Below are 72,089 nucleotides of genomic sequence, written 5' to 3' on the forward strand. Positions count from 1 at the left end.
GTGGAGTATCAAATCACAAATTGTAACCAAATTACTCAGGAATCACATCAAACCTGTTATAATGGACAACATGAATTCACTTCTAGTATCGCAACTTTAAAAAATGAATTAAACAACAATAGACACGGCTATGACTCATAGAATCTCCCAACAAGGGCAAACACATATACAGAATGCTAAGTCATGAACTCACCCATAGGTGGAACAATAAATAGGGGACTCACCCGGATAAGCAGAACTGAAACAAAATACGAATGGTGCCCCTCTGTAACAAATCAAGAGCATACCTGTATGGCATCCTCTAGCGTAACGGCCTCAAGCCTATTATATGAAACACATTAACGGGCCGGGCCTTCCCCTCTTGAGCGCCCTCTACTCGCCTGAATACTCTGCTGTGACACACCTATATGGAGTCTAGGACAATCTCTCACTCTGTGGCTGGTATCTCCACACTCAAAGCATCCTCTCCGCTGACGTGGCTGTGGGAACTGTATGGTACGGGTATTTAGAGACCCATGAGCACCTGAAACACTGGGCGAAGCCTGAAGTGCAAATTGAACTGGCTGACCCACATAACCTCTACCATGTCCTACCGTGCCTCCAAAATAAGGACCAGTAGATCTCTCCGGTCTACGAGGCCTCCTCGCCTCCCTGTCCTCTCTCTCTTGATCCCATATAACCTCTACACGGCGAGCGATCCCTACCACCTGCTAAAATGAAACATCTGACTCTAACCCCCGAGCCATGCTGAACTGAATATCATGTCTGAATCCCTCAATGAATCTACGGACACACTCTCTAACTGTGGCGACCAACGCAGGTGCATGTCTGGCCAAATCACTGAATCTAACGGCATACTCTGATACTAACATAGTGCCTTGGCGCAGTCGCTCAAACTCCGCGTGCCGTGCATCTCGAATGGACTGAGGTACAAACTCTCTCAGGAACATCTCTGAAAACTGAACCCATGTAAGTGAAGCTAACTCGGTTGGGCTACCCAACTCATATGCCCGCCACCACTAATAAGCCGCTCCCCAGAGCTGGAACGTAGTAAAAGCAACCCCACTCGTCTCAACAACACCCATAGTACAGAGAATGTGATGGCACTCCTCTAGAAAACACTGTGCACTCTCTGAAGCCAAACCACTGAATGTAGGAGGGTCATATTTCTAGTCTAAGCTTCTCTTCCTCAAATGCTGCTGCCCTGACCACGGGCTGAATTGGAACCACAGGCTGTGTCGCCATGACACCTAGATCCTGACCAATATGAACTCGCTACTCTAGGGTATGGACGGCGGGAGTCTGGGCTCCTCCCCCGGTCTATGAAATAGCTGGTGCAACCGGAATCAGCCCCGCCTGAGCTAATGTACCAAACATTCTCAGGAACTGTGCTAAGGTCTCCTGAAGTCCGGGGGTAACAACAGGCACCTCCGGTACCTGCCCCCAATTGGAACTATTGGCGGCTCCTCAACTGCTGCTCTGGTAGGTGATCTGGATGCGACATGTACTCCTCGTCGGCCTCTACCTCTACCTCTAGCTACATCTGCTCCAAGGGCAATGTCATCAGTAACTGCAGCTCGTGTCCTCACCATTTGTAAGAGAATTAAATGATAAAAGTTCAAACATCAAGATCAATGAACTCGCACGATAGGAATGAAGGAAGTGAAACTATCCTAATATGGTAGTTTTGTAGCCTCTCGAAGATAAGTACAGACGTCTCCGTACCTATCCGCAAGACTGTACTAAACTCGCTAATGACTCGTAGCACCTATGAACCTAGAGCTCTGATACCAACTTGTCATGACCCATATTTTCCCTTTGTTTGGTATTGTGATGGCACCTAGTCTTAGGGACTAGGTAAGCCTAAACCGGTAGTACAAGTCATAAGCTCTACAGAGTGTTTGCAAGAAAGCCTCTAAATACAACTGTCCAGAAATAGGAATAAATAGTGCAAAAATGAAAACTTGAAGGTGACTCCGAAGCCTGCGAACGCTGCAGCAGGTTTACCTTGAGTCTCCACAGCAACAGTCTACACAGCTAGCTAACGAACAAGTACCTGGATCTGCACAAAAATGTGCTGAAGTGTAAAATGAGCACACCACAGCGGTGCCCAGTAAGTATCAATACTAACCTCGATGGAGTAGTGACAAGGAACAGTCAAGACATCCACTGGTCTAATAAACTGAACATGTATAAGTACATGAACAACAGAAGAATGATGTCTACATAAAGACTATGCAATATGGCTCACAGTACAGTAATGGCAATAAGGAAGGAAACAACAAGTATTAGCGGAATATAATGAAAATGACACAGAAAAGTGAATGGAACATAACCTAAATCCGGAATCACAAATATAGCAAGGACAAGTAATAAATCACCAACTACAACCGCTTTTACATCAAGTTTTAGTCAACAACTCCACGGGGTACCGAACCTCGGACAAATCACAACTCATGGGTCTTAATACCTGAACCCTAACACTTGGCATCTTGTGCCCTCATAACTTCTCATAACCGCACTGACGACTCATGTGCCAATAGAGCCATTCTCGCATAGAAGGCAAGTAAACAAGGGTAAGCATATATGCTCAACAATATCAAGAACACCTCTTATCTGATAAGAGTGCCTAACTACATGTATGCTTGTGCAAGTGTCCTAACATAGTCCATACGAGCAAATAAGCATAAGGAAAAAAAAATAGAACGAACAGCACGTAGAATATTTTTCTCACAACTTTCACAAGATAAAGCTCGCACAGGTAAGTGTACCACTACACAAATATCAACAACAAGAATGCCCCCAGGCCATCACAAATCAATCCCTGACACAACCCACCTTGTCTCGCCACGTGTGCAATAGTAAAGTAAGTGCCTGCCTTGTCTTGCCACACGTGCATAACAATGTTCCCACCTTGTCTCGCCACATGCGCAACACACACACACACACATACATATATATATATATATATATATATATATATATATATATATATATATATATATATATCCCGCCTTGTCACGCCGCATGTGCAAATATCAATAGTAACAATAGCATGACAGAAACCTCGTGCAACCCCATAACAACAACCGCACGGCAGAAACCTCGTGCATCACAATAACCACAACCGCACGGCAGAAACCTCATGCATCACAATAACAATAACCGCACGGCAGATATCTCGTGCACTACCACAACTAGTACAACAGCAACAAAGACAATAATACAAAGTACGACAAGTAAATACACTCAAGAACTTTAATTCACAAAGAAACGGTAGAACCAATTCACAAGGAATAACCACAGTAAGGATATTATGCGTAAAGAGAACAGCTCAACAAGGAAAAAACTAATATGTAGCAACGATCCCACAATATACATTTCAACAACAGGGAAGCTAACGCGAGTGAAATAATTCCAAATAAAACAAGTCTACTAAGATGTAGGATATCTAACTTCTTTTAAGGTTGAGAGATTACGAAGGATATTCAACAATTCAATAAGGATAAACAGCAGAAAGATAATAATAACCTCAATTAAGACTGAACAATTATAGGATGAGATAATAATAATTCCAATTAAAGATAGACAGTTATGAAAAGATAGCATGGCAATAGAAGAGGTAAAATCTTCAGTTAAGTCAAATAGGCAATAAGAGTGAATCCTGAAGCAATTAATTCAAATTAAAGCATGTAGAGGTGAAACTAGTAAATAGGAACTTAATCATATCAAGAAAAACTTCACACTCGGTGAATATAAGGACCTAAGAACCCTAAAAGGCCAATGTTCCACAAATACGTCCGAGTGCGCACTCGTCACCTCGCGTACATGGACAACAATCAACATAGAAGACTCAAATCCTAAGGGAAATCCCCCACACAAGGTTAGGCAAGATACTTACCTCAAAGAAGATAGACAGATACTCAAAAATGAACTTTTCGGGTGAAATGACCTCCAGGCGACTCAAATCTAATCACAATAACTTCAAAGCACAAATAAAACTCGTAAGAGACTATTCCGGATCTTAAAGTCCCAATCTTTATCAAAATCTAAAAATCGGTCCAAAAGTCGACCCCCGGGCCCATACCTCAGAACCCAATAAAATTTACAAAACCCGAACACCCATTCCGATATGAGTCCAACTATACAAAAATTATCAAATTCCGACACCATTTCTTCAAAAACTACCATTTTCCTCAACTCAAAACATAAATTAAATAATAAAAACAAAGATAAAATCATGGAATATATAAAATTCTAGGTGAAGAACATTTATCCAAACGATTTGCTTGAAAAACCCACAAAGAATCGCTCAAAAACGAGCTCTACAACTCAAAATATGATGGAAATGGTTTAACCCTCGATTTGAGAATATATTATGCCTGCCCAGGTATTTGTACATCGCGATCGGGGAAGAAATGATGCGGTCGCGTAGTAGGAAAATGGCTACTGTCCAAAATGTGCTACGCGATCACGAAAGAGCTTATACGATCGCGTAGTGAAGGAATTATCTGTTGCCCAAAGCCACACTTCGCGATCGTGAAGTAGAAGATGCGATCGCATAAAATAAAGTAGACAGACTTCGGAGATCGCGAATAAGGTCATGCGAACGCGAAGAGTAACGAGTACCAGTGCTCAAGGCCAGGTTTCTACTATGCGAACGTGAAGGTAGAGCTGCAAACGCGAAGAAGAGAAGGGCAGACTTACGCGATGGCGGATAGAAGCTCGCGAACGCGAAGAAGAAATTTTTCCTCCTCTAAAATTACTCTTCATGAACGCGAAGGAAGGGACGCGAACACGATTAAGGAAACCGGATGACAGAAAACAGCAGCTCAAAAATTGAAGAAATTGGCTCATAGCCCATCCGAAATACACCCGAGGCCCCCGTGACCCCGTCTAAACACACAAACAACTTCCATAACCTAACATGGACTCGCTCGAGGTCTCAAATCACATCAAACAATATCGAAACTACGAATCGCACCACGAATCGAACTTATGAACTTTCAAAACTTCCAACTTCTAAAACTCGTGCCGAAACCTATCAAACCAACCTGAAATGATGTCAAATTTTGCAGGCAAGTCCCAAATAACATAACAGAGCTGTTCCAACTCTCAGAATCACATTCCGACCCCGATATCAAAAAGTCTACTTCCGGTCTAAATCTCCAAAAATTCATCTTTCGCTATTTCAAGCCTAAATCAGCTACATACCTCAAATTCACAGTCCAGATGCGCTCCTAAGTCCAAAATCACCCAACGGAGCTAACGGAACTGAAAAAACTCCATTCCAGAGTCGACTTCACATAGTTTCGACTACGGTCAAAATCCTAAGACTTAAGCTTCCGTTTTAGGGACTAAGTGTTCCAAATCACTCTGAATTACCTGGTAACTAAATTCAACCATGTACGCAAGTCAATACATATAATACGAAGTAACTCAGGGCCTTAATCCGCTGGACGGGACGTAAATTCTCAAAATGATCGGTCGGGTCGTTACATACGGTGATCGCCTGGTTTTGGGCTGCTGAGGTTCAGGTTTTGCTATGTGGCAGAGAAGACCTATGTGAGTATTTTCTATAAGATGATTGTGTATGAGTGATGTATCAGTCATTTGAGTAGTGGAGTTGGAATTGGATATGGAGATTCCGGTATTCTTGAGGTATAAAGACTGAATGTTCACGTAGGCAGACTATTCCTTGACTGGCACTGTGAAAATATGATTAGAATTAGATAGGTGATGGTATGTGTTATGGATAGGTTGCAATAGACTTTTGGAAGGTTTCTTACCTATTTGGGAATGATCGAAATTGGTTTGGGGGCTATTTGTAGGCCTAATAAGACTGGGTATTCTATATCAGATCAGGTTTGCATACTCTTACGTAACCATACTCTAGGTATATATCATCAGGCGGAATGGATGTTATTCGTACCCTGGTCTGTGTTATATGCTTTTCTCTTATACTATGACGGGTTGTGAGACTACTTGATTATTGCATGCATGTTGTAGTCCCGTTTAGGCCTTGTGGCGATATATAAGCGGGATGACTCGTATGAAGTTGATTTGCTCATTACACCCTAGTTGTGATCGCCCTTTTTCCGTATTGTATTATGCCTACTTACCTCCCCACAGTTATACTTGTTCAATCTATCGTAATTAATGTTGACGCACATGTGCTAGTGAGCACGAGCATTATTGCTTGATGGGTATCCCTATGTGGTGTTTGGGATAGGGTTGCGAACTACAACAGATTTATGTGTGATACCCTTCCTTGTGTTTATTTTGTGTGTTTTGTTTTCCCTTTGTGGGATAAGTTCATGAAATTATGCTTTTGTTGTTATATTAGTTGTACTTGTTGGATAGTCCTCGTACCTTGTTTTCTTTCTATTTTAGACACATCTGAGCTATTGCTTATTTGGTGTATGAACCACGTTGTGTGAAGCTCCATGTGGCTTTTGGTATGACTTGTCGGTTGGACTGCTTGTATTGGGTGAGACGAGGTTTTTTGGACTTGGGATTTGCTCTATCATATTAGGGTAAGGCATGTTCGGAAGAATAATACCATATTTTCCCTCAGAATTTGGCAATTGTCCTTGTCAGACGGGAGAGCTCCAAGACTTCTTGATTGAGTGAGTGGGTATGAGTTTCTACATGTTTCTTTCATCATTGACAAAGTACGAAGGTTTAGAACAAGGTTTTATGTTGTATAAGGCTTGTTACCGGTACCGGGTTTGATTTTGGGCAACTAGTGTGGTAAGAGATATTGCTATGGGTATATACATTGTGTGGTTATATCTTGTGAATATATTTATGATTTGTTGCAGATGTTTGAGATCGATACAATATAATTTGTTGCAACTGGTTGAGATCGATATAGTATGATTTGCTGCAGCTGGTTTAATCCAAATACAGTGTGTGTATATGAGAATCGGATCTTAGAAGGAGTCCTGGATATTGAAATTTGGTTCTAAAGCTTATCGGTTAACGTTCGAGGAAGAATCATAACTCAAGATTGTGTCGATGGGATTTTATGGATTGAGGTGACGTGGGATCATCCATGAGTATGTGTATGGCAAGTTTATACAGTGATTTGATGGCTTTGAAATGACTCTTGACACGTTCGAGGACGAACGTATGGTTAAGTGGGGGATAATATAATGACTTGGTCGTCCGTTTTGAGATTTAACATTCCGTTTGGTGGTTTGAGACTTTGAGTTGCTTCATATAATGTATTATAACTTGTGAGTATGGTCGATTTTAGTTTTCGAGTGGTTCAGGATTGATTTGGATAAATAACTCTCGATTTGGAAGCTTTATTTTGGAAGAGTTCACCTAGGTTTGCCTTTTGGGTAAACGAACTCGGAATCGAGTTTTTATAGTTATGATAGGTTCATATGATGATTTTGAACTTGTACGTATGTTCGGATTTAATTTTGGAAGTTCCTAGAAGGATTCAACACTATTTGTCGAAAGTTAGCAATTTGAAGAACTTAAGAGTTCATAAGTTTGACCAAGAGTTGAATTTGATATTATTGGACTCCAATTAGTGTTTTGAGACTTTGGATAGGTCTATATAGTTAAATTGAACTTATGTGCAAAGTTTGGATGTAATTCGGAGTGTTTTAGTGTGATTCTGACACTCTTTTGAAAGAATAAAGATTTAACAACTTACGAGAAATTCTATTCGGTTTGAGTCGCAATTCTTTGTTGTGATTTTCCCGTGGGTATTTCGAGGATTTGGATAAGTTTGAATAACATATTATACTTGTTGTTATGATTGGATGGGGTCCCGAGGAGCTCGGGTGTGTGTTAGATCATTTGTTAAGAAACTAGTTAAGTTAAAGATTTGGAGTTTGTCCATGGTCTATATCGGTCCAAGATGAACACTTTTCGGTGTTTTGAGTGCTCGAGCAGGTTCTTAGTGTATTTTTTGATTGAAATGCATATATGGTTTGTGCCCGGGAGGTTCCGAATGAGTTTTGGGGTGTTAAAACGAAGATTTGTTTGTTGCTGGTTTTTTTTTCTGGTGTAAATAATTACGAAAATGCATTTATGTCGCTCAAAAATTTTATACTTCCTTTCAAAATTCAAAACATTATATCTCCCTCATTTTAAGGTCAAATGGATGATTCAAAAAGCTATCTTGGGTGTAATATCGCAAGAATTATGTTGGGCTTATCAAATGTGAGTTTTGGGGTAATCTAGGATCTGATTTGAGCTGAAACAACTGTTGTATTATTTTCACTTGTTTCGAAATTTAGTCACTTTTTTTCACAAGGTTTTGGAGCTCGAACTTGGGCGAATTTGGAGGAGATTTTTACAATTTGGATTGGGGTATGTATTTTTTACTCGAATTTATTTATACTTTATGATTCCAACCTTGAATTTAGTGAATGTTTGAAAAATAAAATTGATGAAATTGGGAATTGTAGAAAAAACTTTTCTAAAATATAAATTGATGATTTGAGGGTCGATTTGAGGTCGGATTTGGATGAAACACATATATTTGGACTGGTATCGGAATAGGTGTTCGGGGTGTGGGCCTGGGGTTAACTTTTTAATTTTAGTTAAAGATCGAAACTTTATTATTCGAAATAGTTTTCTATGGTTTTTATTTATGATATTAATTTATTTTGACTAGATTTGAGCCGTCTAGAGGTTGATTTGCGAGGGAAGAGTTTTTAGAGTGTTGATTTAACTTATTTGAGGTAAGTGTCTTGTCTAGCTTTGTTGGGTCATTCTTTTCTACTAAACGATATTGTTTGCTACATGCGGGACTGACATATATGAGGTGACGAGTGTATAGGCATGTGGCAGGGTTTCCATACTTGAGAGGGGAAATTATATGCTTCTTTGTGCTTCGTTGAACATGGTGATCCCTTTACTTATGCTTTATTTAATTCTACGACTAATAAACTCAATTATCTGTGTTGGAAATTATGTTAGAACATATGACATCTTAAAAAGATTAAATATGTTGTTTTTTTACTGTTTACATACCTAATTGACCGTAGTATCATGAACACCCATTTATACTTGTTATTGTCTTGTTATCTGAGCTTATTTATCCTTAATAAAAGATGTGGATTGGGCCCCTAGGGCTATGTTTGGCACGAGAGTTATTTCTGTGCGCTTGATATCATGTTGGCACGGTGAGTATTGTCGTGCGGTGTGAGATAAGATTGGTCAGTTGGTTGTTACCGCATGAGAAGAATTGGATTTTTCTATTATGGTCACTCGATCATTAAACAATTACTTGTCCTCTACTTGGGTTCCTATTAATGTTGTTGTTTTGTATGTTACTTTCTTGTTTGTGCACTTTATATAGTTATCTCCGTGTTTTCTATTCGGGTTGTTACTGTGATATCTATATTTCTACCTTGTCTGTATGGTTGCCCTATGTTTTTACTTGATTTATTTCTGCTACATGTTATCTTCTAATTTATGCCTTTACTGTTATTTTCGTACATGGTATTTGCCTATATTTGTTACGTGATATACTTATTAGTTGCCTTGACCTGTTACATGCCATCACTTAGTACATGTGTAATGACCCGACTTGTCGTTTTAAGAATTTATGCCCCATTTAGTGACTTAAGGTCTCGAGCAGCTTCGCAATATGTATTATGACCCGCGGGTGTGGTCGAGTTTGATTTACTAATGATTCGGAATTAAATTAAAAGAACAATCCTTAATTTGAAGCTTAAATGGAAAGAGTTGACCGGAGAGTTGAATTCTGAGCAAAACGACTCCAGAATGAAATTTTGATGATGTCAATAGCTCCGTATGGTGATTTTGGACTTAGGAGCGTGTCCGGAAAACTTTTTGGAGGTCCGTAGTGGAATTTAGCTTGAAATGCCGAAAATTGAATTTTTGGAAAGTTTGACCGAGGGGCTGACTTTTTGATATCGATGTCGGAATCCGATTTTGGAAATTTGAATAGATCTGTTATGTCATTTATGACTTGTGTGCAAATTTTGAAGTCATTACGGATTGATTTGATGTGTTTCGGCACAAGTTATAGAATTTGAAAGTTCAAAGTTCATGGATTTTTGATTTGAAGTGTGATTCGTCGTTTTGATGTTGTTAGATGTGATTTGGGACCTCGAGCAAGTTCGTAATGTGTTATGGGACTGGTTGGTATGATTGGTTGAGGTCCCGGGGGCCTCGGGTGTGTTTCGGGGTGGTTTCAGATCATTTGGAGCTGTTTTGGAACTGCTGATTCAGGTGCCTGGTTTCCTTCTTCGTGAACGCAAAGAAAGTCCCGCGTTCGCAAAGAAGAAATATTGGGGGTGCTGGATTTGACCTTCGCGAACGCGAAGGAGTGGACGTGAATGCGAAGAAGGAAGGGGAGCCAGGACCTTGAGCCATTATCCCTTTGCGAACGCGAAGCATGGATTGCAAACACGAAGAAGGAGGGCAGTTGGTTACCGCGAACGCGAGAGCTCGAACGCGAATGCGATGCTGTGCATGGTCAGGCCTTCGCGAACGTGACACTGGTCATGCGAACGCGAAGAAGAAAAGCCTGGGCAGTGAGTTTAAGTTCAGAAAATGGGACTTCGTCCCATTTTCCATTTTTGACGTATTGGAGCTCAGGATGAGGCGATATTTGGGAGATTTTCAGAGGAAACAACGGGGTAAGTGTTCTTGACTCAATATTGGTAAAATTACCCGAATCCATGGTTGTTTTTAACATTTAATCAGTGAATTAAGTTGGGAAAAATTATGAAAACCCTCTTGATTCAATTTAAGATTTAAAGGTCGAGTTGTTATCGGAATTGAATGAAATTGGTATGGCTGAACTCGTATCGGAATGGGCATTCATATTTTGTAACTTTTTTCAGGTTCCGAGAGGTTTTTGGGTTAAATTTTGGATTTTTGTAGAAAATTTGTATTTTCATATGGAATTTATTCCTACAATTTGTATTGATTGAATCTAATTAATTATGACTAGATTCGAGCCGATCGGAGTTGGACAATCGAGGAAAAGGGCATAATACTTGACTGATTGAGCGCAGTTTGAGGTAAGTATCTTGCCTAACCTTGTGTGGGGGATTTTCCCCTTAGGATTAAGTCATCTATGCTGATTGTAGTCTGTGTACGTGAGGTGGCGAGTGCGTGCTCAGACTTATTTGTGGAAAGTTGGCCTTTTAGGGTTCTTATGTTCTTACATTCACTGTGTATGATGTTGTTCTTGATACGCTTAAATTCCTATTTGCTAGTTTCACCTTTACATGCTTTGATTAGAGATAATTGCTTTAGGATTCACTCTTACTGCCTATTTGACCCTTATTCGATGTAACCAAAGATTTTACCTCTTCTATCGTCGTGCTATATTTTTCATAACTGCTTATCTTTAATTGAAATCATTATTTTCTCATCCTATAATTGTTTAGTCTTTATTGGAGTTATGATTATCTTCCGTTGCTTATCCTTACTTGAATTGTTGAATATTCCTCATAATTGCTCAACCTCAAAAGGTGCTTAGATAACCTATATCTTAGTTGATTTGCCATTATTTGGAACTATTTGACTCGTGTTGGCTTCTTATCGTTGACTTGAATATTGTGGAATCGTTGCTATATTTTGTTTTGTTTTCCCTTGTTAAGTTGTTCTCCTTATGCCTAGCATTCTTCACTGTGGTTATTCCTTGTGAATGAGTTCTACCGTTCTTGTGATTTAAGTTCTTGAGTTGATTTGCTCGCCGTACCTTGCATCTTTGTCATTGTTGCTTTTTGCACTTGTTGTGGTGATGTACGAGGTTTCTGTCGTGTTATAGTTGTTATCTCTGTTGTTTGCACTGCATATTTAAATTGGGACTACGGACGTATTCCGGGAGATCCCCCAGCACTGCATATTTAAATTGGGACTACGGACGTATTCCGGGAGATCCTCATGTCATGCATATTTACTTTAGGACTACGGACGTATTCCGGGAGATCCCCCAGCACTGCATATTTAAATTGGGACTACGGACGTATTCCGGGAGATCCTCATGTCTTGCATATTTACTTTGGGACTACGGACGTATTCCGGGAGATCCCCCAGCACTGCATATTTAAATTGGGACTACGGACGTATTCCGGAAGATCCCCATGTCTTGCATATTTACTTTGGGACTACAGACATATTCCGAGAGACCCCCCAGCACCGCATATTTAAATTGGGACTACGGACATATTTCGGAAGATCCCCCCTGTCTTGCATATTTAATTCGGGACTACGGGACGGTATCCCGGTAGATTCCCCTGTGGTTATATCTGTGTTCGGAGCTGCTAATCTTCCATGCTTAAGTGTCACAGGGTGACTTATACTCAAAAGATATTACTCGAAAGGTTTATATTTGAAAGGTTTTTATCTTGAAAGAACTACATTTGAATGATATTTATTTGAAGGAAGAATATTTCAAAAAAAAAAATCTTATTGGATAGGGTTATATTCTAAAGACCTCAATTTAAACATTTACGGGTGAAAGTTTACACTTGAAGGATTTGACTAATTTATAGGGGTTTGTTGGCTGAGTCCTGATGTGAAAACTATCGCAGTTAGTGAGTTACTACTTGCCTTTACTGTATTGTGATTTTCGGATTTGGGTTGTGCTTTCATTCATTCTTCTGTGTCTTATTCGGGTGTTCCGCTGTTACTTGCTGTCTTTCCTTCCTTATTGCAGTTGTTATGTCGTTAGCCATATCGTGGGGTTCTCAGATAGATGTCATGTTCTGTCATCCCTATACTTTTACTTGTTCAGTTTATTAGACCAGTGGGTATCTTGACTAGTCCTCGTCACTACTTCACCGAGGTTAGTCTTGATACTTACTAGGCACCGTTGTGGGGTGCTCATGCTACTCTTCTGTACATTTTTGTGGAGATCCAAGTATCGATCGTTAGTAGCTGTGCGGATCCTTGCTGAGGAGACTAAAGGTAAACCTGCCGCTGCGTTTGCAAGCTTCGGAGTCACCTTCCTATTTTGTATTTACACTGTTTTTACTTACTTTCGAACAGTTGTATTTAGAAGTGATAGCAAACTCTGTAGAGCTTATGACTTGTACTACCGGTTTTGGGAATTGTAAGAGATTTCTATTTAACTCGTTAGATGTTATTTAAATAATGTTGTTTCAATTAATGTTAGGCTTACCTAGTCCTTAAGACTAGGTGCCATCACGACATCGAAGATAAGTACAGACGTCTCCGTACCGATCCGCAAGACTCTACTAAACCTGCTCATGACTCGTGAGACCTACGCAACCTAGGCTCTGATACCAACTTGTCACAACCCAAACTCCCAACCTGTCATGATAGCGCCTATCTTGATACTAGGCAAGCCGATAAGCTCAATAAACCAAAACTTCTCTTTAAGGTTGAAAATATAATATTTAAATACAATACAAACACTCCCCAAAACCTGGTGTCACTGAGTACATGAGCATCTAATATGAATACAAGTCTAAAAATATAGTCTATAATAGTCTGAGACCAAATACAGTAAACAAAGAGATAGAGAAGGAGAGACAAGATTTGCGGAATACGACAACTACCTCATAATATCCTAAAAATCAACCGCGAAAGGATCAACACCCGCTATGATCGAGAACACCTGGATCTGCACACGAAGTGCAGGGTGTAGTATGAGTACAACCAACTCAGCAAGTAACAATAATAAATAAGGAACTGAAGATAGTAACGAGCTACACAGTTATGGTTCATTTCTAGTAATTCCAGCAAAGAATAGACATGCTATCATATCTGGCAGTTTAATGTCAAATCAATTTTTATACAGTTCTGGTTCATGTAATCCGTATATCAACAATATTTGAGAGATTTCACAATAACCCCAGGTAGCAACTAAGTGCAATAACAAATGGAAATCAAGTACAACCTCTTAGGACAACAATCACTCACTAGGCTCCCAACCCTCATCACTCCCTGGGCTCCCAGCCCTCATCACTCACTCTCAATGGGTACCCACGCTCACTGGGGGTGTACAGACTCCGGAGGGGCTCCTACAACCCAAGCGCTATAATCTGCACGGACAACTCACGTGCCATAATATAAATATCTAGATCCGCACGGCCAACTCAAATGCTGCACGGTCAACTCATGTGCTATAGTATAATATAAGGATTCGTACGGCCAACTCACGTGCTATAGTATAATATACGGATCCGCACGGCCAAATCACGTGCTGCACGGCCAACTCACGTGCTGCACAGCCAACTCACGTGCTATAGTATAATATAAGGATCTGCACGGCCAACTCACGTGCTGCACTAAAACTTACGTGCTATGATATCAATATCTCACAATCAGGCCCTCGGCCTCTCTCAGTCATAAATCTCTCCAGTCTCTCGGGCTCTCATTAATCATGAAATCAGCCCAAACAACAATGATATGATGTATCAATAATAATAACATAGATTGAGATAAAATGTGCAAGTAAAAATTGAGACTGAGTACATATAGCATTTAGCAGGCAATTCAACAAGTACGCGACCTCTGCGGGTCCCAACAGTACTATCACATAGCCTAAGCATGATTTCTAACATGATTTATAGTCAAATCTTATCAACACATAGAGAGCATATAGCTAACAACAAATTATTCAACTTTACAGTTTTTCCGGGACTGACCAAATCACAATCCCCTCAGTGTACGCCCGTCACCTATCATGTGCGTCACCTCCAAAATAATCACATGATACCAAAATCCGAGGTTTAATACCCTCATGACCAGATTTAAAACAGTTACTTACCTCAAAATGTGAAACTCTTTACTCTGCTATGCCTTTGCCTCGCAAATCGGCCTCCGAATGCCTCGAATCTAGTCACAAATAATTTGTTTCAGTCAATAAATTTTATTGGAATTAATTCCATAAGAAAACACTAATTTTTCATAAAAATCCAAAATTTAGCTCAAAAATCGCCCGTGGGGCCCATGTCTCGGAACCTAACAAAAGTTATAAAATCCGAACTCCCATTCAACCACGAGTCTACCCATATCAATTCCTTGAAAATATATCAAAAATCACCTCTCCTCAAGCTCTAATTTGTCAAAAATGGCGAATGGCTCGAAGTCCCTGTTTTTATAATTCTGCCCAGACAACCTCGGTTCTGCCTCGATCTTGGCCTTCGATCGAGGTCCTCGATCCTAGGCCTCGATCCTGGGTCTCGATCCTGGTCCTCGAGCCTAGGCCTCAATCCTGGGCCTCGATCGTGGCTTCGATCCTGATCCTCGATCATGGCCCTCAACCCTGGACTTCGATCATGTCTTCGACCCTGCCTTTGACTGTGGCCCTCGACCTTGGGGCTCGATTCTGAGAGATTTCTGGGCTCGAATCTGGCAGAAGAAATTTCCAATAGAAGGAAATTGCAGCAGCTGTTGTAGTTCAATTTTTGATTCGTTATCGATCTGAAACTCACCCGAGGCCCTCGGGACTTCAACCAAATATACCAACAAGTCCTAAAATATTATACAAACTTAGTCGAATCCTCAAATCACCTCAAACAACGCAAAAACCATGAATTACGCACCAATTTATGCCTATTGAACTTTGAAATTTCTAATTTCTACAAATAACGCCGAAACCTATCAAATCACGTTCGATTGACCTCAAATTTTGCACACCATAAATTTTGCATAACTCTTCTGTCTAGACTGTGCCGTGCGAAGCCATCCCTGAATTACTTTGACCTTCTCTAAAGCATCCTGAACCAAGTCAGTACCCAATAGTCTAACCTCACCAGGCTCAAACTAACCCACCGGAGACCGACACCGTCTCCCATATAAAGCTTCATACGGAGCCATCTAAATGCTTGACTAGTAGCTATTATTGTAAGAAAACTCCTCGAGTGGCAGAAGTTGATCCCAAGAACCCCCAAAATCGATAACACAAGCACGTAGCATATCCTCCAATATCTGAATAGTGCGCTCGGACTGCCCGTCTGTCTGAGGGTGAAATGTTGTACTCAACTAAACCTGTGTGCCCAATTATCACTGCACTGCCCTCCAAAACTGTGAGATAAACTGCGTACCCTGATCTGAAATAATGGACGCCGGCACACCGTGTAGGCGAACAATCTCGCGAATATAAATCCCAGCCAACCGCTCCGAAGAATAATTAGTACCGACTGGAATAAAATGCGCAGATTTGGTCAACCGATCTACTATCACCCAAACAACATCAAACTTTGTCAAAGTCCGTGGGAGTCCAACTACGAAGTCCATGGTAATACGCTCCCACTTCCACTCCGGAATTTCAAGTCTCTGTAGCAATCCGCCCAGTCTCTGATGCTCGTACTTTACCTGTTGACAATTTAAACACCAAGATACAAACCCAACTATATCTTTCTTCATCCGCCTCCACCAATAGTGCTGTCTCAAATTCGTATACATCTTCGCGGTGCCTGGATGAATAGAGTACCGCGAACTGTGAGCTTCCTGGAGAATCAGCTCACGCAAACCATCTACATTAGTTACACATAGCATGCCCTGCATCCGTAATACACCGTCATCTCCAATAGTGACTTCCTTGGCATCACCGTGTTGAACCGTGTCCTTGAGGACAAACAGATATGGATCATCATACTGGTGCTCTCTGATGCGATCATATAAAGAAGACCAAAAAACCACACATGCCAAAACTCGATTCAGCTCGGAAACATCCAATCTAACAAACTGATTAGCCAAGGCCTGAACCTCCAAGGATAAAGGCCTCTCTTCTACCTGTAAGTATGCTAAGCTGCCCAAACTCTCTGCCTTACGACTGAAGGCATCGGCCACCACATTGGCATTTCTGAGATGATAGAGAATGGTGATATCACAATCCTTAAGCAACTCCAACCACCTTCGCTGCCGCAAGTTAAGATCCTTCTGTTTAAACAAATGTTGTAGACTTCGATGATCGGTATATACCTCACACAGGACACCGTACAAGTAATGCCGCCAAATTTTCAAGGCATGAACAATAGCTGCTAACTCAAGATCGTGGACTGGATAATTCTTCTCATGTACCTTTAACTGACTGGACGCATAGGCAATCACCCTACTGTCTTGCATAAGTACTGCATCGAGACCATTCCGCGATGCGTCACAATACACAGTATAAGACTCTGAACCTGTAGGCAACACCAATACTGGAGCTGTAGTCAAAGCTATCTTGAGCTTCTGAAAGCTCTCTTCACATTTATCCGACCACCTGAACGGTGCACCTTTTTGGGTCAATTTAGTCATAGGCGATGCAATAGACGAGAAACCCTCCACGAAGCGACGATAATAATCGGTCAAGCTGAGAAAACTCCGAATCTCAGTAACTGAGGATGGTCTGGGCCAATTCTGAACTGCCTTTATTTTCTTCGGATCCACCTTAATTCCTTCACTGGACACTATATGTCCCAAGAATTCCACTGAACTAAGCCAGAACTCACACTTAGAGAATTTGGCATAAAGTTTCTCCTCTCTCAGCCTCTATAATACAATACCCAAGTGTTGTTCATGCTCCTACTAGCTACGTGAGTACACAAGAATATCATCAATGAATACCACGACAAATGAATCAAGATAGGGCTGAAATACACTATTCATCAAATGCATAATTGCTGCTGGAGCATTGGTTAGTCCAAAAGACATCACAAGAAATTCATAGTGGCCATAACGAGTCCTGAATGCCATCTTTAGAATATCCGAATCCCGAATTTTTAATTGGTGATACCTAGACCTCAAATCAATTTTGGAGAACACCCTCGCTCCCTGAAGCTGGTAAAATAAATCATCAATATGCGGCAATAGATATTTATTCTTGATTGTAACTTTGTTCAACTGCCTATAATAAATGCACATCTGCATAGTACCATCTTTCTTTTTCACAAACAGAACCGGTGCACACCAAGGCAATACACTAGGCTTAATAAACCCTTTTTCAAGGCGTTCCTGAAGTTGCTCTTTCAATTCTTTTAACTCAACTAGTGCCATACGATACAGAGGAATAGAAATGGGTTGAGTTCCCTGTACCAAGTCAATATCAAAATCAATATCCCTGTCGGGTGGCATACCCGGCAGGTCTGCAGGAAATACATCCAGAAAGTCTCGCACGACCGGTACTAAATCAATAATATGAGTATCTTCATCAACATCTCTCATAAAGGCCAAATATGACAAGCATCCCTTTCCAACCATACGTTGGGCCTTCAAATAAGAAATTACCTTGCTAGGAACAAGATCTAGAGAACCCTTCCATTCAACCTTTGGCAACCCCGGCATTGTCAACGTCACGATTTTTGCGTGACAGTCCAAAATAACATGACATGGAGATAACTAATCCATACCCAGGATTACATCAAAATCAACCATACCGAGTAAAAAGAGATCAACTCTAGTCTCCAGTTCCCCAATAGTTACTACACACGACCGATACACACGATCCACATTAATAATATCGCCCACAGGTGTAGATACACAAACAGGTGAAACTAAGGACTCACAGGGCATATCCAGATAATGAGAAAAATAAGATGATACATATAAATAAGTGGAACAAGGGTCAAATAATATAGAAGCCTCCCTGTGGCACACTGAAACAATATTTTTGATCACTGCGTCGGAGGCAACAACATTTGGCCTAGCAAGAAAAATATAGAATCGAGCCTGCCCGCCACCTGATCAGCCTCCCCCTCTTGGGCGACCCCTAGCTGCTTGACCCCCACCTTGAGATGGCAGGGCGGGTGGTATAACTGATTGTGCGGGTGCCATCGGTCGAGAACTCTTCTGTGAAACCCCACTCAACAGCCTGCCACTCTCTCTTGAAATGACTAAATTCTCCGCACTCGAAACAACCCCTCATCTGACGGAATTGCTGCTCCTGATAACCCAAGGAATGACCTACAGAAGCCTGTGCGGACGAGGCATGATGAGAACTCTATGCTAGTAGTGCACTAAATGAAGACAGGCATGGGTGAGCACTGTAAGAACCATGGCTAGTTGATGCACCACGATGAGCTGGACGACCTGTCTGAGCGTGTCTGTAAGAACGACTGCTACCACAGTGAAACTGACCCCCTGAAGGAACACCGCTGTAATCACCCAGAACACGAGGCCTCTTATCCTCTCTCTCTCCACGTTCCTGGCCGCGAACCATCTCTATCTGCCGAGCAATGTCCACTACCTCATCAAAAGTAGCACCAGATACTCTCTCCCTAGTCATAAGTAACTGCAGCTGATATGTGAGGCCATCAATGAACCTCCTAATCCTCTCCCTATCAGTGGGAACCAACCAGACTACGTGACGAGCCAACTCAAAAAATCTTATTTTGTACCGCGTCACGGACATATCACCCTGGCGAAGCTGCTCAAATTGTTTGTGCAACTCTTCTCTGTGGGACTGAGGTACGAACTTCTCCAAAAGGACCACGGAGAACTCATGCCAAGTAAGGGGTGCTGCGCCAACAGGCCTACGTCTCTCATAAGTCTCCCACTATCTCAGTGCAGACCCAAAAAACTGAAAAGTAGTGAATGAGACCCCACTGGTCTCCAAAATACCCACTGTCAGAAGCATCCGTTAACACCTATCCAGAAAATCCTGAGCATCCTCTGACTTAGTACCACTAAATGGTGGAGGCCAAAGCCTCTCAAATCACTCAAGTCTCCTCTGCTCATCATCTGCCACAAAAGGAACTACCGGGGCCTGAGTAGGTGCAACCGACTGGGCTGGTAGTGCTCCCGGTACCTGATGTCCCTGTACTACCTGGTCTGGAGTATGGGCAACAGGGGTATGAGTACCTCCCCCAGCCTGAGAAGTGGCAGGTGCGGCCTGATCCAAAACCACCTGAGCAAGACCAGTGTAGGCTGCCAATATATATGCAAAAGTCTCCTGATTGCCTGCAATCTCAATGGGCACAGCTGGTGCCTGAGCTGATCCTGTCGGCTCAACTATATCTGAAATCTGCTCCTGAGTTGGAATAACTGGTATTACTACGGGTGTTGTTCTAACTGTGGTACGAGCTACACCTCGACCTCTACCTCGGCCCCGGCCTCTACCACAGCCCCGGCCTCTCGCGGCCCTAACTGGTGGCACTGGTGGCTAACTGTCCGATCCGGTAGTACGTGTCCTCACCATCTGTGAGAGAATAGAATGGCAGAAATTTAGTTTCCAGAATCAACAAATTCGCATGACAGAATACAAGAAAGTGAAATTTTCCTTAGGGTTCCGCAACCTCTCGAAGATAAGTACATACATCTCCGTACCGATTCGCAAGACTCTACTAAATCTGCTCATGACTCGTGAGACCTACGTAACCTAAGCTCTGTTACCAACTTCTCACGACCCAAACTCCCAACCTGTCGTGATGGCGCCTATCTCGATACCAGGCAAGCCGATAATCTCAATAAACCAAAACTTCTCTTTAAGGTTAAAAATATAATATTTAAATACAATACAAACACTCCCCAAAACCTGGTGTCACTGAGTACATGAGCATCTAATATGAATACAAGTTTGGAAAATATAGTCTATAATAGTCTGAGACCAAATACAGTAAACAAAGAGATAGAGAAGAAGAGACAAGGGCTGCGGAACACGACCACTACCTCAAAATCTTCTGAAAATCAACCGCGCGAAAGGATCAACACCCTTTATGTCTAGGAATACCTGGATCTGCACACGAAGTGTAGGGTGTAGTATGAGTACAACCAACTCAGCAAGTAACAATAATAAATAAGGAACTGAAGATAGTAACGAGCTACACAATTATGGTTCATTTCCAGTAATTCCAGCAAAGAATAGACTTGCTATCAAATCTGGCAGTTTAATGTCAAATTAATTTTTATACAGTTCATGTTCAGTTAATCCGTATATCAACAATCTTTTAGAGATTTTCCAACAATGACAGATAGCAACTAAGTGCAACAACAAATAGAAATCAAGTACAACCTCTTAGGACAACAATCACTCACTAGGATCCCATCCCTCATCACTCACTCTTAATGGGTACTCGCGCTCATTGGGGGTGTACTGACTCCGGAGGGGCTCCTACAGCCCAACCGCTATAATCTACACGAACAACTCATGTGCCATAATATAAATATCTGGATCTGCACGGCCAACTCACGTGCTATAGTATAATACAAGGATCCGCACAGCCAACTCACGTGCTGCACGGCCAACTCACGTGCTATAGTATAATATAAGGATCTGCACGGCCAACTCACGTGCTGCATGGACAACTCACGTGCTATGATATCAATATCTCACAATCAGGCCCCCGGCCTCTCTCAGTCATAAATCTCTCCAGTCTCTCGGGCTCTCATTAATCATGAAATAAGCCCAAACAATAATGATATGATGTATCAATAATATTAACAGAGACTGAGATAAAATGTGTGAGTAAAAATTGAGACTGAGTACATATAGCATTTAGCAGGCAATTCAACAAGTACGCGACCTTTGTGGATCCCAACAGTACTATCACATAGCCTAAGCATGATTTCTAACATGATATACAGTCAAATCTTATCAACACATAGAGAGCATATAGCTAACAACAAATTATTCAACTTTATAGTTTTCCCGAGACGGACCAAGTCACAATCCCTTCAGTGCATGCCAGTCACATAGCATGAGTGTCACCTCCAAAATAATCACATGATACCAAAATCCGGGGTTTAATACCCTCAGGACAAGATTTAAAACAGTTACTTACCTAAAAACGTGAAACTCTTTACTCTGCTATGCCTTTGCCTCACAAATCGGCCTCCGAATGCCTCGAATCTAGTCACAAATAATTCGTTTCAATCAATAAAATTTATTGGAATTAATTCCATAAGAAAATACTAATTTTTCATAAAAATCCAAAATTGGTCCCACGTCTCGGAACCCGACAAAAGTTCTAAAATCCGAAAGCCCATTCAACCACGAGTCTACTCATACCAATTTTACCAAATTCTGACCTCAACTCGACCCTCAAATCTACAAATCTTATTTTCAAAATTTTAAGTTCCAATCTCTGATTTACACCTCAAAATCATGTAATCTAGTCGGATAATTCGATGATAATTCAATATTATGGAGTAGAAATGATCACAAGGGACTTACCTCAAGTTTTTCTTGAAAATATATCAAAAATCGCCTCTCGTCAAGCTCTAATTTGTCAAAAATGGCGAATGGGACGAAGTCCCTGTTTTTATAATTCTGCCCAGACAACCTCGGTTCTGCCTCAATTTTGGCCTTCGATCAAGGTCCTCGATCCTAGGCCTCAATCCTGGGCCTCAATCCTAGCCCTCCATTCTGGTCCTCGATCCTAGGCCTCGATCCTGGCCCTCGATCTTGGGCCTCGATCGTGGCTTCGATCCTGATCCTCGATCATGGCCCTCGACCCTGGCCTTCGATCATGTCTTCGACCTTGCCTTCGACCGTGGCCCTCGACCTTGGGGCTCGATTCTGGGAGATTTCTGGGCTCGAATCTGGCAGAAGAAATTTCCAACAGAAGAAAATTGCAGCAGTTGTTGTAGTTCAATCTTTGATCCGTTATCCATCCGAAACTCACCCGAGGCCCTCGGGACTACAACCAAATATACCAACAAGTCCAAAAATATCATACGAACTTAGTCGAATCCTCAAATCACCCCAAATAATGCTAAAACCATGAATTACGCCCAATTCAAGCCTATTGAACCTTGAAATTTTTAATTTCTACAAATAACGCCGAAACCTATCAAATCTCGTTCGATTGACCTCAAATTTTGCACACAAGTCATAAATGACATAACATACCTATTCAAAAATTTCAGAATCGGATTTCGACCCCGATATCAAAAAGTCAACCCCTCGGTCAAACTTCCCAAAAATGTAACTTTCGGCATTTCAAGCCTAATTCTACTACGGACCTCCAAATAATTTTCGGACATGCTCCTAAGTTCAAAATTACTATACAGAGCTATTAGGATCATCAAAATTAAAATCCGAGGTCGTTTACACATAGGTCCATATCCGATCAACTTTTCTAACTTAAATTTTCAATTATGATACTAAGTGTCTCATTTCACTCCGAATTTCTTTCGGACCCGAACCCACTAACCCAGTAAGTTATAAAATAACTATAAAGTATAAATTGAGCAGTAAATGGAGGAACAGGGTTATAATACTCAAAACGACCGGCCGGGTCGTTACAACATGCCACATGATTTCACTTCTTATACACCTCTATTTGATACTTGTTTTATTTGACGTACATCCTTTCTCACTTCATGTTCTATAACTTTCTTGCTTAGCTGGATTGGGTAACTTTTTGATTGATTGTGTATTTATACTTTATGGAAGCTTTGGTTTTAAAATGTGGGAGATTTTCTCTGGGTGCTATGTTACAAACCTTACTTTGTTCGAGTTCGTATTCCTAGTTGAATTCCGCGTGTTAGTTCCCTTGGTATTACGTTATGAATTTCCGAGATTGTTGTTGAATAGTCTCATATGAATCTATATATATCCGGTTGCACGCCGCAATGGAGAAGATATTATTATGTGGGATCAGGTTTTACGCCGCAATGAATATTGATATTATTATGTTTGATCGGGTTGCGCACCGCAATGGAGAAGACATGTGATGATTGTTCTTGATTGTGTTCTATATCTATGTTACACTATGAATTGAGCATAGGTAATATTCAGGGCCCTCTGTCATTTGTATTCTTGTTTCATTTATTATGTAATTATTCACGTCTCTTTCTCGCATTGGTCTTGCTGCTTATTATCTACACATGTAAAATATTGAGCGAATATCTTTAGACTAAAAATCTCACCACTACTTCTCTGAGTTTAGTCAAAATACTTACTAAGTACATGTGGTCCGTTGTACTCATGCTATATTTTTACACCTTGCGTGCAGATCTTGGAGCTGCGTAGCTGTTGAAGACGAAGCCCGGCATTGAAGACGTTTCGGATTCAAGCTACCTCTTGTTCATGGTAGTTTAGGACTTAAATTTTGCTTATCTACACTTCAAATAAATGTTGTTTTACTTTCATACTATCTTAGTAAATCTATGTTTTAGAGACTCATGACTTGTACTACTGATCATTGGGTTATTGTACAGAGATTCAATTATTTCACTTATTTACTTCATATTAATTTCAATAGAATTGTGTTGATTGTTAATTAGTTTACCTATCGGGTTGAGTTAGGTGTCATCACGACTAGGCGGATTTTGAGTCGTGACAATGATTAACTTAGCTCTCAATATCAGATTTTCTTTTCTTGTCTTTTTGTTGAATTTTTATTTCTCTTTCTCGACTTTACTTACAAAAAGATCATTTGTAAATTTAATGATGTTTTTACAATAGCGCGAAGTACAAGCAAATTAACTAGTCATAAATATATTAAGAAGTACGTAGAAAGTCAATTGGGATGGGAAGAAAATCAAGATCAACGAAAAGAAAGTGACCTCGGAAAATTGAACCTTATTATTGTTTACAAGCAAACGGAAAAAAGTACAACACACAATACAGGAATGTATGGAAGGACGATTAAATGGACAAGTAAAAGAATTAAAATCAAGATCCTCCTTTTGAAGGGTGAACTGCATAGATGGTCTGGACAATATCTGAACAAAGGAGGAAAATAGAACCAACCAAAGCAATTATAGACCAGGGACTGTTAAAATATGTATTTTTCAACTCAGACAACCAAGTCCTGGCTTTATTGTTATAGTGATCCTCGATATTCCTTTTCTCCTTGAAGAAAAAAGATTCATCTTCTGTGCCATAAGTATTCAATGATTTATAGACTTCTACCACTTGTTCATCACTCCCTAAGCTGTTCATTAAAATTTTCTTTTCTCGCAACTCTTTGACATCCTCTTGCGAAACAATAAGTGATTTCATGAAATTCACGTAAGCAGTGACAACTTTATCGGTAAAAACATTGGGACAGAACTCATAAGCAATCATGTTCATGAAAAATGTTCTGGTGTACGGAGAAACATACCAACATGGGAGTTTGAGCTTTGCAGAGTGACAGAATTCAGCGGGGCTAAACCTTACACCATTCAAAGACGCAATCTCGCTAGGCCTGAAATGAATGCCCTTTGATTTTAGATCCGTCACAGAATGAAACACATACCCCCCACGCCCACGAGTTGACGTTTCATCTTTTCTACAACACCAATATTCAAGACATAATCCCAACTTGTTGAAAATATCACGGAAAGGATCACAAGCACGTACACGTGGTTGTGGGATTTCCCCGCTGCCAGTGACGATTACTCTTCGAAATATTTCAAGAAGGTGAAGGGGCTGTTTATTATTGTCATTATCTTTCAATAATCTTGTGTCCTCATCGAAGAGTATGTGAAAACAAGAACTTTCCACCGTCTCTATAAATCCTTTTTCATTTACAGGATATCTCGAGCTAGCCAAGATCATGAGAATTCTGAACGGTACCTGATTTTCAAGCAAATATAAATCACGTTTACTTAGGGTATAAACTGCAGTACCAAGATGCTCAATTGTCTCGCTACGTTTAAATGCCTGATCCCATGGTCCTATAATATTTAGAATGAAGCATGCGTCAAGGAGCATCATTTCAGCAAAATAAATGTCATCATAGATAGACGTGAATTCTTCGAGGTAACAACTTTTAGCATATTCAATTTCCTTTCGAATTTCCTCCAGGAAGAAAGCTTTGTCTTGATTACTCCCTTCAATGAACATGTCTAGGGCCATGGACTTGAAATTCTGAACAAACTTGAGCTTCTCCTTTCCATGGTGGTAAGGCCCAAGTGAAACCACTTTAGGATCATAGTCACCGCTTTCCTTATTCTCATCACTCAGGAATGAAGGAACCTTTTGTATTTGATTCCTTCTAACTTCAGTTGAGTTATCCAGTTTCATTTCAGAACCTTCATGAACAGCATGAATAGGAAATATTAGATATAAGTAGTGAAATTAGACCAGTTATATTTCAATTAGAACTTCTGTTTGACAGGACATGCATATAGTTCAAGAAAGATTTTTTTTAAAAATCTTTTATGTTTGTACTCTTAATATGATGCCAAGACACTAAGAAATTTAAAGTTAAATTACTTCTAAATGTATAAATTTATGCATCGTTCTTTTTGGAGCAAAGAGTATATTCCTTCTTTTAGTTGTAGAAACCACAACAATCAATCAAATCATTAACGAAAAATTAAAATTGAGTTGAAGATGATGCCAATTAATGAACGCACAAAGTACTTAGATGTTGGCTAGGTGAACAGGTAATAACTACATTTTGATTTATCTATGCATTTTGTAAGCATAAAAAATATCACACATTAAGTATTTTTAAGCGAAAATGAGTTAAATGCCATAATTTTGTTAACCCTAACTTATTGCTTGCTTATCACACTTTGATTTGACTAAACTCTTCACTATTTTATGTCTAAATTTATAATTAATCCCGGAAGACCCCTTGCCAAAACAAAACTCCTAATACCTCTCCATTATGTTTCAGTTATTCTTCTTTTTTTCAATACTAAAGGTACTTCTAAATTTATATTTTTTCTATAAATAGCTGTATATGTATTTTGGTCATTTTAACAAAAAAATAAGGTTATTAACACTTTTTTACTAAATATACCAATTGTTTATATTTTCATCACTTTTATATACGATGCCTGTTTATTTATAGTTTTAGTTAGGTACTGATCATCACTATATGGTCCAGAATTTAAGACGATAGAAAGTAAGGAAATAGAAAATCAAACGATGAATTAGTGCATACTATCACAGACATATAGCAGTTTGTGTAAAAAGCAGTTTGTGTAATACATTTTTCTCCCTTAAGTTGAAGTTTTACATTATTCTATATATCTTTGCATGCAAGATTATAGAATCACAAACAGAAAAGGATGCAAACTTTAGGCATTTTCTTTTTTAGCTTCAGGTATTAAAATACCTTCTAGTTGGGCGTAACTAATTTAATTGTTTTTTCTATTTAACTTAGAATCCATCATTTTGGCAAATCGACATTCGTGAACATTTTGTATAAAAGAAAGTGTTCCTATATTTAATTTTACTCGCTACGTGGAACAGTTGTTGGACTAGAAAATATAGCATCTACAAGAATTCATTGGTATGGATTCAAAATCTCTCACGCGGGTGCAGGGAATTATGCTTGTGCTCTTTTTTATTTTGGGTCCGAATTTGCCTTTCGGTCTTGATTTGAGCACTTGTCTAACTATTAAGAAAGCTCGAAAAATTTTAAAACTTAAATAATGAAAAGAATTCTTGATGCATAAAGAGGCATACCAGGAAATTAAACTAAAAAAAATGCATTTCTAGAGTAGAACACATTACATACCACTGTACTAGCGTTTTGATTGCTCTTCCACTGAGATGTTTGATAATAGTTTAAGAATGTAGCCATATTTAAAGGCTTACTTACGGATGGAATATTTTAAACCTTGGTTCCATAGTAAGGAATAAACGTTAAAGTGATATTGGGGTGCTTCAAAATGAAATAAACACATACTACTTTAATTTAGAATCCGAATTTTCTTTTATAATTTGTATCCAATTGTAATTAGTAAAACAAACCGAGATATTTCTTTTTTCTTTTTTTCTTTTTTCTCTACTTTCTTAATCTTTTTTCTTTTCATTTTTTGTTTTCTGTTTTGGTTTTGGTTTTTGTGTTTTTCCTTTTTGATGCTTTGCGTATGAACATTGTTTTCTGCCAATTCTGATCTCATACATTAAGATCAAATTAACATGCTTTCCTCTTTTCTTCTTGAGTAAAGAAAGATTCTTCCCAGCTCTATGAATCACGTGGGAATATGAAGCAATTCTTTATCTTTATCTTAACGTTAACCTGCTAACGAAAGCTAGCATTCCTTTACCCCGCAAATAGGAAAAAGCTAATTCCAGCTGTAAGTTTATCTAATGATTTTAAAACGCAATTAGGACAAACGCATCATATTAGGTTCCGACTTTTCTTTTTTCGTCAATTATGGTGAAAAATGCAACATGTTTCTTTAAGTACGTACTTACAAAAACTGAGGTACAAAAATAACCTATACGTTAACTTTCAAATTCATCTCATTGAAAGCACGTAATTGACTACCGTGGAATTTGGTTGAATGTTTGGGATTTATTCACCTTTAACTAGAGATTTCAGGTTTGAGCCGTGATAATTATATGCGGTAAATTGGTTATTGACAGTTAGACGAATGAAGAGATAAAACGTGGAGCTGAAGACAGGTAAGCTGTGATTCAGCAAGTAGTTGATATCGGTTACAAGCATGTGACCGGTACTGGGTGAATTTCGAAGGCAGGATAATCGATAACAAAGATTTGAATAATTGATATCGGATAGCATTCAATGAACAATCATTATAGAGAATATATGCATTTATAGCAAACTGTTTGGCACGCCCCAAACCTGGGGAGGCATGGCCGGCACCCGATGCCATGCTCGGCCCAAGCATACCACTCTGTAACTGTAAACTGTGGAGGAGTATCCCCCAACTTAGGCCGACGAGGCCTACCTGAAAGCTGACAATACCAATCAAGGCCGATGAGGCCATATTCTGAATCATCTGAAAATAATGTATCTCTCATCTTAATTAGGGTAAACATACCCCAAAAGCTCATATACATAACATTGCAGGCCGACGAGGCCGGTATGAATGTCTACAACCAGCAATACCAAACTGAACATGTACAAAGGGCTGGCAAGGCCACAATACTAACATGCAAAATACACAGGACTCATCTCCAAGCCTCTAGAGATAACTGAACTGTATCATGGTCGGGACAGGGCCTCGACCGACCCATCAAATCTGTATATATAAAGTAGACTCCAAGGTCAAGACCGGATAAATTCGAGGAAGTGAAGCTTACCGACCAAGCTGATGTATGACTCTGCTTACTGGGAAGGTCTATCTAGCAGTCTATTAGGACATGCAGGAATGAAATGCAGCATCCCCAGGCAAAAGGGACGTCGGTATAAATAAAGTACCGAGTATGTAAGGCATGAAAACTAACCCACCGGAGACCGACACCGTCTCCCATATAAAGCTTCATACGGAGCCATCTGAATGCTTGACTAGTAGCTATTATTGTAAGAAAACTCCTCGAGTGGCAGAAGTTGATCCCAAGAACCCCCAAAATCGATAACACAAGCACGTAGCATATCCTCCAATATCTGAATAGTGCACTCGGACTGTCTGTCTGTCTGAGGGTGAAATGTTGTACTCAACTAAACCTGTGTGCCCAATTATCGCTGCACTGCCCTCCAAAACTGTGAGATAAACTGCGTACCCCGATCTGAAATAATGGACACTGGCACACTGTGTAGGCGAACAATCTCGCGAATATAAATCCCAGCCAACCGCTCCGAAGAATAATTAGTACCGACTGGAATAAAATGCACAGATTTGGTCAACCGATCTACTATCACCCAAACAACATCAAACTTTGTCAAAGTCCATGGGAGTCCAACTACGAAGTCCATGGTAATACGCTCCCACTTCCACTCCGGAATTTCAAGTCTCTGTAGCAATCCGCCCAGTCTCTGATGCTCGTACTTTACCTGTTGACAATTTAAACACCAAGATACAAACCCAACTATATCTTTCTTCATCCGCCTCCACCAATAGTGCTGTCTCAAATTCGTATACATCTTCGCGATGCCTGGATGAATAGAGTACCGCGAACTGTGAGCTTCCTGGAGAATCAGCTCACGCAAAACCATCTACATTAGTTACACATAGCATGCCCTGCATCCGTAATACACCTTCATCTCCAATAGTGACTTCCTTGGCATCACCGTGCTGAACCGTGTCCTTGAGGACAAACAGATGTGGATCATCATACTGGCGCTCTCTGATGCGATCATATAAAGAAGACCAAAAAACCACACATGCCAAAACTCGATTCAGCTCGGAAACATCCAATCTAACAAACTGATTAGCCAAGGACTGAACCTCCAAGGATAAAGGCCTCTCTTCTACCTGTAAGTATGCTAAGCTGACCAAACTCTCTGCCTTACGACTGAAGGCATCGGCCACCACATTGGCATTTCTGAGATGATAGAGAATGTTGATATCACAATCCTTAAGCAACTCCAACCACCTTCGCTGCCGCAAGTTAAGATCCTTCTGTTTAAACAAATGTTGTAGACTTCGATGATCGGTATATACCTCACACAGGACACCGTACAAGTAATGCCGCCAAATTTTCAAGGCATGAACAATAGCTGCTAACTCAAGATCGTGGACTGGATAATTCTTCTCATGTACCTTTAACTGACTGGACGCATAGGCAATCACCCTACTGTCTTGCATAAGTACTGCATCGAGACCATTCCGCGATGCGTCACAATACACAGTATAAGACTCTGAACCTGTAGGCAACACCAATACTGGAGCTGTAGTCAAAGCTATCTTGAGCTTCTGAAAGCTCTCTTCACATTTATCCGACCACCTGAACGGTGCACCTTTTTGGGTCAATTTAGTCATAGGCGATGCAATAGATGAGAAACCTTCCACGAAACGACAATAATAATCGGTCAAGCTGAGAAAATTCCGAATCTCAGTAACTGAGGATCGTCTGGGCCAATTCTGAACTGCCTTTATTTTCTTCGGATCCACCTTAATTCCTTCACTGGACACTATATGTCCCGTGAAGGAATTGGCCCAGACGATCTCAATATCAGATTTTCTTTTCTTGTCTTTCTGTTGAATTTTTATTTCTCTTTCTCGACTTTACTTACAAAAAGATCATTTGTAAATTTAATGATGTTTTTACAGTAGCGCGAAGCACAAGCAAATTGACTAGTCATAAATATATTAAGAAGTACGTAGAAAGTCAACTGGGATGGGAAGAAAATCAAGATCAACGAAAAGAAAGTGACCTCGAAAAATTGAACCTTATTATTGTTTACAAGCAAACGGAAAAAAGTACAACACACAATACAGGAATGTATGGAAGGACGATTAAATGGACAAGTAAAAGAATTAAAATCAAGATCCTCCTTTTGAAGGGTGAACTGCATAGATGGTCTGGACAATATCTGAACAAAGGAGGAAAATAGAACCAACCAAAGCAATTATAGACCAGGGACTGTTAAAATATGTATTTTTCAACTCAGACAACCAAGTCCTGGCTTTATTGTTATAGTGATCCTCGATATTCCTTTTCTCCTTGAAGAAAAAAGATTCATCTTCTGTGCCATAAGTATTCAATGATTTATAGACTTCTACCACTTGTTCATCACTCCCTAAGCTGTTCATTAAAATTTTCTTTTCTCGCAACTCTTTGACATCCTCTTGCGAAACAATAAGTGATTTCATGAAATTCACGTAAGCAGTGACAACTTTATCGGTAAAAACATTGGGACAGAACTCATAAGCAATCATGTTCATGAAAAATGTTCTGGTGTACGGAGAAACATACCAACATGGGAGTTTGAGCTTTGCAGAGTGACAGAATTCAGCGGGGCTAAACCTTACACCATTCAAAGACGCAATCTCGCTAGGCCTGAAATGAATGCCCTTTGATTTTAGATCCGTCACAGAATGAAACACATACCCCCCACGCCCACGAGTTGACGTTTCATCTTTTCTACAACACCAATATTCAAGACATAATCCCAACTTGTTGAAAATATCACGGAAAGGATCACAAGCACGTACACGTGGTTGTGGGATTTCCCCGCTGCCAGTGACGATTACTCTTCGAAATATTTCAAGAAGGTGAAGGGGCTGTTTATTATTGTCATTATCTTTCAATAATCTTGTGTCCTCATCGAAGAGTATGTGAAAACAAGAACTTTCCACCGTCTCTATAAATCCTTTTTCATTTACAGGATATCTCGAGCTAGCCAAGATCATGAGAATTCTGAACGGTACCTGATTTTCAAGCAAATATAAATCACGTTTACTTAGGGTATAAACTGCAGTACCAAGATGCTCAATTGTCTCGCTACGTTTAAATGCCTGATCCCATGGTCCTATAATATTTAGAATGAAGCATGCGTCAAGGAGCATCATTTCAGCAAAATAAATGTCATCATAGATAGACGTGAATTCTTCGAGGTAACAACTTTTAGCATATTCAATTTCCTTTCGAATTTCCTCCAGGAAGAAAGCTTTGTCTTGATTACTCCCTTCAATGAACATGTCTAGGGCCATGGACTTGAAATTCTGAACAAACTTGAGCTTCTCCTTTCCATGGTGGTAAGGCCCAAGTGAAACCACTTTAGGATCATAGTCACCGCTTTCCTTATTCTCATCACTCAGGAATGAAGGAACCTTTTGTATTTGATTCCTTCTAACTTCAGTTGAGTTATCCAGTTTCATTTCAGAACCTTCATGAACAGCATGAATAGGAAATATTAGATATAAGTAGTGAAATTAGACCAGTTATATTTCAATTAGAACTTCTGTTTGACAGGACATGCATATAGTTCAAGAAAGATTTTTTTTAAAAATCTTTTATGTTTGTACTCTTAATATGATGCCAAGACACTAAGAAATTTAAAGTTAAATTACTTCTAAATGTATAAATTTATGCATCGTTCTTTTTGGAGCAAAGAGTATATTCCTTCTTTTAGTTGTAGAAACCACAACAATCAATCAAATCATTAACGAAAAATTAAAATTGAGTTGAAGATGATGCCAATTAATGAACGCACAAAGTACTTAGATGTTGGCTAGGTGAACAGGTAATAACTACATTTTGATTTATCTATGCATTTTGTAAGCATAAAAAATATCACACATTAAGTATTTTTAAGCGAAAATGAGTTAAATGCCATAATTTTGTTAACCCTAACTTATTGCTTGCTTATCACACTTTGATTTGACTAAACTCTTCACTATTTTATGTCTAAATTTATAATTAATCCCGGAAGACCCCTTGCCAAAACAAAACTCCTAATACCTCTCCATTATGTTTCAGTTATTCTTCTTTTTTTCAATACTAAAGGTACTTCTAAATTTATATTTTTTCTATAAATAGCTGTATATGTATTTTGGTCATTTTAACAAAAAAATAAGGTTATTAACACTTTTTTACTAAATATACCAATTGTTTATATTTTCATCACTTTTATATACGATGCCTGTTTATTTATAGTTTTAGTTAGGTACTGATCATCACTATATGGTCCAGAATTTAAGACGATAGAAAGTAAGGAAATAGAAAATCAAACGATGAATTAGTGCATACTATCACAGACATATAGCAGTTTGTGTAAAAAGCAGTTTGTGTAATACATTTTTCTCCCTTAAGTTGAAGTTTTACATTATTCTATATATCTTTGCATGCAAGATTATAGAATCACAAACAGAAAAGGATGCAAACTTTAGGCATTTTCTTTTTTAGCTTCAGGTATTAAAATACCTTCTAGTTGGGCGTAACTAATTTAATTGTTTTTTCTATTTAACTTAGAATCCATCATTTTGGCAAATCGACATTCGTGAACATTTTGTATAAAAGAAAGTGTTCCTATATTTAATTTTACTCGCTACGTGGAACAGTTGTTGGACTAGAAAATATAGCATCTACAAGAATTCATTGGTATGGATTCAAAATCTCTCACGCGGGTGCAGGGAATTATGCTTGTGCTCTTTTTTATTTTGGGTCCGAATTTGCCTTTCGGTCTTGATTTGAGCACTTGTCTAACTATTAAGAAAGCTCGAAAAATTTTAAAACTTAAATAATGAAAAGAATTCTTGATGCATAAAGAGGCATACCAGGAAATTAAACTAAAAAAAATGCATTTCTAGAGTAGAACACATTACATACCACTGTACTAGCGTTTTGATTGCTCTTCCACTGAGATGTTTGATAATAGTTTAAGAATGTAGCCATATTTAAAGGCTTACTTACGGATGGAATATTTTAAACCTTGGTTCCATAGTAAGGAATAAACGTTAAAGTGATATTGGGGTGCTTCAAAATGAAATAAACACATACTACTTTAATTTAGAATCCGAATTTTCTTTTATAATTTGTATCCAATTGTAATTAGTAAAACAAACCGAGATATTTCTTTTTTCTTTTTTTCTTTTTTCTCTACTTTCTTAATCTTTTTTCTTTTCATTTTTTGTTTTCTGTTTTGGTTTTGGTTTTTGTGTTTTTCCTTTTTGATGCTTTGCGTATGAACATTGTTTTCTGCCAATTCTGATCTCATACATTAAGATCAAATTAACATGCTTTCCTCTTTTCTTCTTGAGTAAAGAAAGATTCTTCCCAGCTCTATGAATCACGTGGGAATATGAAGCAATTCTTTATCTTTATCTTAACGTTAACCTGCTAACGAAAGCTAGCATTCCTTTACCCCGCAAATAGGAAAAAGCTAATTCCAGCTGTAAGTTTATCTAATGATTTTAAAACGCAATTAGGACAAACGCATCATATTAGGTTCCGACTTTTCTTTTTTCGTCAATTATGGTGAAAAATGCAACATGTTTCTTTAAGTACGTACTTACAAAAACTGAGGTACAAAAATAACCTATACGTTAACTTTCAAATTCATCTCATTGAAAGCACGTAATTGACTACCGTGGAATTTGGTTGAATGTTTGGGATTTATTCACCTTTAACTAGAGATTTCAGGTTTGAGCCGTGATAATTATATGCGGTAAATTGGTTATTGACAGTTAGACGAATGAAGAGATAAAACGTGGAGCTGAAGACAGGTAAGCTGTGATTCAGCAAGTAGTTGATATCGGTTACAAGCATGTGACCGGTACTGGGTGAATTTCGAAGGCAGGATAATCGATAACAAAGATTTGAATAATTGATATCGGATAGCATTCAATGAACAATCATTATAGAGAATATATGCATTTATAGCAAACTGTTTGGCACGCCCCAAACCTGGGGAGGCATGGCCGGCACCCGATGCCATGCTCGGCCCAAGCATACCACTCTGTAACTGTAAACTGTGGAGGAGTATCCCCCAACTTAGGCCGACGAGGCCTACCTGAAAGCTGACAATACCAATCAAGGCCGATGAGGCCATATTCTGAATCATCTGAAAATAATGTATCTCTCATCTTAATTAGGGTAAACATACCCCAAAAGCTCATATACATAACATTGCAGGCCGACGAGGCCGGTATGAATGTCTACAACCAGCAATACCAAACTGAACATGTACAAAGGGCTGGCAAGGCCACAATACTAACATGCAAAATACACAGGACTCATCTCCAAGCCTCTAGAGATAACTGAACTGTATCATGGTCGGGACAGGGCCTCGACCGACCCATCAAATCTGTATATATAAAGTAGACTCCAAGGTCAAGACCGGATAAATTCGAGGAAGTGAAGCTTACCGACCAAGCTGATGTATGACTCTGCTTACTGGGAAGGTCTATCTAGCAGTCTATTAGGACATGCAGGAATGAAATGCAGCATCCCCAGGCAAAAGGGACGTCGGTATAAATAAAGTACCGAGTATGTAAGGCATGAAAACTAACCCACCGGAGACCGACACCGTCTCCCATATAAAGCTTCATACGGAGCCATCTGAATGCTTGACTAGTAGCTATTATTGTAAGAAAACTCCTCGAGTGGCAGAAGTTGATCCCAAGAACCCCCAAAATCGATAACACAAGCACGTAGCATATCCTCCAATATCTGAATAGTGCACTCGGACTGTCTGTCTGTCTGAGGGTGAAATGTTGTACTCAACTAAACCTGTGTGCCCAATTATCGCTGCACTGCCCTCCAAAACTGTGAGATAAACTGCGTACCCCGATCTGAAATAATGGACACTGGCACACTGTGTAGGCGAACAATCTCGCGAATATAAATCCCAGCCAACCGCTCCGAAGAATAATTAGTACCGACTGGAATAAAATGCACAGATTTGGTCAACCGATCTACTATCACCCAAACAACATCAAACTTTGTCAAAGTCCATGGGAGTCCAACTACGAAGTCCATGGTAATACGCTCCCACTTCCACTCCGGAATTTCAAGTCTCTGTAGCAATCCGCCCAGTCTCTGATGCTCGTACTTTACCTGTTGACAATTTAAACACCAAGATACAAACCCAACTATATCTTTCTTCATCCGCCTCCACCAATAGTGCTGTCTCAAATTCGTATACATCTTCGCGATGCCTGGATGAATAGAGTACCGCGAACTGTGAGCTTCCTGGAGAATCAGCTCACGCAAAACCATCTACATTAGTTACACATAGCATGCCCTGCATCCGTAATACACCTTCATCTCCAATAGTGACTTCCTTGGCATCACCGTGCTGAACCGTGTCCTTGAGGACAAACAGATGTGGATCATCATACTGGCGCTCTCTGATGCGATCATATAAAGAAGACCAAAAAACCACACATGCCAAAACTCGATTCAGCTCGGAAACATCCAATCTAACAAACTGATTAGCCAAGGACTGAACCTCCAAGGATAAAGGCCTCTCTTCTACCTGTAAGTATGCTAAGCTGACCAAACTCTCTGCCTTACGACTGAAGGCATCGGCCACCACATTGGCATTTCTGAGATGATAGAGAATGTTGATATCACAATCCTTAAGCAACTCCAACCACCTTCGCTGCCGCAAGTTAAGATCCTTCTGTTTAAACAAATGTTGTAGACTTCGATGATCGGTATATACCTCACACAGGACACCGTACAAGTAATGCCGCCAAATTTTCAAGGCATGAACAATAGCTGCTAACTCAAGATCGTGGACTGGATAATTCTTCTCATGTACCTTTAACTGACTGGACGCATAGGCAATCACCCTACTGTCTTGCATAAGTACTGCATCGAGACCATTCCGCGATGCGTCACAATACACAGTATAAGACTCTGAACCTGTAGGCAACACCAATACTGGAGCTGTAGTCAAAGCTATCTTGAGCTTCTGAAAGCTCTCTTCACATTTATCCGACCACCTGAACGGTGCACCTTTTTGGGTCAATTTAGTCATAGGCGATGCAATAGATGAGAAACCTTCCACGAAACGACAATAATAATCGGTCAAGCTGAGAAAATTCCGAATCTCAGTAACTGAGGATCGTCTGGGCCAATTCTGAACTGCCTTTATTTTCTTCGGATCCACCTTAATTCCTTCACTGGACACTATATGTCCCGTGAAGGAATTGGCCCAGACGATCTCAATATCAGATTTTCTTTTCTTGTCTTTCTGTTGAATTTTTATTTCTCTTTCTCGACTTTACTTACAAAAAGATCATTTGTAAATTTAATGATGTTTTTACAGTAGCGCGAAGCACAAGCAAATTGACTAGTCATAAATATATTAAGAAGTACGTAGAAAGTCAACTGGGATGGGAAGAAAATCAAGATCAACGAAAAGAAAGTGACCTCGAAAAATTGAACCTTATTATTGTTTACAAGCAAACGGAAAAAAGTACAACACACAATACAGGAATGTATGGAAGGACGATTAAATGGACAAGTAAAAGAATTAAAATCAAGATCCTCCTTTTGAAGGGTGAACTGCATAGATGGTCTGGACAATATCTGAACAAAGGAGGAAAATAGAACCAACCAAAGCAATTATAGACCAGGGACTGTTAAAATATGTATTTTTCAACTCAGACAACCAAGTCCTGGCTTTATTGTTATAGTGATCCTCGATATTCCTTTTCTCCTTGAAGAAAAAAGATTCATCTTCTGTGCCATAAGTATTCAATGATTTATAGACTTCTACCACTTGTTCATCACTCCCTAAGCTGTTCATTAAAATTTTCTTTTCTCGCAACTCTTTGACATCCTCTTGCGAAACAATAAGTGATTTCATGAAATTCACGTAAGCAGTGACAACTTTATCGGTAAAAACATTGGGACAGAACTCATAAGCAATCATGTTCATGAAAAATGTTCTGGTGTACGGAGAAACATACCAACATGGGAGTTTGAGCTTTGCAGAGTGACAGAATTCAGCGGGGCTAAACCTTACACCATTCAAAGACGCAATCTCGCTAGGCCTGAAATGAATGCCCTTTGATTTTAGATCCGTCACAGAATGAAACACATACCCCCCACGCCCACGAGTTGACGTTTCATCTTTTCTACAACACCAATATTCAAGACATAATCCCAACTTGTTGAAAATATCACGGAAAGGATCACAAGCACGTACACGTGGTTGTGGGATTTCCCCGCTGCCAGTGACGATTACTCTTCGAAATATTTCAAGAAGGTGAAGGGGCTGTTTATTATTGTCATTATCTTTCAATAATCTTGTGTCCTCATCGAAGAGTATGTGAAAACAAGAACTTTCCACCGTCTCTATAAATCCTTTTTCATTTACAGGATATCTCGAGCTAGCCAAGATCATGAGAATTCTGAACGGTACCTGATTTTCAAGCAAATATAAATCACGTTTACTTAGGGTATAAACTGCAGTACCAAGATGCTCAATTGTCTCGCTACGTTTAAATGCCTGATCCCATGGTCCTATAATATTTAGAATGAAGCATGCGTCAAGGAGCATCATTTCAGCAAAATAAATGTCATCATAGATAGACGTGAATTCTTCGAGGTAACAACTTTTAGCATATTCAATTTCCTTTCGAATTTCCTCCAGGAAGAAAGCTTTGTCTTGATTACTCCCTTCAATGAACATGTCTAGGGCCATGGACTTGAAATTCTGAACAAACTTGAGCTTCTCCTTTCCATGGTGGTAAGGCCCAAGTGAAACCACTTTAGGATCATAGTCACCGCTTTCCTTATTCTCATCACTCAGGAATGAAGGAACCTTTTGTATTTGATTCCTTCTAACTTCAGTTGAGTTATCCAGTTTCATTTCAGAACCTTCATGAACAGCATGAATAGGAAATATTAGATATAAGTAGTGAAATTAGACCAGTTATATTTCAATTAGAACTTCTGTTTGACAGGACATGCATATAGTTCAAGAAAGATTTTTTTTAAAAATCTTTTATGTTTGTACTCTTAATATGATGCCAAGACACTAAGAAATTTAAAGTTAAATTACTTCTAAATGTATAAATTTATGCATCGTTCTTTTTGGAGCAAAGAGTATATTCCTTCTTTTAGTTGTAGAAACCACAACAATCAATCAAATCATTAACGAAAAATTAAAATTGAGTTGAAGATGATGCCAATTAATGAACGCACAAAGTACTTAGATGTTGGCTAGGTGAACAGGTAATAACTACATTTTGATTTATCTATGCATTTTGTAAGCATAAAAAATATCACACATTAAGTATTTTTAAGCGAAAATGAGTTAAATGCCATAATTTTGTTAACCCTAACTTATTGCTTGCTTATCACACTTTGATTTGACTAAACTCTTCACTATTTTATGTCTAAATTTATAATTAATCCCGGAAGACCCCTTGCCAAAACAAAACTCCTAATACCTCTCCATTATGTTTCAGTTATTCTTCTTTTTTTCAATACTAAAGGTACTTCTAAATTTATATTTTTTCTATAAATAGCTGTATATGTATTTTGGTCATTTTAACAAAAAAATAAGGTTATTAACACTTTTTTACTAAATATACCAATTGTTTATATTTTCATCACTTTTATATACGATGCCTGTTTATTTATAGTTTTAGTTAGGTACTGATCATCACTATATGGTCCAGAATTTAAGACGATAGAAAGTAAGGAAATAGAAAATCAAACGATGAATTAGTGCATACTATCACAGACATATAGCAGTTTGTGTAAAAAGCAGTTTGTGTAATACATTTTTCTCCCTTAAGTTGAAGTTTTACATTATTCTATATATCTTTGCATGCAAGATTATAGAATCACAAACAGAAAAGGATGCAAACTTTAGGCATTTTCTTTTTTAGCTTCAGGTATTAAAATACCTTCTAGTTGGGCGTAACTAATTTAATTGTTTTTTCTATTTAACTTAGAATCCATCATTTTGGCAAATCGACATTCGTGAACATTTTGTATAAAAGAAAGTGTTCCTATATTTAATTTTACTCGCTACGTGGAACAGTTGTTGGACTAGAAAATATAGCATCTACAAGAATTCATTGGTATGGATTCAAAATCTCTCACGCGGGTGCAGGGAATTATGCTTGTGCTCTTTTTTATTTTGGGTCCGAATTTGCCTTTCGGTCTTGATTTGAGCACTTGTCTAACTATTAAGAAAGCTCGAAAAATTTTAAAACTTAAATAATGAAAAGAATTCTTGATGCATAAAGAGGCATACCAGGAAATTAAACTAAAAAAAATGCATTTCTAGAGTAGAACACATTACATACCACTGTACTAGCGTTTTGATTGCTCTTCCACTGAGATGTTTGATAATAGTTTAAGAATGTAGCCATATTTAAAGGCTTACTTACGGATGGAATATTTTAAACCTTGGTTCCATAGTAAGGAATAAACGTTAAAGTGATATTGGGGTGCTTCAAAATGAAATAAACACATACTACTTTAATTTAGAATCCGAATTTTCTTTTATAATTTGTATCCAATTGTAATTAGTAAAACAAACCGAGATATTTCTTTTTTCTTTTTTTCTTTTTTCTCTACTTTCTTAATCTTTTTTCTTTTCATTTTTTGTTTTCTGTTTTGGTTTTGGTTTTTGTGTTTTTCCTTTTTGATGCTTTGCGTATGAACATTGTTTTCTGCCAATTCTGATCTCATACATTAAGATCAAATTAACATGCTTTCCTCTTTTCTTCTTGAGTAAAGAAAGATTCTTCCCAGCTCTATGAATCACGTGGGAATATGAAGCAATTCTTTATCTTTATCTTAACGTTAACCTGCTAACGAAAGCTAGCATTCCTTTACCCCGCAAATAGGAAAAAGCTAATTCCAGCTGTAAGTTTATCTAATGATTTTAAAACGCAATTAGGACAAACGCATCATATTAGGTTCCGACTTTTCTTTTTTCGTCAATTATGGTGAAAAATGCAACATGTTTCTTTAAGTACGTACTTACAAAAACTGAGGTACAAAAATAACCTATACGTTAACTTTCAAATTCATCTCATTGAAAGCACGTAATTGACTACCGTGGAATTTGGTTGAATGTTTGGGATTTATTCACCTTTAACTAGAGATTTCAGGTTTGAGCCGTGATAATTATATGCGGTAAATTGGTTATTGACAGTTAGACGAATGAAGAGATAAAACGTGGAGCTGAAGACAGGTAAGCTGTGATTCAGCAAGTAGTTGATATCGGTTACAAGCATGTGACCGGTACTGGGTGAATTTCGAAGGCAGGATAATCGATAACAAAGATTTGAATAATTGATATCGGATAGCATTCAATGAACAATCATTATAGAGAATATATGCATTTATAGCAAACTGTTTGGCACGCCCCAAACCTGGGGAGGCATGGCCGGCACCCGATGCCATGCTCGGCCCAAGCATACCACTCTGTAACTGTAAACTGTGGAGGAGTATCCCCCAACTTAGGCCGACGAGGCCTACCTGAAAGCTGACAATACCAATCAAGGCCGATGAGGCCATATTCTGAATCATCTGAAAATAATGTATCTCTCATCTTAATTAGGGTAAACATACCCCAAAAGCTCATATACATAACATTGCAGGCCGACGAGGCCGGTATGAATGTCTACAACCAGCAATACCAAACTGAACATGTACAAAGGGCTGGCAAGGCCACAATACTAACATGCAAAATACACAGGACTCATCTCCAAGCCTCTAGAGATAACTGAACTGTATCATGGTCGGGACAGGGCCTCGACCGACCCATCAAATCTGTATATATAAAGTAGACTCCAAGGTCAAGACCGGATAAATTCGAGGAAGTGAAGCTTACCGACCAAGCTGATGTATGACTCTGCTTACTGGGAAGGTCTATCTAGCAGTCTATTAGGACATGCAGGAATGAAATGCAGCATCCCCAGGCAAAAGGGACGTCGGTATAAATAAAGTACCGAGTATGTAAGGCATGAAAACTAACCCACCGGAGACCGACACCGTCTCCCATATAAAGCTTCATACGGAGCCATCTGAATGCTTGACTAGTAGCTATTATTGTAAGAAAACTCCTCGAGTGGCAGAAGTTGATCCCAAGAACCCCCAAAATCGATAACACAAGCACGTAGCATATCCTCCAATATCTGAATAGTGCACTCGGACTGTCTGTCTGTCTGAGGGTGAAATGTTGTACTCAACTAAACCTGTGTGCCCAATTATCGCTGCACTGCCCTCCAAAACTGTGAGATAAACTGCGTACCCCGATCTGAAATAATGGACACTGGCACACTGTGTAGGCGAACAATCTCGCGAATATAAATCCCAGCCAACCGCTCCGAAGAATAATTAGTACCGACTGGAATAAAATGCACAGATTTGGTCAACCGATCTACTATCACCCAAACAACATCAAACTTTGTCAAAGTCCATGGGAGTCCAACTACGAAGTCCATGGTAATACGCTCCCACTTCCACTCCGGAATTTCAAGTCTCTGTAGCAATCCGCCCAGTCTCTGATGCTCGTACTTTACCTGTTGACAATTTAAACACCAAGATACAAACCCAACTATATCTTTCTTCATCCGCCTCCACCAATAGTGCTGTCTCAAATTCGTATACATCTTCGCGATGCCTGGATGAATAGAGTACCGCGAACTGTGAGCTTCCTGGAGAATCAGCTCACGCAAAACCATCTACATTAGTTACACATAGCATGCCCTGCATCCGTAATACACCTTCATCTCCAATAGTGACTTCCTTGGCATCACCGTGCTGAACCGTGTCCTTGAGGACAAACAGATGTGGATCATCATACTGGCGCTCTCTGATGCGATCATATAAAGAAGACCAAAAAACCACACATGCCAAAACTCGATTCAGCTCGGAAACATCCAATCTAACAAACTGATTAGCCAAGGACTGAACCTCCAAGGATAAAGGCCTCTCTTCTACCTGTAAGTATGCTAAGCTGACCAAACTCTCTGCCTTACGACTGAAGGCATCGGCCACCACATTGGCATTTCTGAGATGATAGAGAATGTTGATATCACAATCCTTAAGCAACTCCAACCACCTTCGCTGCCGCAAGTTAAGATCCTTCTGTTTAAACAAATGTTGTAGACTTCGATGATCGGTATATACCTCACACAGGACACCGTACAAGTAATGCCGCCAAATTTTCAAGGCATGAACAATAGCTGCTAACTCAAGATCGTGGACTGGATAATTCTTCTCATGTACCTTTAACTGACTGGACGCATAGGCAATCACCCTACTGTCTTGCATAAGTACTGCATCGAGACCATTCCGCGATGCGTCACAATACACAGTATAAGACTCTGAACCTGTAGGCAACACCAATACTGGAGCTGTAGTCAAAGCTATCTTGAGCTTCTGAAAGCTCTCTTCACATTTATCCGACCACCTGAACGGTGCACCTTTTTGGGTCAATTTAGTCATAGGCGATGCAATAGATGAGAAACCTTCCACGAAACGACAATAATAATCGGTCAAGCTGAGAAAATTCCGAATCTCAGTAACTGAGGATCGTCTGGGCCAATTCTGAACTGCCTTTATTTTCTTCGGATCCACCTTAATTCCTTCACTGGACACTATATGTCCCGTGAAGGAATTGGCCCAGACGATCTCAATATCAGATTTTCTTTTCTTGTCTTTCTGTTGAATTTTTATTTCTCTTTCTCGACTTTACTTACAAAAAGATCATTTGTAAATTTAATGATGTTTTTACAGTAGCGCGAAGCACAAGCAAATTGACTAGTCATAAATATATTAAGAAGTACGTAGAAAGTCAACTGGGATGGGAAGAAAATCAAGATCAACGAAAAGAAAGTGACCTCGAAAAATTGAACCTTATTATTGTTTACAAGCAAACGGAAAAAAGTACAACACACAATACAGGAATGTATGGAAGGACGATTAAATGGACAAGTAAAAGAATTAAAATCAAGATCCTCCTTTTGAAGGGTGAACTGCATAGATGGTCTGGACAATATCTGAACAAAGGAGGAAAATAGAACCAACCAAAGCAATTATAGACCAGGGACTGTTAAAATATGTATTTTTCAACTCAGACAACCAAGTCCTGGCTTTATTGTTATAGTGATCCTCGATATTCCTTTTCTCCTTGAAGAAAAAAGATTCATCTTCTGTGCCATAAGTATTCAATGATTTATAGACTTCTACCACTTGTTCATCACTCCCTAAGCTGTTCATTAAAATTTTCTTTTCTCGCAACTCTTTGACATCCTCTTGCGAAACAATAAGTGATTTCATGAAATTCACGTAAGCAGTGACAACTTTATCGGTAAAAACATTGGGACAGAACTCATAAGCAATCATGTTCATGAAAAATGTTCTGGTGTACGGAGAAACATACCAACATGGGAGTTTGAGCTTTGCAGAGTGACAGAATTCAGCGGGGCTAAACCTTACACCATTCAAAGACGCAATCTCGCTAGGCCTGAAATGAATGCCCTTTGATTTTAGATCCGTCACAGAATGAAACACATACCCCCCACGCCCACGAGTTGACGTTTCATCTTTTCTACAACACCAATATTCAAGACATAATCCCAACTTGTTGAAAATATCACGGAAAGGATCACAAGCACGTACACGTGGTTGTGGGATTTCCCCGCTGCCAGTGACGATTACTCTTCGAAATATTTCAAGAAGGTGAAGGGGCTGTTTATTATTGTCATTATCTTTCAATAATCTTGTGTCCTCATCGAAGAGTATGTGAAAACAAGAACTTTCCACCGTCTCTATAAATCCTTTTTCATTTACAGGATATCTCGAGCTAGCCAAGATCATGAGAATTCTGAACGGTACCTGATTTTCAAGCAAATATAAATCACGTTTACTTAGGGTATAAACTGCAGTACCAAGATGCTCAATTGTCTCGCTACGTTTAAATGCCTGATCCCATGGTCCTATAATATTTAGAATGAAGCATGCGTCAAGGAGCATCATTTCAGCAAAATAAATGTCATCATAGATAGACGTGAATTCTTCGAGGTAACAACTTTTAGCATATTCAATTTCCTTTCGAATTTCCTCCAGGAAGAAAGCTTTGTCTTGATTACTCCCTTCAATGAACATGTCTAGGGCCATGGACTTGAAATTCTGAACAAACTTGAGCTTCTCCTTTCCATGGTGGTAAGGCCCAAGTGAAACCACTTTAGGATCATAGTCACCGCTTTCCTTATTCTCATCACTCAGGAATGAAGGAACCTTTTGTATTTGATTCCTTCTAACTTCAGTTGAGTTATCCAGTTTCATTTCAGAACCTTCATGAACAGCATGAATAGGAAATATTAGATATAAGTAGTGAAATTAGACCAGTTATATTTCAATTAGAACTTCTGTTTGACAGGACATGCATATAGTTCAAGAAAGATTTTTTTTAAAAATCTTTTATGTTTGTACTCTTAATATGATGCCAAGACACTAAGAAATTTAAAGTTAAATTACTTCTAAATGTATAAATTTATGCATCGTTCTTTTTGGAGCAAAGAGTATATTCCTTCTTTTAGTTGTAGAAACCACAACAATCAATCAAATCATTAACGAAAAATTAAAATTGAGTTGAAGATGATGCCAATTAATGAACGCACAAAGTACTTAGATGTTGGCTAGGTGAACAGGTAATAACTACATTTTGATTTATCTATGCATTTTGTAAGCATAAAAAATATCACACATTAAGTATTTTTAAGCGAAAATGAGTTAAATGCCATAATTTTGTTAACCCTAACTTATTGCTTGCTTATCACACTTTGATTTGACTAAACTCTTCACTATTTTATGTCTAAATTTATAATTAATCCCGGAAGACCCCTTGCCAAAACAAAACTCCTAATACCTCTCCATTATGTTTCAGTTATTCTTCTTTTTTTCAATACTAAAGGTACTTCTAAATTTATATTTTTTCTATAAATAGCTGTATATGTATTTTGGTCATTTTAACAAAAAAATAAGGTTATTAACACTTTTTTACTAAATATACCAATTGTTTATATTTTCATCACTTTTATATACGATGCCTGTTTATTTATAGTTTTAGTTAGGTACTGATCATCACTATATGGTCCAGAATTTAAGACGATAGAAAGTAAGGAAATAGAAAATCAAACGATGAATTAGTGCATACTATCACAGACATATAGCAGTTTGTGTAAAAAGCAGTTTGTGTAATACATTTTTCTCCCTTAAGTTGAAGTTTTACATTATTCTATATATCTTTGCATGCAAGATTATAGAATCACAAACAGAAAAGGATGCAAACTTTAGGCATTTTCTTTTTTAGCTTCAGGTATTAAAATACCTTCTAGTTGGGCGTAACTAATTTAATTGTTTTTTCTATTTAACTTAGAATCCATCATTTTGGCAAATCGACATTCGTGAACATTTTGTATAAAAGAAAGTGTTCCTATATTTAATTTTACTCGCTACGTGGAACAGTTGTTGGACTAGAAAATATAGCATCTACAAGAATTCATTGGTATGGATTCAAAATCTCTCACGCGGGTGCAGGGAATTATGCTTGTGCTCTTTTTTATTTTGGGTCCGAATTTGCCTTTCGGTCTTGATTTGAGCACTTGTCTAACTATTAAGAAAGCTCGAAAAATTTTAAAACTTAAATAATGAAAAGAATTCTTGATGCATAAAGAGGCATACCAGGAAATTAAACTAAAAAAAATGCATTTCTAGAGTAGAACACATTACATACCACTGTACTAGCGTTTTGATTGCTCTTCCACTGAGATGTTTGATAATAGTTTAAGAATGTAGCCATATTTAAAGGCTTACTTACGGATGGAATATTTTAAACCTTGGTTCCATAGTAAGGAATAAACGTTAAAGTGATATTGGGGTGCTTCAAAATGAAATAAACACATACTACTTTAATTTAGAATCCGAATTTTCTTTTATAATTTGTATCCAATTGTAATTAGTAAAACAAACCGAGATATTTCTTTTTTCTTTTTTTCTTTTTTCTCTACTTTCTTAATCTTTTTTCTTTTCATTTTTTGTTTTCTGTTTTGGTTTTGGTTTTTGTGTTTTTCCTTTTTGATGCTTTGCGTATGAACATTGTTTTCTGCCAATTCTGATCTCATACATTAAGATCAAATTAACATGCTTTCCTCTTTTCTTCTTGAGTAAAGAAAGATTCTTCCCAGCTCTATGAATCACGTGGGAATATGAAGCAATTCTTTATCTTTATCTTAACGTTAACCTGCTAACGAAAGCTAGCATTCCTTTACCCCGCAAATAGGAAAAAGCTAATTCCAGCTGTAAGTTTATCTAATGATTTTAAAACGCAATTAGGACAAACGCATCATATTAGGTTCCGACTTTTCTTTTTTCGTCAATTATGGTGAAAAATGCAACATGTTTCTTTAAGTACGTACTTACAAAAACTGAGGTACAAAAATAACCTATACGTTAACTTTCAAATTCATCTCATTGAAAGCACGTAATTGACTACCGTGGAATTTGGTTGAATGTTTGGGATTTATTCACCTTTAACTAGAGATTTCAGGTTTGAGCCGTGATAATTATATGCGGTAAATTGGTTATTGACAGTTAGACGAATGAAGAGATAAAACGTGGAGCTGAAGACAGGTAAGCTGTGATTCAGCAAGTAGTTGATATCGGTTACAAGCATGTGACCGGTACTGGGTGAATTTCGAAGGCAGGATAATCGATAACAAAGATTTGAATAATTGATATCGGATAGCATTCAATGAACAATCATTATAGAGAATATATGCATTTATAGCAAACTGTTTGGCACGCCCCAAACCTGGGGAGGCATGGCCGGCACCCGATGCCATGCTCGGCCCAAGCATACCACTCTGTAACTGTAAACTGTGGAGGAGTATCCCCCAACTTAGGCCGACGAGGCCTACCTGAAAGCTGACAATACCAATCAAGGCCGATGAGGCCATATTCTGAATCATCTGAAAATAATGTATCTCTCATCTTAATTAGGGTAAACATACCCCAAAAGCTCATATACATAACATTGCAGGCCGACGAGGCCGGTATGAATGTCTACAACCAGCAATACCAAACTGAACATGTACAAAGGGCTGGCAAGGCCACAATACTAACATGCAAAATACACAGGACTCATCTCCAAGCCTCTAGAGATAACTGAACTGTATCATGGTCGGGACAGGGCCTCGACCGACCCATCAAATCTGTATATATAAAGTAGACTCCAAGGTCAAGACCGGATAAATTCGAGGAAGTGAAGCTTACCGACCAAGCTGATGTATGACTCTGCTTACTGGGAAGGTCTATCTAGCAGTCTATTAGGACATGCAGGAATGAAATGCAGCATCCCCAGGCAAAAGGGACGTCGGTATAAATAAAGTACCGAGTATGTAAGGCATGAAAACTAACCCACCGGAGACCGACACCGTCTCCCATATAAAGCTTCATACGGAGCCATCTGAATGCTTGACTAGTAGCTATTATTGTAAGAAAACTCCTCGAGTGGCAGAAGTTGATCCCAAGAACCCCCAAAATCGATAACACAAGCACGTAGCATATCCTCCAATATCTGAATAGTGCACTCGGACTGTCTGTCTGTCTGAGGGTGAAATGTTGTACTCAACTAAACCTGTGTGCCCAATTATCGCTGCACTGCCCTCCAAAACTGTGAGATAAACTGCGTACCCCGATCTGAAATAATGGACACTGGCACACTGTGTAGGCGAACAATCTCGCGAATATAAATCCCAGCCAACCGCTCCGAAGAATAATTAGTACCGACTGGAATAAAATGCACAGATTTGGTCAACCGATCTACTATCACCCAAACAACATCAAACTTTGTCAAAGTCCATGGGAGTCCAACTACGAAGTCCATGGTAATACGCTCCCACTTCCACTCCGGAATTTCAAGTCTCTGTAGCAATCCGCCCAGTCTCTGATGCTCGTACTTTACCTGTTGACAATTTAAACACCAAGATACAAACCCAACTATATCTTTCTTCATCCGCCTCCACCAATAGTGCTGTCTCAAATTCGTATACATCTTCGCGGTGCCTGGATGAATAGAGTACCGCGAACTGTGAGCTTCCTGGAGAATCAGCTCACGCAAAACCATCTACATTAGTTACACATAGCATGCCCTGCATCCGTAATACACCTTCATCTCCAATAGTGACTTCCTTGGCATCACCGTGCTGAACCGTGTCCTTGAGGACAAACAGATGTGGATCATCATACTGGCGCTCTCTGATGCGATCATATAAAGAAGACCAAAAAACCACACATGCCAAAACTCGATTCAGCTCGGAAACATCCAATCTAACAAACTGATTAGCCAAGGACTGAACCTCCAAGGATAAAGGCCTCTCTTCTACCTGTAAGTATGCTAAGCTGACCAAACTCTCTGCCTTACGACTGAAGGCATCGGCCACCACATTGGCATTTCTGAGATGATAGAGAATGTTGATATCACAATCCTTAAGCAACTCCAACCACCTTCGCTGCCGCAAGTTAAGATCCTTCTGTTTAAACAAATGTTGTAGACTTCGATGATCGGTATATACCTCACACAGGACACCGTACAAGTAATGCCGCCAAATTTTCAAGGCATGAACAATAGCTGCTAACTCAAGATCGTGGACTGGATAATTCTTCTCATGTACCTTTAACTGACTGGACGCATAGGCAATCACCCTACTGTCTTGCATAAGTACTGCATCGAGACCATTCCGCGATGCGTCACAATACACAGTATAAGACTCTGAACCTGTAGGCAACACCAATACTGGAGCTGTAGTCAAAGCTATCTTGAGCTTCTGAAAGCTCTCTTCACATTTATCCGACCACCTGAACGGTGCACCTTTTTGGGTCAATTTAGTCATAGGCGATGCAATAGATGAGAAACCTTCCACGAAACGACAATAATAATCGGTCAAGCTGAGAAAATTCCGAATCTCAGTAACTGAGGATCGTCTGGGCCAATTCTGAACTGCCTTTATTTTCTTCGGATCCACCTTAATTCCTTCACTGGACACTATATGTCCCGTGAAGGAATTGGCCCAGACGATCTCAATATCAGATTTTCTTTTCTTGTCTTTCTGTTGAATTTTTATTTCTCTTTCTCGACTTTACTTACAAAAAGATCATTTGTAAATTTAATGATGTTTTTACAGTAGCGCGAAGCACAAGCAAATTGACTAGTCATAAATATATTAAGAAGTACGTAGAAAGTCAACTGGGATGGGAAGAAAATCAAGATCAACGAAAAGAAAGTGACCTCGAAAAATTGAACCTTATTATTGTTTACAAGCAAACGGAAAAAAGTACAACACACAATACAGGAATGTATGGAAGGACGATTAAATGGACAAGTAAAAGAATTAAAATCAAGATCCTCCTTTTGAAGGGTGAACTGCATAGATGGTCTGGACAATATCTGAACAAAGGAGGAAAATAGAACCAACCAAAGCAATTATAGACCAGGGACTGTTAAAATATGTATTTTTCAACTCAGACAACCAAGTCCTGGCTTTATTGTTATAGTGATCCTCGATATTCCTTTTCTCCTTGAAGAAAAAAGATTCATCTTCTGTGCCATAAGTATTCAATGATTTATAGACTTCTACCACTTGTTCATCACTCCCTAAGCTGTTCATTAAAATTTTCTTTTCTCGCAACTCTTTGACATCCTCTTGCGAAACAATAAGTGATTTCATGAAATTCACGTAAGCAGTGACAACTTTATCGGTAAAAACATTGGGACAGAACTCATAAGCAATCATGTTCATGAAAAATGTTCTGGTGTACGGAGAAACATACCAACATGGGAGTTTGAGCTTTGCAGAGTGACAGAATTCAGCGGGGCTAAACCTTACACCATTCAAAGACGCAATCTCGCTAGGCCTGAAATGAATGCCCTTTGATTTTAGATCCGTCACAGAATGAAACACATACCCCCCACGCCCACGAGTTGACGTTTCATCTTTTCTACAACACCAATATTCAAGACATAATCCCAACTTGTTGAAAATATCACGGAAAGGATCACAAGCACGTACACGTGGTTGTGGGATTTCCCCGCTGCCAGTGACGATTACTCTTCGAAATATTTCAAGAAGGTGAAGGGGCTGTTTATTATTGTCATTATCTTTCAATAATCTTGTGTCCTCATCGAAGAGTATGTGAAAACAAGAACTTTCCACCGTCTCTATAAATCCTTTTTCATTTACAGGATATCTCGAGCTAGCCAAGATCATGAGAATTCTGAACGGTACCTGATTTTCAAGCAAATATAAATCACGTTTACTTAGGGTATAAACTGCAGTACCAAGATGCTCAATTGTCTCGCTACGTTTAAATGCCTGATCCCATGGTCCTATAATATTTAGAATGAAGCATGCGTCAAGGAGCATCATTTCAGCAAAATAAATGTCATCATAGATAGACGTGAATTCTTCGAGGTAACAACTTTTAGCATATTCAATTTCCTTTCGAATTTCCTCCAGGAAGAAAGCTTTGTCTTGATTACTCCCTTCAATGAACATGTCTAGGGCCATGGACTTGAAATTCTGAACAAACTTGAGCTTCTCCTTTCCATGGTGGTAAGGCCCAAGTGAAACCACTTTAGGATCATAGTCACCGCTTTCCTTATTCTCATCACTCAGGAATGAAGGAACCTTTTGTATTTGATTCCTTCTAACTTCAGTTGAGTTATCCAGTTTCATTTCAGAACCTTCATGAACAGCATGAATAGGAAATATTAGATATAAGTAGTGAAATTAGACCAGTTATATTTCAATTAGAACTTCTGTTTGACAGGACATGCATATAGTTCAAGAAAGATTTTTTTTAAAAATCTTTTATGTTTGTACTCTTAATATGATGCCAAGACACTAAGAAATTTAAAGTTAAATTACTTCTAAATGTATAAATTTATGCATCGTTCTTTTTGGAGCAAAGAGTATATTCCTTCTTTTAGTTGTAGAAACCACAACAATCAATCAAATCATTAACGAAAAATTAAAATTGAGTTGAAGATGATGCCAATTAATGAACGCACAAAGTACTTAGATGTTGGCTAGGTGAACAGGTAATAACTACATTTTGATTTATCTATGCATTTTGTAAGCATAAAAAATATCACACATTAAGTATTTTTAAGCGAAAATGAGTTAAATGCCATAATTTTGTTAACCCTAACTTATTGCTTGCTTATCACACTTTGATTTGACTAAACTCTTCACTATTTTATGTCTAAATTTATAATTAATCCCGGAAGACCCCTTGCCAAAACAAAACTCCTAATACCTCTCCATTATGTTTCAGTTATTCTTCTTTTTTTCAATACTAAAGGTACTTCTAAATTTATATTTTTTCTATAAATAGCTGTATATGTATTTTGGTCATTTTAACAAAAAAATAAGGTTATTAACACTTTTTTACTAAATATACCAATTGTTTATATTTTCATCACTTTTATATACGATGCCTGTTTATTTATAGTTTTAGTTAGGTACTGATCATCACTATATGGTCCAGAATTTAAGACGATAGAAAGTAAGGAAATAGAAAATCAAACGATGAATTAGTGCATACTATCACAGACATATAGCAGTTTGTGTAAAAAGCAGTTTGTGTAATACATTTTTCTCCCTTAAGTTGAAGTTTTACATTATTCTATATATCTTTGCATGCAAGATTATAGAATCACAAACAGAAAAGGATGCAAACTTTAGGCATTTTCTTTTTTAGCTTCAGGTATTAAAATACCTTCTAGTTGGGCGTAACTAATTTAATTGTTTTTTCTATTTAACTTAGAATCCATCATTTTGGCAAATCGACATTCGTGAACATTTTGTATAAAAGAAAGTGTTCCTATATTTAATTTTACTCGCTACGTGGAACAGTTGTTGGACTAGAAAATATAGCATCTACAAGAATTCATTGGTATGGATTCAAAATCTCTCACGCGGGTGCAGGGAATTATGCTTGTGCTCTTTTTTATTTTGGGTCCGAATTTGCCTTTCGGTCTTGATTTGAGCACTTGTCTAACTATTAAGAAAGCTCGAAAAATTTTAAAACTTAAATAATGAAAAGAATTCTTGATGCATAAAGAGGCATACCAGGAAATTAAACTAAAAAAAATGCATTTCTAGAGTAGAACACATTACATACCACTGTACTAGCGTTTTGATTGCTCTTCCACTGAGATGTTTGATAATAGTTTAAGAATGTAGCCATATTTAAAGGCTTACTTACGGATGGAATATTTTACACCTTGGTTCCATAGTAAGGAATAAACGTTAAAGTGATATTGGGGTGCTTCAAAATGAAATAAACATATACTACTTTAATTTAGAATCCGAATTTTCTTTTATAATTTGTATCCAATTGTAATTAGTAAAACAAACCGAGATATTTCTTTTTTCTTTTTTTCTTTTTTCTCTACTTTCTTAATCTTTTTTCTTTTCATTTTTTGTTTTCTGTTTTGGTTTTGGTTTTTGTGTTTTTCCTTTTTGATGCTTTGCGTATGAACATTGTTTTCTGCCAATTCTGATCTCATACATTAAGATCAAATTAACATGCTTTCCTCTTTTCTTCTTGAGTAAAGAAAGATTCTTCCCAGCTCTATGAATCACGTGGGAATATGAAGCAATTCTTTATCTTTATCTTAACGTTAACCTGCTAACGAAAGCTAGCATTCCTTTACCCCGCAAATAGGAAAAAGCTAATTCCAGCTGTAAGTTTATCTAATGATTTTAAAACGCAATTAGGACAAACGCATCATATTAGGTTCCGACTTTTCTTTTTTCGTTAATTATGGTGAAAAATGCAACATGTTTCTTTAAGTACGTACTTACAAAAATTGAGGTACAAAAATAACCTATACGTTAACTTTCAAATTCATCGCATTGAAAGCACGTAATTGACTACCGTGGAATTTGGTTGAATGTTTGAGATTTATTCACCTTTAACTAGAGATTTCAGGTTTGAGCCGTGATAATTATATGCGGTAAATTGGTTATTGACAATTGGACGAATGAAGAGATAAAACGTGGAGCTGAAGACAGGTAAGCTGTGATTCAGCAAGTAGTTGATATCGGTTACAAGCATGTGACCGGTACTGGGTAAATTTCGAAGGCAGGATAATCGATAACAAAGATTTGAATAATTGATATCGGATAGCATTCAATGAACAATCGTTATAGAGAATATATGCATTTATAGCAAACTGTTTGGCACGCCCCAAACCTGGGGAGGCATGGCCGGCACCCGATGCCATGCTCGGCCCAAGCATACTACTCTGTAACTGTAAACTGTGGAGGAGTATCCCCCAACTTAGGCCGACGAGGCCTACCTGAAAGCTGACAATACCAATCAAGGCCGATGAGGCCATATTCTGAATCATCTGAAAATAATGTATCTCTCATCTTAATTAGGGTAAACATGCCCCAAAAGCTCATATACATAACATTGCAGGCCGACGAGGCCGGTATGAATGTCTACAACCAGCAATACCAAACTGAACATGTACAAAGGGCTGGCAAGGCCACAATACTAACATGCAAAATACACAGGACTCATCTCCAAGCCTCTAGAGATAACTGAACTGTATCATGGTCGGGACAGGGCCTCGACCGACCCATCAAATCTGTATATATAAAGTAGACTCCAAGGTCAAGACCGGATAAATTCGAGGAAGTGAAGCTTACCGACCAAGCTGATGTATGACTCTGTTTACTGGGAAGGTCTATCTAGCAGTCTATTAGGACATGCAGGAATGAAATGCAGCGTCCCCAGGCAAAAGGGACGTCGGTATAAATAAAGTATCGAGTATGTAAGGCATGAAAAGTAGTATATAAAAGACATGAAAGAAACATGGAGTAAAGGACTCATTCTGTAAGTCTTAATAGCTCTGTGAATCATGAAATATTTATAATGTCATGCATATCCGTATAAATATTATATCATGCATAGGTATATGCGTACATAGCATCATCAAGCCTCTGAGGGCATCCCATCATATCATCTCGGTCTCTGTGGGCGAAATCATCGATGTATACCAGATGATCAGGTGGTGGAGCATATATAACGCCATAACCTTTCCCCATACCCCATATACATATAATATACACGTATATAATGACATCTGGTCATGGGTCAATGTACATGTATAAATGAAAGCAATGCATAAGAAGTAAGTCAATAAGATCTCTCGGGATGTCATACGATCAATATTCCTTCAGTTAATATCATGAAATAAACTTTATCAACTTACGTATTTTTTGAGACCCATGAGCAGACGGTATAATAATAGGACACATGGAAAATCAAAAACATAGGCACCCCAGTACTTCTAAGAATAGAGTCATTTGTGAAAGTTCAGTGTTTGCTTGTTTCGTTTGTATCATATGGATCATGCCAAAAGAAAAGAAGGGATAGCTTTAACATACCTTAACTCCGTTGAGTCCTTAATACCTTCAAAGCAATTATTCAAACAACTCAACTCAATCTACCATAGCATAAGGAGATTCAAAATCAGTATTAAGTAAAGGCTATGTCCGCAACTTAAACTAGTAGCTCGTTTATGTAAATTCTGGCAGCATCTCCCCTGTAACCAGGGCCTCCTCCAATACCATGTACCAACAACAATAACTAGAGAAAAATACTAAGAACAATATCAACAATAGGGCATAAAATATTTCATTAACAAGTCATCAACATATCACGACGAGCGGCAAGATGTTTATTACTTGAAACGATATGGGGAATTCGACCGCCTCGATTTGCAAGGCCAAATAAATTTCTCTGATAACATCCTTTTGCGAACCGTTAAAGGCCCTCACCCTCACGTGGCTTTCCTTGACTTCCCTCAAATGAATTCATAACTCCCGTAGGGTGGAGAGCGGATAAATGTTGACTCCTAACCCTCAATCGACCAACACTCGCGACACCATTTTGTCCCCACATTTGACAGTGATATGTAGAGCTTTGTTGTGACTTGTGCCATCGACAGGAAGTTCGTCTCTTCTGAAAGTGATCATATTTGCTTCGACCATTTTCCCAATTGTCGCGGCCAATGCCTCACTAGTGGTGTTACCTGGTACACTTACCCCACTTAGTACTTTCAACAGGGCGTCCTTATAACTGTCGGAGCTCATTAATAAATCCATGATTGATATCTGTGTTGGATATTTCTTCAGCTGCTCCTCCTCGGAATACTCTTTGGTCAACATTCTCTTCCAGAACTCGGTGACTTCTGGGTCTGTTATGTTCCTTTTCTGAATCTGCTCTCTTCCCAAGTTCCCCTGATTAACATCTTCATGAGTGTAGCATCTCCTAGACCTAGTCATACCATGGGCTGCGACAAAGTCTGTCATTTGGGCCTTCCCCTTTTGTTGGTATGTCTATGAGACTATTTTGCATTCCCGACTTTCTTCGTCTCATGGTGGTACGTATATAACACCCTAACCTTTCCCCATACCCCATACCCCATATACATATAATATACACGTGTATAATACCATCTGGTCATGGGTCAATGTACATGTATAAATGAAAGCAATGCATAAGAAGTAAGTCAATAAGATCTCTCGGGATGTCATACGATCAATATTCCTTCAGTTAATATCATGAAATAAACTTTATCAACTTACGTATTTCATGAAACCCACGAACAGACGATATAATAATAGGATACATGGGGAATTAAGAAAATACGAACCCTTAGTAATTCTAAGAATAGAGTCATTTGTGAAAGTTCTGCGTTTGCTCATGTTGTTATTATCATATGGATCATGCCAAAAGGAAAGAAGGGATAGCCTTAACAAACTTAAACTCCGTTGAGTCCTTAATACCTTCCAAGAAATTTTTCAAACAATTCAACCCAATCTACCATAGCATAAGGAGATTCAAAATCAGTGCTGAGTAAAGGCTAAGTCCGCAACATAAACTAGTAGCTCGTTTATGTAAATTATGGCAGTATCTCCCCTGTAACCAGGGCCTCCTCCAATACCATGTACCAACAACAACAACTAGAGCAAAACAATAAGAACAACATCAACAATAGGGCACACAATATTTCATTAACAAGTCATCAACATATAACAACAAGCGGTAAGCTCAGATTAAATCCCTTTACCACCCTTCAACCCATCATCATTCATTCTTGAACTTAGTATTATATCCAGTATAATAACCAATACCTTTTAATAGATTTCCAACCTTCTACTCAATTTTAAAGTTACCCGAAATAGACAACACAAGATAATATCATTGTGGACAACTTCAAATTCCTTTATAGCCATTTCTTTTTCTAGTTACCAATTTCATTAATAAGATTGACATGTAAACTAACATAATCATACTAACAATATCATAGATAACTTATTTTGCATAATTTCCAGCCACTTAAAGTACATAAGAGCAACATTCGAATCAATCCATCAAGAACAACAACATCTCAAGCTAATTCAAGTATTATCTTGTAGTTTATCATCCTAACAACTTAACCAACATACAAGAAATCTTAAGCACAATTAGTAGGCTATTATACTCACCTTATCCAGTAGCAACAACTTAAAATTTTAGCCAAACCCAGCGCACAATTATCCTCAATGATAACACAACCTCAAAGAGGTGTTGTTCTTCACTAGAACTAACTTTTGATGTTGAAATATGGTGTAATCACTTTGGAATAACTTCAAACCCTTATGGTATCTGTTTAGGAGGGTTAGGAGGAGTAAGGGACGAGGATGGGTCGAAATATGAGAAATAAATGTCGTCCAAATAGATTTTAAAGTTAAGTAGGCCGACCACCGCCTAAGTGGGTCCCATTGGGAGCTGCTTGCGCAGTCTCGCGTAAATACGCATATCTCTCTACTCCAATGTCGTATCGATGAACGGTTCAATGCGTTAGAAACTAGACACATAGATATTCAATTTGATATGTGGATAATCCTCTAATTCCAAGTATATTAGGAGATAAGCTCTGCTACATTTGACCTAAGTTTCAGCACATTATGAATGTAACTTGTGATGACCTTTGCCAACTTTTGTTCCTCAACTCGCTTGACTTCAAAACGTAATACACGACTATCATACGACTAAAATAACTAATAACATAACCTCCTTATAATGTTAAGCACCCTAGTATCACCCCAAAAGTACATGTTATAACATTCCCAACTTGTCGACATTCGACGAAATTTATTTTCTTCAATTTATTTAGTTTCTAAGCCTTTCAACCCTCTTGGTACTTGTTATCCATGATCTTAAAGATTTGTAACCTTCAAGGTAACATGATTAACTTAATTTTTGTACTTTAAAAAATGATCTCATTTTTGAGCTTACATCAATTGTCTTACGACGTACTCTTACGTACGAAAACATGGGGTGTAACACCGTTATGTATCCATCAATGGCGATTTTATTCTCCTACAAGAGGAGCTTGATTTGAAGATCTTGTCTCTAAAAATAAAGCTATGAATTGGATAATTAGTTTCCATTGTAACACACGAAATATTCTGGACACAAAAGCTTGAATCAACTCTCACCCTATAACATTATTCTTTTACCTTGTTCTTAATATTGTTCTTACGTTTGCTACCGGGGAAGCTAAAATTTATAGCCAGGCTTGTATTTCCTTTAAGTTCATTTTATAATCATATTTCTGTTCTTATTTATTTCATATTTCTTGGTCAAATTAATTCAAGTATCTACAAACAACATTCAACTGTACCGTTTTACGGATAAATAGTTTGGTGTCCACCATAGGGCATAGATAATTGTGTAATTGCTTTGATCCATTAACCTGTTACTAGAAAATTTTGATTCCTTTCTTAGCAAAAGAAAAATCAGATATGGAAGCTAACGATGTCAACAATTTCAATAATGTCGGAGCACACAACTAACGTGAACATGTGTTCCAACGTGATGATTCAACCAGCGAAACCCACAATGAAGGAGATGAAACCACCCTAGTTCACGAAGGTTAAAATCCTTGGCATGTACGGAGTCCAACTCCTGATGATGCAGATGATGAACATGTTGTTGAAATAGTCAAAATCTTGAGAGAGCAACAAATGGCAATTATGGATCACCTCTCAAGACAAGATCACGTAATGATAGAGTTGAATGGGGTGCTATTAATAATGCTAATGGAAGAGCTCTGGTTCCTCCTAGCGTTCTTGCAAATCAAATAGTTCAAAGAAACGGCAACAACACTCCAAGGGAGGAGTTCGATTTTAACGAGCAGGAGGTACCAGTAGTGGATCTAGGAATGACAATAACATAAATGACCATTTCAGAACCGCGCTCATGAGATTCATGAGAGAAATGAATGAACTAATAGACCAGAATACAAAAGATTTTTGTGCTCGGATGGATCAGATCCCGGGAGCAACGCGGTGTTAAAGGGACTAGATTCCAAAACATATACTCAGTTGCCATTTTGTAATGACCCGGCCGGTCGTTTTGTGTATTGTAGCCTCATACCCCTATTTATCGCTTCTTCTATGTTCATTTGTGGTTATGTAAATTTCCGGGATGGTTGGATTGATTTCAGGGATGTTTTGGAGTGAATTGGGATACTTAGTTCCAAGGTTGGAAGCTTAAGTTGAAAGAGTTGATCAGAGTTTGATTTTAGTGCATACGACTCCGAAATAGAATTTTGATGATTTCAATAGCATCATATGATGATTTTGGACTTAGGCATATGTCCGGATATTGGTTTGGAGGTCCATAGGTGTTACACCCCATATTTTCGTACGCGAGAGTACGTCATAAGTCAATTGATGTAAGCTCAGAAAATGAGATCGTATTTCAAAGTACACAAAGTAAGTTAATCATGTTACCTTGGAGGTTATAAATCTTTAAGATCATGGATAACAAGTACCAAGAGAGTTGAAAGGATTAAAAGCTAAACAAATTGAAGAAAATAGGTTTCGTCGAATGTCGACAAGTTGGGAATGTTATAACATGTATATTTGAGGTGATACTAGGGTTCTTAACATGATAAGGAGGATATATTAGTATTTATTTTAGTCGTATTATAGTCGTGTATTACGTTTTGAAGTCAAGCGAGTTGTGGAACAAAAGTTGGCAAATGTCATCACAAGTTACATTCATAAATATGCTGAAAATTAGGTCAAATGTAGCTGATATTTTCTTCCAATATACACGAATTTACGTGATGATCCACCTACAAAATTAAATATCTATGCTTCTAGTTTATAATACATTAATCCGTTTGTCGATACAACATCCGAGTAGAGAGATATTCACATTTTTTGAGACCCCACAAGCAGCTCCCAATGGGACCCACTTAGGCGGTGGACGACCCTTGAACATTTTAAAGGGGTTTGACGGCACAGTTTTGGTCATTTTCGACCAAGGAAAGTTCCCAAACTCTCTCAACACTTCCCTAACAGTTCTCCAACGTTCCAAGTCGAACCCAAGGTGGTTTTACCAAAACCTAGCCTCAAAGGTTAGCCTAAGTGAAGAAGAGAGTCTCTATTGTGTTGTGATATATTTAAGGGTGCTTGTAAGCTAAGAAAAATTTTGTTTCGAGTTTTTTTATGATTATTTATGGTATGTATAACACCCTATTTAGTGGGTTTAAGCTTATCTATGTGTTGGTTAAGTTATTTGGATGAAGAATTAAAAGATAGAACTCGAAGTTGTATAAGAAGTTGTTGTCTCTTATTGGACTATTTTGGAGTTGTGTATATGACTTTATATGGCTGGAAATCGTGGTAAATATCTTGGTTATAATGTTCTTATTGTTGTTATGCTTTTCAATATTTTGAGTATGTTGATGATGTTGTAAATAGGAGAAGAGGCAACCACACAATACCTACAAGTTGTCCATGTTGTTGTTATATCTTGTTGGGTTGTTTGATGTTGCTTTTAATGTTGGAATGTCATGTCACTATATATGTTTGTATTCTGGACCTATTGATGGTGTTGTAAGAATAGGGGAGATGGGAAAAAGAGTTGGTGTTTGGTTCCAATCCAAGCTCGCCGCTCGTCGTGTTAAATAGTAGTTTCGTTGGTGACATTTATGCAGTTGTTGTTGTGTAGATTGGTTGGTGTTGTTGGGCTGTTGGGTGTGTTGTGGTGCTGAAGGTATATATTCAAAGGTTGTATGTGTTCTTGTTTTTTTATGGACTTGGGGAAAGCAAGGATAACGGGGAAGATGTTACCCGTTTTAATATAAAATAAAGCTTGTCATTCATTGTACGATAGTTGCATCATTCGTAGCTTAACGATGGTATTATTATCGTTATTATAGATTAAAGTGCGATGAGACGAGTTCAACGCGGTCATTGGACAGACTAAGATAGAGTATGTTAAGGCTATCCCTTCTTTCCTTTTGGCATGGTCTTATGTTCTTGAGTCGCCACGTGTCCTATTATTATATCGTATGTTCATGAGTCTCGAAAAATATGTAAGTTGATAAAGTTTATTTCATTATATTAACCAAAGACATATTGATCTTATGACATTTCGATAGATATTATCGACTTACTTCCTTATGCATCGCATTCATTTATACATGTATATTGACCCATGACCAGATGGTGTTATATACGCATATATTATATGTATATAGGATATGGGAAAAGGTTACGACATTGTATACGCACCACCACCTGGTCATCTGGTATACGTTGATGATTTCGCCCACTGAGGCCAATATGATATGATGGGATGCCCTCAGAGGTTTGAGGATGTTATGTACGTATATACCTATGCATGATATGACATTTATATGCATATACATGATATTATAAAGGTTTCATAATTCACTTAACTATTCAAATTTACAGGTTGAGTCCTTTACTCCATATTTCTTTCATATCTTTTATATACTGCTTTTCATACCATAGATACTTTGTACTTTATTTGTACTGACATTCCTTTTGTATAGGGACGCTGCGCTCCATGCCCGCATGTCCCAATAGACAGGTTGAAAGTCCTCACAGTAGGCTATCAGCTCAGTGGAAGGTATTGGTGCACTCCACTTGCTCCGGAGTTGCGTATTTAGTCAGTATGCTTTGGACATGTATTGATTGGTATGGTGGGGCTCTATTCTAGCCTTTATGACATTTATATACTCTTAGAGGCATATAGACAGATGTCATGTATATGGATGATTGTATGGCCTTGTCGGCCTATGTTTTGAGTGTACAAATTATCATTTCGGTCTTATAGGTTCGTATATGACATGTATTTGTTTGTATACCATGTTGGGTCATCTTATGTCGATTATTCTCTTATATTTAATTCTGGTTATCTCATGATGGCCTTTCCTGCTCATTTACCCATGATAGTATGATAGGAAGGACACATTACGTTGGTACTCGATTGAGTTAGGCACCGGGTGCCTGTCGCGGACCTTCAGTTTGGGTCGTGACCTAAGGCATGAATATCTATGCACCCATATAATAAAAAGCAATTAGAGAATCAGAAGGTAGATACAAGTTTCAAAAAGTAAAAGAAGGAAGGTGAAGAAGGGTACGAGGTACTCAGTTAGTGAAGATTATCAGTATTTATAATTCAGACAGAGAAATATAAGCATTCTGAGTTACTTTCAACAGTAACAGAGATATATACAATTGGACACACCCATCTCAGTTATGCTCTGTGGGAGTTAACAAAGATAGTTTAAGAGATGAATGAGATATCAGGATCTAGCTGGGTTTAGAGTAACCCAAAATGGTGGATGGATTGTTATCATTAGCTAACATTTTCAAAGGATATTGCAAACATGATAATAGATCTCCTTGTGAGACACCCAGATGGTGCACTCTAGGATAATACAGTCAGATATGAATATTAGAATGTTTAGAATTTTGAGAAGATAGGCAGTGGAATCCTAGAAGGAATAAATATTTACCTTAGTATGACTCTCGCCCCTAGGTAAAAAAAAGAGAGCATGTTAGGTGTCCCGAAAAGCCAGTGAGATAAAGCAAGGGGAGCTAAAAGTGAAAGAATGTTTTGTTGAAGTTTTTAGAATAAAGTGATTGACAGAAATATTAGCCGGAGAATAAGAAGAGAGTAAATAAAGCATTATGAGTAAGATGTGATAAATGGGTGATAACAGTAAATCAAAATATGACATAATGATAGAGTCTATAGTCAAGTGAAGGAAAAGACAAGCGGTGACATGCCTTGAGACAATAAAACCGTATAAGCCATAAAGTCATTCCCTCATTTCGAGAAATGAGTTGGTGACTTGAACGTGATTACTAGAAGACTAAGTTAGACCCCTGGAGTAACTGAAATTAGTATGGGTTAGTGAACAAGATAAACTAGAAATGAATTAGGGATCGGATGATAATAGTTGGCATCATGAGAATTTCAGAGATAGCGTTCTAGCAATAATAGAATGGACAACAAAAGAATTACCTTTAAAGTTCATTCAGGAAGACGCTTCCCTAAAGCAAGCGTTGTGACCAAAGTTAATCTCAAAGGACTATGTGTGCCAATTACACTAGTTGTCACCCTTGTGCATAAGGAATTCAGTTATCCCTGGTACAGAAGGGTTACCGTAAGGCGAGTGAGGGTCATTGATGATGTGAAAGACGCCAAAGATGATGAGGAAAACACCCTTGTGCATATAGGTAGATCATCGTAGCACTAAATTAGTACTCCCCTAAAGGGGGAAAGATGGTGTGATGTGGTATTAAGTCGAAGTTAAGTGGTTCAGGTAACTATGGAATGGTAAAGGAAGAATGTGGTAAAAACACAAAAGGTATGAGGTTGCATTTATTCAGATCCTACAGATATGTCGTGACTCTAGAACATTATGCAATCATGATGCCGAGGAGAGGCAATAAGAGTTCCCAGTCGGGATGTTATTTATAAATAAGTGCGAATAGACACTTGATACGAATAGACACTTGATACATCAGGAGCCAGTGCGAGAGGTAAGTTAAGACAAAGGATATATCCCAAGAGATATTACGCAGAATATAAATTTGAGAATGGACCAACGAGTAGTAAGTAGTTGATTCAGGCCGAGCCTAGTTATGGCTAGGCAAGAGGATACAGACCAATCAGTAGATTATGCAAGATAAACATAGTAAACCCAGCATAGTGAATTCAGTCTTGCAGATTTGACGTGGTAATCCTTGACAAATATTCAGATAGGAGTTAAGGTATTTAAAGGTACCGTATAAGCATTACAAAAATAAAAGTGAGTACCACTGGGAATACAGTCAAAAATTTCAGTTCAGAAGCAACCATATGAGCACAAAGGCGTGGATTTAAGTAATTGGGGATAATTATAGGTGAGAAAGAACATAAAAATTCTGTCAGGTATATGATGTAATAAGCTCGCAACTTTACAAGAGTTAGAGGATCTCACCTAAGTACTACAACGAAAGACTAGCTGAGGAAATAAGGAAGAAGGCTTCAACCTATGTATAGTAACTTGAAGAAGTAACGGTCTTGTAACAATAGTGTCACCACAATATTGTATACAGTCCATAAGAAAGTGACACCTATCTTGGCTAATTAACAGGAAACAAAATCAAAGATGATATTTGAGATCATATGAGTCACCGAAAATCCTAGTATTTGTGGGCAATAAGATAATCTAAGTATTCATGCAACAAGTGCAGAATGACCAGGAAAAGTAATTGTTTGCATTTAAAGACAACTAAGAATGCACAAAAGGAAATCTATGGTGCTAGCAAGTTAAAGGAAGGTTGCAAGTAGCATAAATAGATATATGTAGGTAGCAAGATAAAGTATCTTAGAGAGACAAGATTTTAGGTAGATAGGAGTAAGGATAAGAAAATGTGAGTGAGAAGGTGATGAGAATAGGTAAGTCATCGGGATTAAACAGATCAAAACAAGAGATTTGATAGTTTTCGCAAGTTATAGAAAGCTCGGTACAACCTGAATGAACCCAGAGGAGTCAAAGACTAATAGAATTAGAAGAGATGAAATGCTACCCCGGTAGTAGAATATGGGTGTAATGGCGATAGATAAGAGGATGACATTTAGGCCTTTGATTGAGTAATGATTTTAAGGGATTTCATGAATTGCACGGGATTATAATACCCTCATAAGAAGAATCATGTTGGGATGCTATGAAATACGATTATTGAAGTATAGCATCATTACTAGGTGGATCAAGCAAATCACTTCAAAGGTTCCACGATGCAAAGTGAGCCCTAGTGACAATGTATTGCGTAAGGGGCTTCAAGTTCTCAGTGGTAGATTATGGATCAACATTAAAGTGAATCAGCAATCGATGGGTAAAAGTTACAAAGTATGAGATGAGATTAGGCCATCATTATTAAGATGAAAAGAAATCAGGAAGCATTAAAGGACTTAGATTTATACATATATGATAAGCAACAAGAGAGTAACATAGAGTTAGGTAGCAAACCTCGGTAATAATAAACTAAAGTAAGAGTTATTGTATAGTATGACCTACCTGGTTGTTGTAAAGCCATAACCATAGATAACCAAATCTATGAAAAAAGATATATCAATAGTCATAAGTTCGACAAAGTACAGAGCGAAGAATTTGAGTACACCTATAGATTCAAGAGGGATAGCTTGTCATAGTTCTGTATATGTTCACAAAGTGAGGCCTAGAGATTGGCTAAAAGCTGGAGGAAAAAGGAGAGAAGAGTCTCATAGGAGCACATACAGGGTCAGAGTCGTACATGCTGCATGAAATAAGGTAGCAACAATTACGAGATTGGAAGAATTTCTATTACAAGTCGTGGTGTGAGAAAGAGGACTAAAAGGGGGAATGCCCTAGCCTTTGGAATTTATTCACAGAGCAGTTGCCTAGATGACAAGGACAATATTAAAGTATTCATAAGAGTTATAGGTTATGAGACTGATAAGAGAATCGGTCAACATTCGAGGACAAATGTTCCAGGAGGTGGGTGGTGGTGGTGGTGGGATGATGTTACACCCCATATTTTCGTAGGTGAGAGTACGTTGTAAGTCAATTAATGTAAGCTCAAAAATTTGATCGTCTTTGAAAGTACATAATGTAAGTTAATCAAGTTACCTTAGAGGTTATAAATCTCTAAGATCATGGATAACAAGTACCAAGAGGGTTGAAAGGCTTGGAAGCTAACCAAATTGAAGAAAAAAGGTTTCATCTAATGTAGACAAGTTGGGAATGTTATAACATGTACGTTTGGGGTGATGATAGGTTTATTAACATGATAAGGAGTTTATTTTAGGAGTTATTTTTGTCATATCATAATCGTGTATTATGTTTTGAAGTCAAGCGAGCTGTGGAACAATGGTTGGCAAAGGTCATCACAAGTTGCATTCATAAATATGGAGAAGATTAGGTCAAATATAGCTAATAATTTCTCCTGATATACTAGGCATTACATGATGTTCCACCCAAAAAATTGAAAATCTATGAGTGTAGTTTCTAACGCATTAAACCGTTTGTTAATACAATATCCGAGTAGAGAGATATTCACGTTTTCATGAGACCGCGCAAGCAGCTCCTAATGGGACCCACTTAGGTGGTGGACGACCCTTGAAAGTTTGAAAGGGGTTGGGCGGCTCATATTTGGTCATTTTCGACCAAGGACAGATCCCAAACTCTCTCAACACTTCCCTAACAGTTATCCAAGGTTCCAAGTCGAATCCAAGGTGGTTTTACTTAAAGCTAGCCTCAAAAGTTAGCCTAAGTGAAGAAGAGAGTGTCTACGGTGTTGTGATGTATTTAAGGGTGCTTGTAAGTGAAGGGAAGCTTTGGTTCGAGTTTGTTATGATTTTATAAGGTATGTATAACACTCTACGTTTTGGGATTAAGCTTCTCTATGTGTTGGTTAAGTTATTTGGATGAAGAAATACAAGATAAAACTTGAAGTTGTATAAGAAGTTGTTGTCTCTTATTGGACTATTTTGGAGTTGTGTATATGAGATCATATGGCTGAAAATCGTGGGTAATAGCCTGGTTATAATGTTCTTGTTGTTGTTATGCTTGTAAATATGTGGAGAATGTTGATGATGTTGTTGTAAATAGGAGAAGAAGCAACCACATAATACCTAGAAGTTGTCCATGTTGTTATTATATCTTGTTCGGTTGTTTGATGTTACTTTTATGATGGATATAAGGTTGGAATGTCATGTAAATATATATGTTTAGATGCTGTACCTGTTGATGGTGCTGTAAGTACAGGTTATATGGGAAAAAGAGTTGGGGTTTGGTTCCAATCCAATCTTGCCGCTCGTCGTGTTAAATAATAGTTTTGTTGGATTTGTGCACTTCTTGTTGTGTAGATTGACTGGTGTTGTTGGGCTGTTGTGTGTGTTATGGTTGTGAAGGTATATAATTGAAGGTTGTATGTGTTCTTGTTGTTTTGATAGACTTTGGGAAAGCAAGGAAAACATGGAAGATGTTGCCTATTTTAATATAAAATAAGCATGCCATTCGTTGTATGATAGTTTCTTCATTCGTAGCTTAACGATGGTATTATTATCATTATTGTAGATTAAAGTGCGACAATACGAGCTCAACGTGGTCATTGGATAGACTAAGCTAAGGTATTCTAAGGCTATCCCTTCTTTCTTTTTGGCATGGTCGTATGTTCTTGATTCCCCATGTGTCCTATTGTTATATCGTATGTTCCATGGTTCTAAGAAAATACGTAAGTTGATAAAGTTTATTTCATGATATTAACCGAAGGCATATTGATCTTATGACATTCCGAGAGATCTTATCAACTTACTTCCATATGCATTGCATTCATTTATACATGCACATTGACCCATGACCAGATGGCATTATATACACATATATTATATGTATATGGGGTATGGGGAAAGGTAACGGCGTTATATACGCACCAACACCTGATCAGCTGGTATACATTGATGATTTTGCCCATTGAGGCCGATATGATACGATGGGATGCCCTTAGAGGCTTGAGGATGTTATGTACGCATATACCTATGCATGATATGACATTTATACGCATATTTATGACACTGTAAAGGTTTCATGATTCACTAAGTTATTCAGACTTATAGGTTGAGTCCTGTACTCCATGTTTCTTTCATGTCTTTTATATACTGCTTTTTATACCATATATAATTGGTACTCTATTCGTACTGACGTCCTTTTTGCCTGGGGACATTGCGTTTCATGCCCGCAGGTTGATAAGTAGGGATTTTGACCGCTTATTTGCTCTCTTTTACTTGCGTTTTAGCTCAAAAAAGGTATTCCTGGGAACTAATAAAATGTGCTTTCGTGCAGAAATATTGGGAGACGAGCCAAAGAAGTCAAAATCAACTCATAAAGGAGTCAAAAATGAACAAGGACCAAAACAAGGCAAAAGGCCCACAGTGCGGACCGCACAATACTGTGTGCGGCCGTAGAACAATGAAACATGACTGTCAGATGTCCTTCAGAGTATGCGGACAACACAATTATTGTGCGGCCGCAGAAGAGGAGATTCAGAGAGTTAGTTTTTGGGCAGGATGATGATATGCAGAATGCAACATAATTGTGCGGCCGCACTCAAAATTGTGCGGTCCACAGAAGAGAAGAATCCGAGAGCCATGTTCTAGTCCAAGTTCAAGTGTGCGGCCGCACTCAGAATTGTGCGATCCGCACAATCAAATGAAGTGCGGCACAATCAAGCTTAGAGTGTGGATCGCACACAGAATTGTGCGGCCGCACAACCTCAGCAGGGGCATTTTTGTCAGATATTTTCAGCTTAGTATAAATAAAACTTTTTGTCATTTTTAGGGTATTTTTTGTTTTGGGAGAGCACCTGAGCCGTTTTTCTTTATACTTTTGAATAATATTGTACTAGATCAGCTTCTAAATATTAGATTTTGTTTCCCTAATCAATTATTATGCATTCTATATTAAGTTCTTCTTGTATTTCTTCATTTTTTTGACGAGTAGCTAAATTTCTAGCTAGGGTTGTGGCCCAACCCTAGCGAGGGTACTTAATGGGTGTTTGATTTAGGACTTGTTTGTGATTGGGTTAGTGATATTTAGCCTAGTTCTTACTTGAATTCAAGAATTAATGGTTGCAAACATTGATTCATGCCTAATTGACTTAGTCTCTACTTGAGAAAGAGAGACTAAGTCTAGGAAAACTTGGCTAACAAGAAATTGGGGTGAACTCAAGAAATCGATAGCCCAAATTTAAAGGGTTGAATCTAGAGATAGTAAGACCCGACTTGAACTTTTATTACTTGTTTTGTGCAATACCCATTTGGACTTGAGAAAGCCAAATTGGGCAAAATCACTCAAATTACCGAGAGGTATAGAGTGAGAAATTAGGTGTGATTGCTATATTACAACCCCGACCAATCAAACTTGCCATAGAGTTTACAACCCATTAGGTAACCACCTAGGTGGAAGTCACGACCCTAGATCTTTTATCATTTGGAAAAAAACCAAAACCAAAAATATTGTCTTCTAGTTTTATAATCACAATCAATAGTTTAAATTAGAAGTAGAAATAACAAACAAGAGTGTGGAAGTGTAATCTAAGGCATATCGTACAATTACCCTAAATATATACCTAATCACAATTCTAACTCATTGAGGATTCGACCCCGACTTGCATTGGGTTTTATTATTGCTTCGACCGCCTCATTATCTATATTTGTGGTGTGAGTTTGGGTGACATCAATTTCTGGCACCGTTGCCGGGGAGTTAAACAGCTTTAGTTATATATCTAGGTTTTTGTGTAATTTGTCTTCTTTTCCTTCCGAGTCACTAATTTTGTTTTTGAATTGCTTATAGGTACGGGAATGGCTCTCAACAATGAGCCCATTGGTAATTTTCCATTGGGGGAGGAAGTGGACGATGATCAAGGAGATGAGGTTCTTCCAGAACCTCAAGTAAATAGGCGAGGCCGACCGCCTCATGCTAATGTTCCCGTCCCTCCCCCACCTCCATCAATAGCGGCAGCGCACCAGGTGTTGCAGAGCGATGGTTATGCAAGTGCTATAGTCCCACCCCGCATTAGGGCGGGCAACTTCCAAATCACCAACGTGATGCTTACACTTCTTGAGCAACTGGGATTCTTCACCGGGGCTCCAAATCAAAATGCTTACAAGCATCTCAAGGGGTTCATCGATACTTGTTGGGGGAGCAAGAAAACCAATGTTTATGAGGACGCATTGAGGTTGAGGCTATTTCCCTTTTCTTTACGGGGAAAAGCATTGGACTGGCTAGAGAGATTGCCCAATCATTCCATGCATACATGGGATGAGTTGGCCGAAAAATTTATTGCCAAATTCTTCTCTCCTGGGCACATGGCTATACTATGGGATGAAATTCTAGTGTTCAAGCAAGAGCCCGATGAGCCATTGCACGAGATTTGGGAAAGATATCGTACCATGGTTAAAGAGTGCCAGAATAATGATATGACCGAGGCCATGATCCAACAAACCTTCTACAGGGGGATCAACACAACAAATCAATGTGTGGTAAATCAACTCGCCAATGGGAACTTCATGAACAGACCTTATGTCGAAGCTTTTGAAATTTTGGATGAGATGGCGGATACCTCATCGTCATGGCAAAGTAGGGCCAATGTTTCGCAAGGTGACCCCAATGTCATTCACCTACACAAGGAACTATATGATCATGGGCAAGCTATCGCAAAGTTAACAACCACAATGAACTAATTGGCAAAAGTTCAGCTGCAACAAGTTCAAGGGCCGAAACAAGTGAATGCTATGAGAGGCATAAATATGATGATGAACAAGAGACGACAAAAAGGTCAACAACGGCAAAGCTATCCGGAACAATTCATTAAAGATGATAGTGGGTATGACCAAGGTGATTCATATAATGAGCAAGAAGAAGAAGTGCAATACGTCAACAATTATCTAGGTCAAAGAAACAATGCTCAAAATCAACAACAATGGAGATCACAAGGAAATCAAGAAAATTGGAACAACCAAAGCCACCAAGGCAATCAGAGTGGTGGCAACAACAATCAAGGCAATTTGGGAAATAACAATAATCAAGAAAATTGGAATAATCAAGGATATCAAGGCAATTGGTGTGGAAACAATCAAAGTAATTGGGGAGGTAATCAAGGAGGGTGGAACAACAACAACAACCGAGGGTCGGGTTTTCAAAGGCCACCGATGTTCCAACAACCCAGCAATCCACCTCCCTATCCTTCTCAAGGCCCGAGCTCTTCTAACAATGAGATGGGACGGATTGAAAATATGTTCAAACAAATGATGAGAAAAATTCTGACTTCGATGCTCAATTAGCCTCCCACAACACTTCAATCCGCAATTTGGAGGTTCAACTTGGCCAAATCTCACAAGCATTGAACACTCATCCTACGGGGGCACTACCAAGTGATACGGTGGTGAACCCAAAGGGTGGGAATAATATGGGACATGCTATGGACGTGACTTCGAGAAGTGGAAATGGTGGAGATGCAACCACCTCAAATCAAAGAAGAATTGTGGATGATGATGTTTTGGTTCAAGAAGATGAAATTGCGAGTAATGTGGTTCAAGCTAATGACGAAGTGAGAATTGATATTGATGAAAATGTGAAGGGGAAGCAAGAAGAGCTGAACCCATATAGGGAGCACGTGATTGACATACCAGAATCGGTAGTGCCAAAGGCTAAGGCACCAATGCCAAGGCCTTCTCCTCCATACCCTTAAAGGCTTGCAAAGCAAAATAGTGAGAACCATTTTAAAAATTTTATTAACATGATGATGAGTTTGTCTATCAATGTACCATTGGTTGAGGCGTTGGAACAAATACCGGGTTATGTAAAGTTCATGAAGTACTCGATCACCAAGAAGAGGTCGATGAATTGTGAAACTATCAAGATGAGACATCGAGTGAGTGCTACTGTGCACTCAATGGCTTCGAAATTGGAAGATTCGGGTGCTTTCACAATCCCTTGCACTATTAGGAGCACCGACTTTGCCAAAGCTTTATGTGATTTGGGGGCAAGTATCAACATGATGCCCTACTCTGTGTTCAAAACATTGGTAATTGGGCAACCAAGACCCACATCTATGAGGTTGCAAATGGCGGATCAGACTATAAAGAGGCCATTGGGAATTATTGATGATGTGTTAGTCCGTGTTGATAAGTTCATCCTTCCAACGGACTTTGTGATCCTTGATTGTGAGGTTGACTA

General features: G+C 38.5%; 5 protein-coding genes across 5 annotated transcripts; all 5 read right to left on the reverse strand.

The window, feature by feature from the left end:
• Positions 1-24,416: 24,416 nt before the first annotated feature.
• LOC142172870 (UPF0481 protein At3g47200-like) lies at positions 24,417-27,468 on the reverse strand. The gene is made up of 2 exons (XM_075236635.1): positions 27,315-27,468; positions 24,417-25,872 (listed from the first exon to the last, which is right to left on the reverse strand). Exon 2 carries the CDS (start codon positions 25,862-25,864, stop codon positions 24,527-24,529), a length of 1,338 nt encoding a protein of 445 aa, XP_075092736.1. The 5' UTR covers positions 25,865-25,872; positions 27,315-27,468; the 3' UTR covers positions 24,417-24,526.
• A 3,394-nt stretch (positions 27,469-30,862) lies between these two features.
• Positions 30,863-33,917, reverse strand: LOC142172871 (UPF0481 protein At3g47200-like). Its single transcript, XM_075236636.1, has 2 exons — positions 33,764-33,917; positions 30,863-32,321 (listed from the first exon to the last, which is right to left on the reverse strand). Exon 2 carries the CDS (start codon positions 32,311-32,313, stop codon positions 30,976-30,978), a length of 1,338 nt encoding a protein of 445 aa, XP_075092737.1. The 5' UTR covers positions 32,314-32,321; positions 33,764-33,917; the 3' UTR covers positions 30,863-30,975.
• A 3,394-nt stretch (positions 33,918-37,311) lies between these two features.
• LOC142172872 (UPF0481 protein At3g47200-like) lies at positions 37,312-40,366 on the reverse strand. The gene is made up of 2 exons (XM_075236637.1): positions 40,213-40,366; positions 37,312-38,770 (listed from the first exon to the last, which is right to left on the reverse strand). Exon 2 carries the CDS (start codon positions 38,760-38,762, stop codon positions 37,425-37,427), a length of 1,338 nt encoding a protein of 445 aa, XP_075092738.1. The 5' UTR covers positions 38,763-38,770; positions 40,213-40,366; the 3' UTR covers positions 37,312-37,424.
• A 3,394-nt stretch (positions 40,367-43,760) lies between these two features.
• On the reverse strand, positions 43,761-46,815 carry LOC142172873 (UPF0481 protein At3g47200-like). Its single transcript, XM_075236638.1, has 2 exons — positions 46,662-46,815; positions 43,761-45,219 (listed from the first exon to the last, which is right to left on the reverse strand). Exon 2 carries the CDS (start codon positions 45,209-45,211, stop codon positions 43,874-43,876), a length of 1,338 nt encoding a protein of 445 aa, XP_075092739.1. The 5' UTR covers positions 45,212-45,219; positions 46,662-46,815; the 3' UTR covers positions 43,761-43,873.
• A 3,394-nt stretch (positions 46,816-50,209) lies between these two features.
• Positions 50,210-53,263, reverse strand: LOC142172874 (UPF0481 protein At3g47200-like). Its single transcript, XM_075236640.1, has 2 exons — positions 53,111-53,263; positions 50,210-51,668 (listed from the first exon to the last, which is right to left on the reverse strand). The coding sequence occupies exon 2, from the start codon at positions 51,658-51,660 to the stop codon at positions 50,323-50,325; it is 1,338 nt and encodes a 445-aa protein (XP_075092741.1). The 5' UTR covers positions 51,661-51,668; positions 53,111-53,263; the 3' UTR covers positions 50,210-50,322.
• Between the last annotated feature and the right edge of the window lie 18,826 nt (positions 53,264-72,089).

The sequence above is a fragment of the Nicotiana tabacum genome, chromosome 18 (assembly GCF_000715075.1).
Source record: "Nicotiana tabacum cultivar K326 chromosome 18, ASM71507v2, whole genome shotgun sequence".
Classification (NCBI taxonomy): domain Eukaryota; kingdom Viridiplantae; phylum Streptophyta; class Magnoliopsida; order Solanales; family Solanaceae; genus Nicotiana; species Nicotiana tabacum.

Bases quoted from the DNA above. Each gene is read 5' to 3' on its own strand.
- LOC142172870 (XM_075236635.1), bottom strand. From the start codon at position 25,864: ATGAAACTGGATAACTCAACTGAAGTTAGAAGGAATCAAATACAAAAG.
- LOC142172871 (XM_075236636.1), bottom strand. From the start codon at position 32,313: ATGAAACTGGATAACTCAACTGAAGTTAGAAGGAATCAAATACAAAAG.
- LOC142172872 (XM_075236637.1), bottom strand. From the start codon at position 38,762: ATGAAACTGGATAACTCAACTGAAGTTAGAAGGAATCAAATACAAAAG.
- LOC142172873 (XM_075236638.1), bottom strand. From the start codon at position 45,211: ATGAAACTGGATAACTCAACTGAAGTTAGAAGGAATCAAATACAAAAG.
- LOC142172874 (XM_075236640.1), bottom strand. From the start codon at position 51,660: ATGAAACTGGATAACTCAACTGAAGTTAGAAGGAATCAAATACAAAAG.